Raw genomic sequence first — 72089 nt, forward strand, 5'->3', positions numbered from 1 at the left:
AGGAATAGAAAGAACGAGGGAACGAGAAAGAGGGAAAAAGGAGGTGTAGAAGGAACGAGGGAACGAGAAAGAGGGAAAAAGGAGGTATAGAAGTCCCAAAATTGTGAGAGCTCAACTTAAGAGCACTTAACTTATGAGCACTTAAATCTAACAGCACTTAACTTAAGAGCACTTAACTTAAGAGCACTTAACTGAACAAGGGAACGAGAAAGAGCGAAAAAGGAGGTGTAGAAGGAACGAGGGAACAAGAAAGAGGGAAAAAGGAGGTGTAGAAGGAACGAGGGAACGAGAAAGAGCGATAAAGGAGGTATAGAAGGAACGAGGGAACGAGAAAGAGGGAAAAAGGAGGTGTAGAAGGAACAAGGGAACGAAAAAGAGGGAAAAAGGAGGTGTAGAAGGAACGAGGGAACGAGAAAGAGCGATAAAGGAGGTATAGAAGGAACGAGGGGAACGAGAAAGAGGGAAAAAGGAGGTGTAGAAGGAACAAGGAACGAGAAAGAGGGAAAAAGGAGGTGTAGAAGGAACGAGGGAATGAGAAAGAGGGAAAAAGGAGGTGTAGAAGGAACGAGGGAACGAGAAAGAGCGATAAAGGAGTATAGAAGGAACAAGGGAACGAGAAAGAGGGAAAAAGGAGGTATAGAAGGAACAAGGGAACGAGAAAGAGTGAAAAGGAGGTGTAGAAGGAACGAGGGAACAAGAAGAGGAAAAAGGAGGTGTAGAAGGAACGAGGGAACGAGAAAGAGCGATAAAGGAGGTATAGAAGGAAGAGGGAACGAGAAGGGGGAAAAAAGGAGGTATAGAAGGAACAAGGGAACGAGAAAGAGGGAAAAAGGAGGTGTAGAAGGAACGAGGGAACGAGAAAGAGGGAAAAAGGAGGTGTAGAAGAAACGAGGGAACGAGAAAGAGGGAAAAAGGAGGTATAGAAGTCCCAAAATTGTGAGAGCTCAACTTAAGAGCACTTAACTTAAGAGCACTTAAATCTAACAGCACTTAACTTAAGAGCACTTAACTGAACAAGGGAACGAGAAAGAGTGAAAAACGAGGTATAGAAGGAACGAGGGAACAAGAAAGAGGGGAAAAGGAGGTGTAGAAGGAAAGAGGGAACGAGAAAGAGGGAAAAAGGAGGTGTAGAAGGAACGAGGGAACGAGAAAGAGCGATAAAGGAGGTGTAGAAGGAACGAGGGAACGAGAAAGAGTGAAAAAGGAGGTATAGAAGGAACGAGGGAACGAGAAAGAGGGAAAAAGGAGGTGTAGAAGGAACAAGGGAACGAGAAAGAGCGATAAAGGAGGTATAGAAGGAACGAGGGAACGAGAAAGAGGGAAAAAGGAGGTGTAGAAGGAACAAGGGAACGAAAAAGAGGGAAAAAGGAGGTGTAGAAGGAACGAGGGAACGAGAAAGAGCGATAAAGGAGGTATAGAAGGAACGAGGGAACGAGAAAGAGGGAAAAAGGAGGTGTAGAAGGAACAAGGGAACGAGAAAGAGGGAAAAAGGAGGTGTAGAAGGAACGAGGGAATGAGAAAGAGGGAAAAAGGAGGTGTAGAAGGAACGAGGGAACGAGAAAGAGCGATAAAGGAGGTATAGAAGGAACAAGGGAACGAGAAAGAGGGAAAAAGGAGGTATAGAAGGAACAAGGGAACGAGAAAGAGTGAAAAAGGAGGTGTAGAAGGAACGAGGGAACAAGAAAGAGGGAAAAGGAGGTGTAGAAGGAACGAGGGAACGAGAAAGAGCGATAAAGGAGGTATAGAAGGAACGAGGGAACGAGAAAGGGGGAAAAAGGAGGTATAGAAGGAACAAGGGAACGAGAAAGAGGGAAAAAGGAGGTGTAGAAGGAACGAGGGAACTAGAAAGAGGGAAAAAGGAGGTGTAGAAGAAACGAGGGAACGAGAAAGAGGGAAAAAGGAGGTATAGAAGTCCCAAAATTGTGAGAGCTCAACTTAAGAGCACTTAACTTAAGAGCACTTAAATCTAACAGCACTTAACTTAAGAGCACTTAACTGAACAAGGGAACGAGAAAGAGTGAAAAACGAGGTATAGAAGGAACGAGGGAACAAGAAAGAGGGGAAAAGGAGGTGTAGAAGGAAAGAGGGAACGAGAAAGAGGGAAAAAGGAGGTGTAGAAGGAACGAGGGAACGAGAAAGAGCGATAAAGGAGGTGTAGAAGGAACGAGGGAACGAGAAAGAGTGAAAAAGGAGGTATAGAAGGAACAAGGGAACGAGAAAGAGGGAAAAAGGAGGTGTAGAAGGAACAAGGGAACGAGAAAGAGTGAAAAAGGAGGTATAGAAGGAACGAGGGAATGAGAAAGAGTGAAAAAGGAGGTGTAGAAGGACCGAGGGAACGAGAAAGAGTGAAAAAGGAGGTGTAGAAGGAACTAGGGAACGAGAAAGAGGGAAAAAGGAGGTATAGAAGTCCCAAAATTGTGAGAGCTCAACTTAAGAGCACTTAACTTAAGAGCACTTAACTGAACAAGGGAATGGGAAAGAGCGAAAAAGGAGGTGTAAAACGAACGAGGGAACGAGCACTTAAACTTAAGAGCACTTAGCTTGAGAGAGCTCAACATAAGAGCACTTAACTTAAGAGCACTTAAATCTAAGAGCACTTAACTTAAGATCACAACTTAAGAGCACTTAACTTAAGAGCACTTAAATCTAACAGCACTTAACTTAAGAGCACTTAGCTTAAGAGCACTTAACTGAACAAGGGAACGAGAAAGAGCGAAAAAGGAGGTGTAGAAGGAACGAGGGAACGAGCACTTAAACTTAAGAGCACTTAACTTAAGGAGGAATAGAAAGAACGAGGGAACGAGAAAGAGGGAAAAAGGAGGTGTAGAAGGAACAAGGGAACGAGAAAGAGTGAAAAACGAGGTATAGAAGGAACGAGGGAACTAGAAAGAGGGAAAAAGGAGGTATAGAAGGAACAAGGGAAAGAGAAAGAGGGAAAAAGGAGGTGTAGAAGGAAAGAGGGAACGAGAAAGAGGGAAAAAGGAGGTGTAGAAGGAACAAGGGAACGAGAAAGAGGGAAAAAGGAGGTATAGATGTCCCAAAATTGTGAGAGCTCAACTTAAGAGCACTTAACTTAAGAGCACTTAATTGAACAAGGGAATGGGAAAGAGCAAAAAAGGAGGTGTAAAAGGAACGAGGGAACGAGCACTTAAACTTAAGAGCACTTAGCTTGAGAGAGCTCAACATAAGAGCACTTAACTTAAGAGCACTTAAATCTAAGAGCACTTAACTTAAGATCTCAACAAGAGCACTTAACTTAAGAGCACTTAAATCTAACAGCACTTAACTTAAGAGCACTTAACTGAACAAGGGAACGAGAAAGAGGGAAAAAGGAGGTGTAGAAGGAACGAGGGAACGAAAAAGAGGGAAAAAGGAGGTATAGAAGTCCCAAAATTGTGAGAGCTCAACTTAAGAGCACTTAACTTAAGAGCACTTAAATCTAACAGCACTTAACTTAAGAGCACTTAACTGAACAAGGGAACGAGAAAGAGCGAAAAAGGAGGTGTAGAAGGAACGAGGGAACGAGCACTTAAACTTAAGAGCACTTAACTTAAGGAGGAATAGAAAGAACGAGGGAACGAGAAAGAGGGAAAAAGGAGGTGTAGAAGAAACGAGGGAACGAGAAAGAGGGAAAAAGGAGGTATAGAAGTCCCAAAATTGTGAGAGCTCAACTTAAGAGCACTTAACTTAAGAGCACTTAAATCTAACAGCACTTAACTTAAGAGCACTTAACTTAAGAGCACTTAACTGAACAAGGGAACGGGAAAGAGCCAAAAAGGAGGTGTAAAAGGAACGAGGGAACTTGCACTTAAACTTAAGAGCACTTAAATCTAAGAGCACTTAACTTAAGATCACAACTTAAGAGCACTTAACTTAAGAGCACTTAAATCTAAGAGCACTTAACTTAAGATCACAACTTAAGAGCACTTAACTTAAGAGCACTTAACTTAAGAGCACTTAACTGAACAAGGGAACAAGAAAGAGCGAAAAAGGAGGTGTAAAAGGAACGAGGGAACGAGCACTTAAACTTCAGAGCACTTAGCTTGAGAGAGCTCAACATAAGAGCACTTAACTTAAGATTACAACTTAAGAGCACTTAACCTAAGAGCACTTAACTTAAGAGCACTTAACTGAACAAGGGAACGAGAAAGAGCGAAAAAGGAGGTGTAGAAGGAACGAGGGAACGAGCACTTAAACTTAAGAGCACTTAACTTAAGGAGGAATAGAAAGAACGAGGGAACGAGAAAGAGGGAAAAAGGAGGTATAGAAGTCCCAAAATTGTGAGAGCTCAACTTAAGAGCACTTAACTTATGAGCACTTAAATCTAACAGCACTTAACTTAAGAGCACTTAGCTTAAGAGCACTTAACTGAACAAGGGAACGAGAAAGAGCGAAAAAGGAGGTGTAAAAGAAACGAGGGAACGAGCACTTAAACTTAAGAGCACTTAGCTTGAGAGAGCTCAACATAAGAGCACTTAACATAAGAGCACTTAAATCTAACAGCACTTAACTTAAGAGCACTTAACTGAACAAGGGAACGAGAAAGAGTGAAAAACGAGGTATAGAAGGAACGAGGGAACTAGAAAGAGGGAAAAAGGAGGTATAGAAGGAACAAGGGAAAGAGAAAGAGGGAAAAAGGAGGTGTAGAAGGAAAGAGGGAACGAGAAAGAGGGAAAAAGGAGGTGTAGAAGGAACAATGGAACGAGAAAGAGTGAAAAAGGAGGTATAGAAGGAACGAGGGAACGAGAAAGAGGGAAAAAGGAGGTGTAGAAGGAACAAGGGAACGAGAAAGAGTGAAAAAGGAGGTATAGAAGGAACGAGGGAATGAGAAAGAGTGAAAAAGGAGGTATAGAAGGAACGAGGGAATGAGAAAGAGGGAAAAAGGAGGTGTAGAAGGAACGAGGGAACGAGAAAGACTGAAAAAGGAGGTGTAGAAGGAACTAGGGAACGAGAAAGAGGGAAAAAGGAGGTATAGATGTCCCAAAATTGTGAGAGCTCAACTTAAGAGCACTTAACTTAAGAGCACTTAATTGAACAAGGGAATGGGAAAGAGCGAGAAAGGAGGTGTAAAAGGAACGAGGGAACGAGCACTTAAACTTAAGAGCACTTAGCTTGAGAGAGCTCAACATAAGAGCACTTAACTTAAGAGCACTTAAATCTAAGAGCACTTAACTTAAGATCTCAAGAGCACTTAACTTAAGAGCACTTAAATCTAACAGCACTTAACTTAAGAGCACTTAACTGAACAAGGGAACGAGAAAGAGGGAAAAAGGAGGTGTAGAAGGAACGAGGGAATGAGAAAGAGGGAAAAAGGAGGTATAGAAGTCCCAAATTGTGAGAGCTCAACTTAAGAGCACTTAACTTAAGAGCACTTAAATCTAACAGCACTTAACTTAAGAGCACTTAACTGAACAAGGGAACGAGAAAGAGCGAAAAAGGAGGTGTAGAAGGAACGAGGGAACGAGCACTTAAACTTAAGAGCACTTAACTTAAGGTGGAATAGAAAGAACGAGGGAACAAGAAAGCGGGAAAAGGAGGTGTAGAAGGAACGAGGGAACGAGCACTTAAACTTAAGAGCACTTAACTTAAGGTGGAATAGAAAGAACGAGGGAACAAGAAAGAGGGAAAAAGGAGGTGTAGAAGAAACGAGGGAACGAGAAAGAGGGAAAAAGGAGGTATAGAAGTCCCAAAATTGTGAGAGCTCAACTTAAGAGCACTTAACTTAAGAGCACTTAAATCTAACAGCACTTAACTTAAGAGCACTTAACTTAAGAGCACTTAACTGAACAAGGGAACGAGAAAGAGCGAAAAGGAGGTGTAAAAGGAACGAGGGAACGAGAAAGGGGGAAAAAGGAGGTATAGAAGGAACAAGGGAAATAGAAAGAGGGAAAAAGGACGTGTAGAAGGAACGAGGGAACAAGAAAGAGCGAAAAAGAAGGTGTAAAAGGAACGAGGGAATGAGAAAGAGGGAAAAGGAGGTGTAGAAGGAACGAGGGAACGAGAAAGAGCGATAAAGGAGGTATAGAAGGAACAAGGGAACGAGAAAGAAGGAAAAAGGAGGTGTAGAAGGAACGAGGGAACGAGAAAGAGCAATAAAGGAGGTATAGAAGGAACGAGGGAACGAGAAAGAGGGAAAAAGGAGGTATAGAAGGAACAAGGGAACGAGAAAGAAGGAAAAAGGAGGTGTAGAAGGAACGAGGGAACGAGAAAGAGCAATAAAGGAGGTATAGAAGGAACGAGGGAACGAGAAAGAGGAAAAAGGAGGTATAGAAGGAACAAGGGAACGAGAAAGAAGGAAAAAGGAGGTGTAGAAGGAACGAGGGAAAGAGAAAGAGGGGAAAGGATGTGTAGAAGGAACGAGGGAACGAGAAAGAGGGAAAAAGGAGGTATAGAAGTCCCAAAATTGTGAGAGCTCAACTTAAGAGCACTTAACTTAAGAGCACTTAAATCTAACAGCACTTAACTTAAGAGCACTTAAATCTAACAGCACTTAACTTAAGAGCACTTAACTTAAGAGCACTTAACTGAACAAGGGAACGAGAAAGAGCGAAAAAGGAGGTGTAAATGGAACGAGGGAACGAGCACTTAAACTTAAGAGCACTTAGCTTGAGAGAGCTCAACATAAGAGCACTTAAGTTAAGAGCACTTAAATCTAAGAGCACTTAACTTAAGATCACAACTTAAGAGCACTTAACTTAAGGAGGAATAGAAAGAACGAGGGAACGAGAAAGAGGGAAAAAGGAGGTATAGAAGTCCCAAAATTGTGAGAGCTCAACTTAAGAGCACTTAAGAGCACTTAAATCTAACAGCACTTAACTTAAGAGCACTTAACTTAAGATCACAACTTAAGAGCACTTAACCTAAGAGCACTTAACTTAAGAGCACTTAACTGAACAAGGGAACGAGAAAGAGCGAAAAAGGAGGTGTAGAAGGAACGAGGGAACGAGAAAGGGGGAAAAAGGAGGTATAGAAGGAACAAGGGAAATAGAAAGAGGGAAAAAGGACGTGTAGAAGGAACGAGGGAACAAGAAAGAGCGAAAAAGAAGGTGTAAAAGGAACGAGGGAACGAGAAAGAGGGAAAAAAGGAGGTGTAGAAGGAACGAGGGAACGAGAAAGAGGGAAAAAGGAGGTATAGAAGGAACAAGGGAAATAGAAAGAGGGAAAAAGGACGTGTAGAAGGAACGAGGGAACAAGAAAGAGCGAAAAAGAAGGTGTAAAAGGAACGAGGGAACGAGAAAGAGGGAAAAAGGAGGTGTAGAAGTCCCAAAATTGTGAGAGCACTTAACTTGAGATAGCTCAACCTAAGAGCACTTAACTTAAGAGCACTTAACTGAACAAGGGAACGAGAAAGAGTGAAAAAACCGAGGTATAGAAGGAACGAGGGAACGAGAAAGAGGGAAAAAAGAGGTATAGAAGGAACAAGGGAACGAGAAAGAGGGGAAAAGGAGGTGTAGAAGGAACAAGGGAACGAGAAAGAGTGAAAAAAGAGGTATAGAAGGAACAAGGGAACGAGAAAGAGGGGAAAAGGAGGTGTAGAAGGAACAAGGGAACGAGAAAGAGTGAAAAAGGAGGTATAGAAGGAACGAGGGAATGAGAAAGAGTGAAAAAGGAGGTGTAGAAGGAACGAGGGAACGAGAAAGGGGAAAAGGAGGTATAGAAGGAACGAGGGAACGAGAAAGAGGGAAAAAGGAGGTGTAGAAGGAAAGAGGGAACGAGAAAGAGGGAAAAAAGGAGGTGTAGAAGGAAAGAGGGAACGAGAAAGAGGGAAAAGGAGGTGTAGAAGGAACGAGGGAATGAGAAAGAGCGATAAAGGAGGTATAGAAGGAACGAGGGAACGAGAAAGAGGGAAAAAAGGAGGTATAGAAGTCCCAAAATTGTGAGAGCTCAACTTAAGAGCACTTAACTTAAGAGCACTTAAATCTAACAGCACTTAACTTAAGAGCACTTAACTTAAGAGCACTTAACTGAACAAGGGAATGAGAAAGAGCGAAAAAGGAGGTGTAAAAGGAACAAGGGAACGAGCACTTAAACTTAAGAGCACTTAGCTTGAGAGAGCTCAACATAAGAGCACTTAACTTAAGAGCACTTAAATCTAAGAGCACTTAACTTAAGATCACAACTTAAGAGCACTTAACCTAAGAGCACTTAACTTAAGAGCACTTAACTGAACAAGGGAACGAGAAAGAGCGAAAAAGGAGGTGTAGAAGGAACGAGGGAACGAGCACTTAAACTTAAGAGAACTTACCTTAAGGAGGAATAGAAAGAACGAGGGAACGAGAAAGAGGGAAAAAGGAGGTGTAGAAGGAACGAGGGAACGAGAAAGAGGGAAAAAGGAGGTGTAGAAGGAACGAGGAAACGAGAAAGAGGGAAAAAAGGAGGTATAGAAGTCCCAAAATTGTGAGAGCACTTAACTTGAGAGAGCTCAACCTAAGAGCACTTAAGAGCACTTAACTTAAGAGCACTTATCTTAAGGAGGAATAGAAAGAACGAGGGAACGAGAAAGAGAAAAAAGGAGGTAGAGAAGTCCCAAAATTGTGAGAGTACTAAACGTAAGAGCACTTAACCTGAGAACACTTAACTTGAGAGCGCTCAACCTAAGAGCACTTAACTTAAGAGCACTTAACTTGAGAGAGCTCAACCTAAGAGCACTTAACTTAAGAGCACTTAACTTTTCGGAGGAATAGAAAGAACGAAGGAACGAGAAAGAGCGAAAAAGAGGTATAGAAGGAACGAGGAAATGAGAAAGAGCAAAAAGGAAGCATAGAAGGAACGAGGGAACGAGAAAGAGAGAAAAGGATGTATAGGTCCCAAAATTGTGAGAGCACTTAAACCTGAGAACTTGAGAGCACTTAACCTAAGAGCACTTAAATCTAACAGCACTTAACTTAAGAGCACTTAACTTAAGAGCACTTAACTGAACAAGGGAACGAGAAAGAGCGAAAAAGGAGGTGTAAATGGAACGAGGGAACGAGCACTTAAACTTAAGAGCACTTAGCTTGAGAGAGCTCAACATAAGAGCACTTAAGTTAAGAGCACTTAAATCTAAGAGCACTTAACTTAAGATCACAACTTAAGAGCACTTAACTTAAGGAGGAATAGAAAGAACGAGGGAACGAGAAAGAGGGAAAAAGGAGGTGTAGAAGAAACGAGGGAACGAGAAAGAGGGAAAAAGGAGGTATAGAAGTCCCAAAATTGTGAGAGCTCAACTTAAGAGCACTTAAGAGCACTTAAATCTAACAGCACTTAACTTAAGAGCACTTAACTTAAGATCACAACTTAAGAGCACTTAAATCTAACAGCACTTAACTTAAGAGCACTTAACTTAAGAGCACTTAACTGAACAAGGGAACGAGAAAGAGCGAAAAAGGAGGTGTAAAAGGAACGTGGGAACGAGCACTTAAACTTAAGAGCACTTAGCTTGAGAGAGCTCAACATAAGAGCACTTAACTTAAGAGCACTTAAATCTAAGAGCACTTAACTTAAGATCACAACTTAAGAGCACTTAACCTAAGAGCACTTAACTTAAGAGCACTTAACTGAACAAGGGACGAGAAAGAGCGAAAAAGGAGGTGTAGAAGGAACGAGGGAACGAGCACTTAAACTTAAGAGCACTTAACTTAAGGAGGAATAGAAAGAACGAGGGAACAAGAAAGAGGGAAAAAGGAGGTGTAGAAGTCCCAAAATTGTGAGAGCACTTAACTTGAGATAGCTCAACCTAAGAGCACTTAACTTAAGAGCACTTAACTGAACAAGGGAACGAGAAAGAGTGAAAAACGAGGTATAGAAGGAACGAGGGAACGAGAAAGAGGGAAAAAAGAGGTATAGAAGGAACAAGGGAACGAGAAAGAGGGGAAAAGGTGTAGAAGGAACAAGGGAACGAGAAAGAGTGAAAAAGGAGGTATAGAAGGAACGAGGGAATGAGAAAGAGTGAAAAAGGAGGTGTAGAAGGAACGAGGGAACGAGAAAGGGGAAAAGGAGGTATAGAAGGAAAGAGGGAACGAGAAAGAGGGAAAAAGGAGGTGTAGAAGGAAAGAGGGAACGAGAAAGAGGGAAAAAGGAGGTGTAGAAGGAACGAGGGAATGAGAAAGAGCGATAAAGGAGGTATAGAAGGAACGAGGGAACGAGAAAGAGGGAAAAAGGAGGTATAGAAGTCCCAAAATTGTGAGAGCTCAACTTAAGAGCACTTAACTTAAGAGCACTTAAATCTAACAGCACTTAACTTAAGAGCACTTAACTTAAGAGCACTTAACTGAACAAGGGAATGAGAAAGAGCGAAAAAGGAGGTGTAAAAGGAACAAGGGAACGAGCACTTAAACTTAAGAGCACTTAGCTTGAGAGAGCTCAACATAAGAGCACTTAACTTAAGAGCACTTAAATCTAAGAGCACTTAACTTAAGATCACAACTTAAGAGCACTTAACCTAAGAGCACTTAACTTAAGAGCACTTAACTGAACAAGGGAACGAGAAAGAGCGAAAAAGGAGGTGTAGAAGGAACGAGGGAACGAGCACTTAAACTTAAGAGAACTTACCTTAAGGAGGAATAGAAAGAACGAGGGAATGAGAAAGAGGGAAAAAGGAGGTGTAGAAGGAACGAGGGAACGAGAAAGAGGGAAAAAGGAGGTGTAGAAGGAACGAGGAAACGAGAAAGAGGGAAAAAGGAGGTATAGAAGTCCCAAAATTGTGAGAGCACTTAACTTGAGAGAGCTCAACCTAAGAGCACTTAAGAGCACTTAACTTAAGAGCACTTATCTTAAGGAGGAATAGAAAGAACGAGGGAACGAGAAAGAGAAAAAAGGAGGTATAGAAGTCCCAAAATTGTGAGAGTACTAAACGTAAGAGCACTTAACCTGAGAGCACTTAACTTGAGAGCGCTCAACCTAAGAGCACTTAACTTAAGAGCACTTAACTTGAGAGAGCTCAACCTAAGAGCACTTAACTTAAGAGCACTTAACTTTTCGGAGGAATAGAAAGAACGAAGGAACGAGAAAGAGCGAAAAAGAGGTATAGAAGGAACGAGGAAATGAGAAAGAGCAAAAAGGAAGCATAGAAGGAACGAGGGAACGAGAAAGAGAGAAAAGGATGTATAGGTCCCAAAATTGTGAGAGCACTTAAACCTGAGAACTTGAGAGCACTTAACCTAAGAGCACTTAAATGTAAGAGCACTTAACTTAAGAGCACTTAACAGCACTTTTTTCTATTCCTCCTTAAGTTAAGTGCTCTTAGGTTAAGTGCTCTTAAGTTTCTTAGGTTTTTGTGCTCACAATTTTGGGACTTCTATACCTTCTTTTCTCTCTTTTTCGTTCCCTCGTTCTTTCTATACCTCCTTTTTTGTTCTTTCTCGTTCCCTCGTTCCTTCTATACCTCTTTTTCGCTCTTTCTCGTTCTCTTATTCTTTCTATACCTCCTTTTCTCTCTTTCTCGTTCCCTCGTTCCTTCTATACTTCCTTTTCGCTCTTTCTCGTTCCCTCGTTCCTTCTATATCTCCTTTTCTCTCTTTTTCGTTCCCTCGCTCCTTCTATACCTCTTTTTCACTTTTTCTCATTCCCTCGTTCTTTCTATACCTCCATTTTTGTCCTCTCATTCTTTCATTTTCTGTACCTCCTTTTTTCTCTTTCTTGTTCCCTCATTCATTCTATACCTCCTTTTTCACTCTCTCGTTCCCTCATTCTTTCTATACCTCCTTTTTTCTTTCTCGTTCCCTCGTTCATTCTATACCTCCTTTTTTTGCTTTCTCTTTCCCTCGTTCTTTCTATACCTCCTTTTTTGTTCTTTCTCATTCCCTAGTTCTTTCTATACCTTCTTTTTTGCTTTCTCATTCCCTCGTTCTTTCTATACCTCCTTTTTCTCTTTCTTGTTCCCTCGTTCATTCTATACCTCTTTTTCACTCTTTCCCTCGTTCTTTCTATACCTCCTTGTCACTCTTTCTCGTTCCCTCATTCTTTCTATACTTCCTTTTCGCTCTTTCTTGTTCCCTCGTTCCTTCTATACCTCCTTTTCACTCTCTCATTCCCTCGTTCCTTCTATACCTTCTTTTCTCTCTTTCTCGAGGAACGAGAAAAAAGGAGGAATAGAAAATACGAGGGAACGAGAAAGAGAGAAAAGGAGGTATAGAAAGAACAAGGGAACGAGAAAGAGAAAAAAGGAGGTATAGCTCAGGCTGTCTGGGTCTTGACAAATAGTAATAATTATTGCAAGGGATACTAAGGAAATACACAGCACAACTTACAATAGAAAAATTACAAGGTGAGCAGGAGGCAGAGCCATTCCAAACTAGGTTATAAATCAAGGCTTCCTCCAGTAACAATTATCTATGTAGAGCTGAATTCCTCCTCCCCATTTCTTCACAGTATGTACCCTGTGGACTCTTACTGATCAAGCAAGCAGAAGCCAAGGAATGCCTTGTTCACAGCACCCAGTGAGTCCCAATTGTGGCTTAATAGTGACACCTACTGGTCAAGATCCAAGCTGCTGGAAATGGACTACAGCTATCCAAGGACAAATGGAAGGAAGTAGCTTCAAAATTTCAAAGCATTTATTGATATCAATAAACGATTACTTTGAAATTTTGAAGCTACTTCCATTTGTCCTTGGATAGCCATAGTCCATTTCCTACTGTTCCTTGCTTTTGTATACCTGTTGGATTTCTGTGTTCTTCCACCATGGTGGACTATCTGCAAGATCCAAGATGCACCAGGCTCTGAAGAGTACCAAGATCTCTGGCAGTCTGCTCAGGATTATTGCTGTGTTGGCTGGATAACATAAAAAATTTTAAAAAAGAAGAAAAAGAGAAAGGGCCTAATCAGGGAACTCAAAGCTTAGTGTGTAGGAATGTAACTCGCCTTCAGCTCAGATTTGGAAAAATGAACGATGGTATCCTTCCACCATTACTAACAGTAAGGAGCAGACCTGCAGCCAATTCCAACATGGCTGGAAGCTCAGGGGTGAGGGAAGTTAAGCCAGGCCAATAAAGGGAAAGAGAAAGAGATAGGGATGTGATACACTACCTTTCTGTGGTTACAAAGTGGGTTTGCATATATATACACACACAGGTACTTATTTTGTACCTGAGGCAAAGGAGGGTTAAGTGACTTGCCCAGAGTCACAAAGGGGGTGGGACTTCATATACCACCTTTCTGTGGTTACAATCAAAGTGATTTACTTATTATATACAGCTACATATTTGCAGTGGAATCGAACTTGGTTACCCCCTGGTTCTCAGGCCACTGCCCTAACCATTAGGCTACTCCTCCACTACAATAAAGTTTATTAGTGGTACAATGCTGGTTTTCAAGAGCCATAAACAGTTTTCAGATCAGCAAAGACACTGTAATATTTTCAATTTTATTCTCCATTCCTTTCCAAATAATTCCTAATATTTTGTTTGTTTTAAGATGACCACCACCAACCCACTCCGAACTGAAGGTGTCCACATATAGTCCACAATCCCCTTTCCCAGTATGGAACCCAACATTGTGTCCACTATGGCTTGGATGATTTTTCCTATATGCTCCGCTTCACCCTTGTCCACATTAAAGGGTCCTTTTACTAAGCTGAGTTACAAGGGGCCACTTTTAGCCTGGCTGTAAAATGGCCACATTTCCATTTATGGACAGATGCTAATTTCCAATTAGCACATGAACTCTTAACGACACCTGTTTAGTAGGTGGAAAGGGCTTACACACTAACCATGTGCTAATTAGTTGGTGTGTGGCGATGTAGCTGTGCTAACCAATTAGCACTGGGCATGCCTAATCTCCGCTCCCAGATACACCTGCTGGGCACTTGAGCGCACCCCACGGTACTTCATTTTGACACAGGGAAGCAAGTGTTAATGCTTATCGCCTCTTCGTAAAAGGAGTCCTGAAATTCATTTGCCATTTAAAGGCTCAGTCCCAAAAGGTCCCCCTGCACCTCCTCACAAGGTGTTTTTGATGCAACAATTTTGTAAAATTTTGGGTCACATGAAGATTTATCACCTCACTTACCATCGTTTTTCTAGATCATTTATAAATGTTTTCTCTCTACTGGGCAAAAACTAACCATTTAGGTCCCCTTTTATCAAGCCGCACTAGCAGCAGCCGGTGCGGTAATGCCAACAAAGCCCACTGAAAGTGAATAGGTTTTTGTCGGCATTACCGTGCGACGGCTGCTATAACGGCTTCATAAAAGGGGGCCTTAGTTATGTTAGTCAGTTCCCAATGTACAATAGGACTGTTTCCTATTCTAAGACTTTAAAAAAAAATGTCTTCAGGAGTCTATTCTGAAAAACTTTGTCAAATGCCTTTCCATTAGGATGAACAGGCTCATCATAATCACCTTTTAAACTAAGGGCCTCTTTTACTAGCGATTCCCGCGTGGCAAACGCAACATAGTCCGTTAAAAATGAATGAGCATTTGCCGCACCAGGAATCACTAGCGTGGTTTAGTAAAAGAGGCCCTAAATGGTATAAAAAATGAAGATGATGTTTTACTAAACATGTTACTTTCTAGACTGGAAGAAACTGAGAGCACAGGGTCACCACTAAGTGGGGGTGTCAGGTTCTCAGGTTCAGAGCCCGCGGGGCTGGGCTCTGGAGCAAACGTGAGCCCTTGGGCTGCTGATGAGGAGCGACAGCAGCAGGCAAAACCCACCAACCAACGCTGGGCAAGCACACCGACACCGGCAGGGACTGCAGGCACTGCCCAGCGAACCGGAACACATGGACTGGAATCCCCCGGACTGGAGGACACAGGACTTGAACCCCCCGGACTAGAATCCCCCGGACTGGAGGACACAGGACTGGAACACCGGACTGGTCCACACAGCTTCACCTGCACTTAGCTACTAAGCCCCCCAGGAGTTGAGCTCCTGGGTTCGAGTAGCCGGCAGGACTTACTGGATACCGGATGACACAGGGAGCAGGACTGGAAACAGAAGTACTCCTAAACCTAAACTGATCTACGTGCTCCCAAGCCCTAAACCAGCAGGAGTGTTCCTAACAGTAAACTGACAAAAGGACTTCCTAAGCCCTATACTAAACAGGAGCTCCTAAGCCCTGCTCAAGAAAGGGACGTCCTAAGCCCTAAACTATCCCTCTGCCTGTCGGCGTACCTCAGGGTTCTGTTCTTGGTCCCCTCCTCTTTTATATCTACACTTCTTCCCTTGGTTCATTAATCTCATCCCATGGCTTTTCCTACCATCTCTATGCTGATGATTCCCAAATCTACCTTTCTACCCCTGATATATCACCTTGCATCCAAACCAAAGTTTCAGCGTGCTTGTCTGACATTGCTGCCTGGATGTCTCAACGCCACCTGAAATTAAATATGACCAAAACCGAGCTTCTCATTTTCCCCCACCAAACCCACCTCCCCGCTCCCCCCGTTTTCTATTTCTGTTGATGGCTCTCGTTTACCTACGTCAGAGGAGGGCGGGCCCAGGAAGAAAGAAGGGATGTCTGAGGCCTTCTGACTCGCCGATCAGCTGTTCTTGTCAGGTTCTCAGGTTCAGAGCCCGCGGGGCCGGGCTCTGGAGCAAACGTGAGCCCTTGGGCTGCTGACGAGGAGCGACAGCAGCAGGCAAAACCCACCAACCAACACTGGTCTGTCAGGTTCTCAGGTTCAGAGCCCGCGGGGCCGGGCTCTGGAGCAAACGTGAGCCCTTGGGCTGCTGACGAGGAGCGACAGCAGCAGGCAAAACCCACCAACCAACACTGGGTAAACACACCGGCAGGGACTGCAGGCACTGCCCAGCGAACCGGAACCCATGGACTGGAATCCCCCGGACTGGAGTACACAGGACTGGAACACACACCGGACCGGAACACACTGGACTGGAGCACACCCGACTGGAACACACACCGGACTGGAGCACACTGGACTGATCCCCCGGACTGGAGGACACAGGACTGGAACACGGGGCTGGAGCACACTGGACTGGTCCACACAGCTTCACCTGCACTTAGCTACTAAGCCCCCCAAGAGTTGAGCTCATGGGTTCGAGTAGCCGGCAGGACTTACTGGATACCGGATGACATAGGGACCAGGACTGGAAACAGAAGTGCTCCTAAACCTAAACTGATCTACGTGCTCCCAATCCCTAACCCAGCAGGAGTGTTCCTAACAGTAAACTGACAAAAGGACTTCCTAAGCCCTAAACTAACAGAGCAGGGTACTAAATACAAAGCTAACACAGGTGCTACTAAGCACCAAGCTACAAGCAGAGCTTTACACTAATAAGCTAAACACAAAACTAAACCAGCTACCTAAGCACTGCTCTAGCAAGCTAGATACAACTAACAAGGTGCTTCCTAAGCACTACTCTGGCAAGCAACCAGAAGAGCTCCTAGCACTAAAAGGGAAGACAGGGGAGCCACAAGGAGGGAAGCTAACACATAAGCCAAAAGTGCTTCTAAAGCACCAAACACCAACAGCAAAGACTGCAATGCTCCTAATAGCACAAACACCAGAAGTACTTCTAACAGCAAACTCTGCAGTGTTCCTAACAACACCAAACCCTGAAGTACTTCTATCAGCAACAGAGCTTCCAAAGCCCTACACACAGCAATGCTTCCAAAACCAAGAGGGAAAAGCAGGGGAACCATAAGGGAAAAACAGGAAAGCTACATACACAGTCACCAGTGCACACTGCACTAACACTAACCTGGACCTTAGCAAAAGCAAGCAGGGAAACTAGACACAACGTCAGAAGTGCACACTGCACCACCCTACCTAGAGCAAACACCACTGTTGCCAAGACCCTGAAGGAAACAACACCACTTCCTTATCAAGGCCCTCCCTGATGATGTCACACTCCCTAGACCTAGGCAAAAGCACCCTGACCCAGAGAGGCCCAACCCACACCAATGCAAAACCGTGAAACACTTGAAGCCAGTACACCCAAAGAGAGTTAGAGCAACTCAGGCAACACACACACAGCTGTAGTGAAGTGAGACAATTAACCCCATGCTGCTGGAAGCTGCCAGCACAGAGAGACAGAGCCAGCTCAGAAAGGAAAGAGAAAAGAAACAGAAGCCAGCTAAGAAGCTGACCCCCAGGAAAGAGGTAAGTTTGAGAGGGGTTCAGACCCCAATCATAACAGCACCTCCCCCTCAAGGCTCCCGTGTCCCCACGGGAGCCCCAGGTCTCAAAAGACAATTTAGGTCTCCATGGGTAGCTGTGATGAAATCTCCCAATGGGTTTCACCACATAAATCTGGGCGGCTGGGCAGGACGTGACAAGTACATCTGGAACTAGGAAACCAGAATGGCTTTGGCCGCCACGAGGCTCTTTAGAACGGCTGCTAGGCAGGATCAGAGTCTTGGATGCAACAAGTGGAGTTCTATTCAACAGGAACCATCTCCTGAAGGAGTCCACAACTTCCTTGACTTCCTGGCACTCCACTGTAGCAGCCAGAACTGGGCTAGAGCCCACACCCATCCTGGAATCTGAAGCCAGACAGGAACTCGAACTGGACTTCAGACTAGACCTTGCCCCTTGGCTGGAGCTCAGAAGGAGTTCAACATCTTGGCTGAAATGGGAACTCGGAGTAGACTCAGCATCTTGCCTGAGACTGCAACCTGGTCCGGCCTCAGCATCTTGGCCGGAACTGCCACTCAACTCGGACTCAGCATCTTGGCTGGACTTGGTACTCAGCATAGACTCAGCATCTCGGCTGGCAATGGAACTCGCTCCGGACTCAGCATCTTGGCCGGAACTGCAACTTGACCCGGACTCAGCATCTTGCCTGGGACTGGAACTCCAACTTGACCCGGACTCAGCATCTTGGCCGGGACGGCAACTCTCACCGGACTCAGCATCTTGGCCGGGACTGTAACTTGACCCGGACTCAGCCTCTTGCCTGGGACTGGAACTCCAACTTGACCTGGACTCAGCATCTTGACCGGGACGGCAACTCTCACTGGACTCAGCATCTTGGCCAGGACTGTAACTTGACCCGGACTCAGCATCTTGCCCGGGACTGTAACTCAATTCTGATTCGGCATCTCGGCTGAACTCTGCACTCGGTGTAGACTCAGCACTCATCGTGGACTCATTATCTTGGCTGGACTCTGTACTCAGTGCAGACTCAGCACTCATCGTGGACTCATTGTCTCGGCTGGACTCTGTACTCAGTGCAGACCCAGCATCTTGACTGGAACTGCAACTCGATCCAGACTCAGCATCTTGACTGGAACTACAACTCAATCCAGACTCAGCATCTTGACTGGAACTGCAACTCGATCCAGACTCAGCATCTTGACTGGAACTGCAACTCGATCCAGACTCAGCATCTTGACTGGAACTACAACTCGATCCAGACTCAGCATCTTGACTGGAACTACCACTCGATCCAGACTCCGCATCTTGACTGGAACTGCAACTCGATCCAGACTCAGCATCTTGACTGGAACTACAACTCGATCCAGACTCAGCAACTTGACTGGAACTGCAACTCGATCCAGACTCAGCATCTTGACTGGAACTGCAACTCGATCCAGACTCCGCATCTTGACTGGAACTGCAACTCGATCCAGACTCAGCATCTTGACTGGAACTCCAACTCGATCCAGACTCAGCATCTTGACTGCCAATGCTGCAACTCGATCCAGACTCAGCATCTTGACTGGAACTACAACTCGATCCAGACTCAGTATTCATCATGGACTCATCACTCGGTGTAGACTCAGCATCCTGGCTGGAACCAGAACTCCAACTTGACCCGGACTCAGCATCTTGGCCGGGACTGCAACTCCAACTTGACCCGGACTCAGCATCTTGGCCGGGACGGCAACTCTCACCGGACTCAGCATCTTGGCCGGGACTGTAACTTGACCCGGACTCTGCATCTTGCCCGGGACTGTAACTCAATTCTGATTCGGCATCTCGGCTGACAAAGCCCTTCAGGCTGGACTCAGAAGTTTGGCGGGAAAAATCAGGAAGCCACCTTCTTTCAGCTTGGGCTTCAGGAGTATCCCGCAGGGCTGGATCCGAGAGAAGCTGGAAGCGATAAAAGAACAGCTTGGTAGAGGGATCAATAGCAGAAACTGGGTTTTCTTCAAACCCAAGCCAGGAGACACGCTTTCTCTCTGCGGCAGCTTCAGGGGTATCCTTCAAGGCTGGATCAGACAAAAGGGCAACCCGGTACTCCTGGAGTGTCAGAAACGGATCCAGATCAAAAATGGGGTTGGAACTGGGATCCAAACTTGTACTAGAAGGCTTGGTTTGAAGCGCCACTTGAACTGGACTCCAAGGCTTGCGTGGAGGCGCCATCTGGACTGGCACCGGAGGCTCGGTGAGAAGCCCCTCTCGGACTGGAATCGGAGGCTCGGCCAGCAGCGTCCCACGGACTGCCCTCTGAAGCTTGAGTGCAAGCGCCACTTGAACTGGCATCGGAGGCTCGGTCAGCAGCGTCCCTCGGACTGGACTCTGAAGCTTGGCTGGACGTGCTGCTCGGACTGGATTCAGAGGCTTGTCTGGGCGCTCTGCTTGAATGGGACTGGACCCCTGCTGGGCCCAGAGCGTGGAATTCCCAAGACGTCTTCTCTCAGCGACAGCTTCCGGAGTATCCCACAAAGCTGGATTCAGGACAAGGCTGCGGCGATACTCTGAGAGCGTGATGAAAGGGTCCATATCTGAAACTGGGTTTTCAGCGATTCCAAGCCACCGGACACGTTTTCTCTCAGCTGCCGCTTCAGGGGTCTTCTTCAAAACAGGATGAGACAAAAGTTTCCCACGATACTGACGAAGAGTCATAGAAGGATCAAGAACAATGATGGAGCTGGACCCCAGCTGGGTCAGCTGGGCGGGGGTTCTTGCCGGGCTCATGGCCTTTGCAATCTGTCAGGTTCTCAGGTTCAGAGCCCGCGGGGCCGGGCTCTGGAGCAAACGTGAGCCCTTGGGCTGCTGACGAGGAGCGACAGCAGCAGGCAAAACCCACCAACCAACACTGGTCTGTCAGGTTCTCAGGTTCAGAGCCCGCGGGGCCGGGCTCTGGAGCAAACGTGAGCCCTTGGGCTGCTGACGAGGAGCGACAGCAGCAGGCAAAACCCACCAACCAACACTGGGTAAACACACCGGCAGGGACTGCAGGCACTGCCCAGCGAACCGGAACCCATGGACTGGAATCCCCCGGACTGGAGTACACAGGACTGGAACACACACCGGACCGGAACACACTGGACTGGAGCACACCCGACTGGAACACACACCGGACTGGAGCACACTGGACTGATCCCCCGGACTGGAGGACACAGGACTGGAACACGGGGCTGGAGCACACTGGACTGGTCCACACAGCTTCACCTGCACTTAGCTACTAAGCCCCCCAAGAGTTGAGCTCATGGGTTCGAGTAGCCGGCAGGACTTACTGGATACCGGATGACATAGGGACCAGGACTGGAAACAGAAGTGCTCCTAAACCTAAACTGATCTACGTGCTCCCAATCCCTAACCCAGCAGGAGTGTTCCTAACAGTAAACTGACAAAAGGACTTCCTAAGCCCTAAACTAACAGAGCAGGGTACTAAATACAAAGCTAACACAGGTGCTACTAAGCACCAAGCTACAAGCAGAGCTTTACACTAATAAGCTAAACACAAAACTAAACCAGCTACCTAAGCACTGCTCTAGCAAGCTAGATACAACTAACAAGGTGCTTCCTAAGCACTACTCTGGCAAGCAACCAGAAGAGCTCCTAGCACTAAAGGGAAGACAGGGGAGCCACAAGGAGGGAAGCTAACACATAAGCCAAAAGTGCTTCTAAAGCACCAAACACCAACAGCAAAGACTGCAATGCTCCTAATAGCACAAACACCAGAAGTACTTCTAACAGCAAACTCTGCAGTGTTCCTAACAACACCAAACCCTGAAGTACTTCTATCAGCAACAGAGCTTCCAAAGCCCTACACACAGCAATGCTTCCAAAACCAAGAGGGAAAAGCAGGGGAACCATAATGGAAAAACAGGAAAGCTACATACACAGTCACCAGTGCACACTGCACTAACACTAACCTGGACCTTAGCAAAAGCAAGCAGGGAAACTAGACACAACGTCAGAAGTGCACACTGCACCACCCTACCTAGAGCAAACACCACTGTTGCCAAGGCCCTGAAGGAAACAACACCACTTCCTTATCAAGGCCCTCCCTGATGATGTCACACTCCCTAGACCTAGGCAAAAGCACCCTGACCCAGAGAGGCCCAACCCACACCAATGCAAAACCGTGAAACACTTGAAGCCAGTACACCCAAAGAGAGTTAGAGCAACTCAGGCAACACACACACAGCTGTAGTGAAGTGAGACAATTAACCCCATGCTGCTGGAAGCTGCCAGCACAGAGAGACAGAGCCAGCTCAGAAAGGAAAGAGAAAAGAAACAGAAGCCAGCTAAGAAGCTGACCCCCAGGAAAGAGGTAAGTTTGAGAGGGGTTCAGACCCCAATCATAACAGTTCTTGCCCGTGCAGCAGAGGTGAGAGGCGCTGCACGGGCCGGTAAGGCAAAGGGGGGGGGTCGTTGGAGGAGGGGAGCGGCAGCCACGACCAAAGGGGGGCGGCGGGGGTGGGGCACGGGACCGGAGCATGGCGGGAGGCAGAGCTAGTGTGGGAGAAGACACAGGAAGGGAGGAGGGCCGGCCCGGGGCTGCTAAAATTTGAGGTTTTTTGTGCGGGGGGGGGGGGGGGGGAACAGCGACCTCGGGCGGGGGTGGGGGGGGCAAGGACGGCCATACAGGACGCTCCTCACGAGCACCTTTGCCCCCTCCCGACTTTTTTTTTTTTTCTTTTGGTGCTGAGGGAGAGGGGAGCAGCAGCGACCTGGGGCGTCAATAAAGGACGCCCCTGACGCGCGTTTTCGCCCCCCTAGTTATTTTTTTTAATACATTTCACTTTTAAACTTGTAGCTGACAGCCCTAACGAGAGGTACAGACCTCTCGTTAGATTTCCTGCCTTTTTCCTGCGTAAAGGCAATCGGAAAAGGTTAGTGCATCTCGTTTCTATGGGGTTTTTACACTAATTGCTCATCTCCATTCCGTTTTCGTTAGCTGCAAGCTTCCACAGTAAAAGCCCTTTGATGCATGCAACGGATCAAAATTTCCTCGTTGGAGGGTCATTAAAGGCTCATTAAGCTTTAGTGCATCTGCCTCAAAGTCAGCAGTGCACACTGCACCACCCTACCCAAAGCAAACACCACCGTTGCAAAGGCCGTGAAGGAAACAACACCACTCCCTTATCAAGGCCCTCCCTGATGATGTCACACTCCCTAGACCCAGGCAACAGCAAACTGACCCAGAGAGCACACTGAAACCCAGAGGCCCAACCCACACCAATGCAACACCGTGAAGCACTTGAAGCCAGTACACCCAAAGAGAGTTAGAGCTAACTCTGTCCACACGCACAGCTGTAGTAAAGTGAAACAATTAGCCCCATGCTGCTGGAAGCTGCCAGCACAGAGAGACAGAGCCAGCTCAGAAAGGGCAGACAAAAGAAACAGAAGCCAGCTAAGAAGCTGACCCACAGGAAAGAGGTAAGTTTGAGAGGGGTTCTGACCCCAATCATAACAGGGGGAAGTTATCAAGCTGCATTAGGACTTTGGGTTGCATTATTTGCCCCTTAATGCACTTAGGGCCCCTTTTACCAAGCTGTGGCAAAAGGGGGTCAACGCTGGCGTCTGCCTGTGTTTTACACACACACTGAGGCCCCCTTTTAACCACAGCTGGTAAAAGGGAAGTCTTGCGTTCCTACAGGAAATGGCCAGGCGGCAAGTGAAGAACTTGCCGCGCAGCCATTTGGGGGGGGGGGGGGGGCTTTTACCGCCACCCAGGAGCTAAAAACATTAGCGAGCCTTTGTAAACAGGGCCCTAAGAGATCACATCACCCCACTGCAGCAACGATACCCAATAACAGCAAGGATTAAATTTAAAATCTTTATCCTAGAATGTCATGCCTTTTGCACAGCTATTTACACTCAAAGCTTATCCCTTATAATCCCATCCATTCTCTCATCTCAGGCAAACCTCGCTGTTGTCCTGTCACACATTAGATATCTCATGACATATGCCTTTTAATTATGTAGCTCCTCTCTTTTGGAATTCATTTTCAACAGACATTAGGCAGGAAAGCTCGCATAAGAAATTTAAACTAGGAGTTAGGTTTTGATAAATGTCAGATTGGGAAGATCATGGGCAGTGTTCCCCCGATATTCGGCACTATTTAACCGGTCAGAATGGCTGCTGACTGGTTAAATAGTGTTTAACCGACTATCTGCCGATATTCAGCAGAGGATAACCAGTTATCCCACGCTTAATAGCCCCAGTTAGCGGCTAGCTGGTTATATCAGTTGATATAACCAGCTATCCACCGATTTTTTTTTTTTTTTATTATTTTATTTATTCATTTATATAATTAACACAAGCATAAAACTTGTTACATGTAATTCAGAGCACAAAGAAATAAAGAAATATATATACATATATACCAACATCATAGTATATCTCCATAACAAAAAAGGAAAAGTTGTTATCTATTTCTTTGTCTCTTCCTTAGACCACAAATCTGTTTAAGAGGGGGTGTAAAAGTAAAGATCAGGAAAAATCTAAATTTAAAAAAGAAGAAAAAGGTACTAAAGTAAGACATGGCTGCCTCTCCACCAACATAACTTTGAAATTTGCCCTTCAGATGTTATGTCTTTACTACTCTTTTCAGGTCTATGAAAGATTTCAATTGTTCTGGCATAAAGAAAACATATTTAAGTCCTAAATATTTAACAATACATTTACATGGGTAAGCTAATAAAAATGTAGCACCCAGTAACCGTGTCTCCTCTCTTAAATCCAAAAATTTTTTCCTTCTATCCTGTGTGACTTTGGTAACATCCGGAAATATCCATATCTTCTGGCCACAAAATGTTTGATGCATATTTTTAAAGTAAAGTTTCATTACCGCATTTAAATCTTGTTCAAACACATATGAGACCAAAAGTGTAGCCCTATTTGTTACTTCGGATAGAGAGTCCTCCAAAATTAAAGAAATATCTTTCAATTCATCAGGATTTCCATAATCCAGAGCCGCATGGTTCTCTTCCTGGAATTTTTTAGGAAGATAATATATTTTGTTCACAGGGGGAAGGTTTTGAGGTAACATTTTCAAATTTTCAGTCAAATATTTTTTAAAGAGTTCCAGAGGAAGAATTCCAATTGGTCTAGGAAAATTTAATATTCTCATATTCAGTCTCCTGTTATAATTTTCTATTTGTTCGATCTTTTGTCTAATGTTCAAATTATCTTTAATTATCACAGACATATTTTCTTGCATTTTAGATATATCTTTTTGAGACATCCGTACCTGATCGTTGAATTCTTCCTTTAAATTATCTATTGATTTAGAGAGTTGATCCACAGTTACAATTAAGTTTGCTGTTTGTTGAGTAGATTTAGTTACGATATCTTTCAGACCTTCCATAGCCTGCCAAAGAGCTTCGAGAGTAACCACCGTAGGAGGCATCGGGATTTCCACCCTACCTCCTGTCCCTCCTGCCTTTGATTCCGGGAGGAAACCTCCTCCGCTGAGACCAAGTTCTCCGCCTTCCGGGTCTTGATTAACAGCTTTACCTTCCCGTAGTAAGGCAGGGCACGGTGGGTTGTCGGGCGCTGGAGGAGAGAGTGTTATATTGTTTTCCTGAGGTGTCGGGTTTCCTGCCCCGACATCTAGCAGAAATTCAACTCCAGGCTGATTTGGTGGCTGCCTCAGAGCGAAGCTGTCGATTGTAAGTTGCTTCGGGGAAGATGTCGAGGTGGTGGAGGGTTTACCCCTAACATTCCCCTTTCTTTTTGTATGCGGCATAGCAGGTAAGAGGAAAAACTTTTCAACAAACGCTCGATCAGTCTCTGCGTCTTCAGCTCAACGGCGCCATCTTGTCACGCCCCCACCATTGGAGTCCCATATCCACCGATTTTTAAACCGGGTTTCGTGGCCAAAAATCTGGTATATGTTTTTCCGGTTTAAAGATAACCGGCTAAGTCTGAATATTGACTGAGCCGGTTATCTTTAAACCGGCCAAACATATACCGGATATTCAATGCCGGTCACCTAAACAGCCATTGAATATCCAGGCTCAGCAGTCTAACTCCCACGGTCTGAATATCGGCCCCTGTGTTTATGGGCAGGTTTTGTAGAGCTGAGTCCCTCAATGAAGTTTTGTTTTTATGTGGTATTATTTGGTACATTTTACTGCAAGCTGCTTGGTTTCAGGCGGGGTAAAAGTTTTAAAAATAAATAAAACCTTGGGCTTTTTCAAAAAATTTGTGAAGAACTTTTAATCTGACAGAAATCCGTAGAAGCGGAGAACTCTACAATCCCAAGAGGATGCATGAACAGGAAATTTCTGTTGGACCCTCTTCTCGGAACTTTTAATCTGAGCCATCATTGCTATCCTTTCTGGAGCTGCATCCCAATTCTTTACTTATTCTTAACACTTACCCCCCTGTTTACTAAGCCATACTAACAGCTGCCATGTGCTAATGCTGACACAGCCCATTCACTTTCAATGGGCTGTGGCAGAATTTCTGCACAGCTTAGTAAACGGGGGGGGGGGGGGGGGGGGGGTTAAGCTTTACCTTATGTTTTCTCAGTTATATGTAAAGTTTTTGGATTGAAAATTGTTGCGTTATTACTCCCTCTTCCCTTTCTGGTTGTATTTCTACATGTTTTTATTGTGACACTGACTGTTTGATATCCATTTGTTATACATTGTAAGCTGCTCTGCTCTATGAACTGTGATGAGCAGTATACCAAATCTTCTGAAAGAAATACATCTGAAATCAATCTGCAGCACAAAGCCAAGCCATGGCACGCCATGGAGCCTCTACAAAGGAAACCCACCAAATTGCTGAACCTATTAATGATTTGGGGTGGGGGCATTGCTAGGAATTTTAAACAGGGGATGAGTCTCATGCTGCACCTCCCTCCTGCCACTCCACTTCTCCGCCCCCCATACCTTAAAATCACCTCCAGTCTTGCTCTACTCTTCAGACAACAGAAAGTTGCATCAGAAAGGACAGGAAGTTGCATCAGAAGGGACAGGACAGTTCAGAGAGAAAGACCTGGTGCAGTCCACAGGCAGCCTATGAGTGCCACTGATGCTGCCCGGGCAAAGTCTGGAGGCGATTTTAAGGCATGGGAGGGGGGGAGGTGGAATTGTGAGAGTTTTGCAAGGCTGGGAAGAGAAGGGAGAGATGTGGCTGGAAGGAGAAGAGAGGGACTGACGGGGTGCATATGCAACACACGCACCTTAAATGGATAGGCAACGGGGGGGGGGGGGGGGGGGGGGGGGGGAGAGCTATTGGATCATTAACATTTTTAAAAGGCAGTTCTATAAGCTAGGGCCTAAGTTTGGATGCCAATAGTTTGCCTAGTTTATAGAACAGTAGCACGTCCGCATCTGAGTTCCATGCGTAAGTGCTAGGTGCTGTTCTATTAACAGTGAGGCTAGATCACTGGGCATGCAATGGGCAAAGCACAGGTGTGTCACCAAGGAATGCACAACTTATACAATCCTATACTATTGCATGGCACACTTAGGCGTGCTCACTCCAGCCACTGACCTGCTATAAGTAGGTGCACCAGTATTCTATAATCACCGAGGCACGCCCTTAGGCTGTTGGTGCTTCTGGCGCCTAAAATGAGGAGCCAATTTCACACCTCTCCCGCTGCGGCTGCAGGCACTCTTCCCTTTCTTCCCATTTCTCCCCCTTCCCTGTTGCCCTTTTGTATGTTCTCTTTTCCTTAATGGCTCTCTGCTCATTACGTCCTCTTCCCACCTCTCCCGGTCGGAGATGTTGTTGTGTGGACGATATTACCCTCTTTTCTGCAATCATTGTAGCTCCTTTCTCTCTTTGCCCTAGTCTGTACACCGCCTTGTCCTGCAAATCAGTTAAGGCACTATAGTAGAAATAAACATAAACCTTACCCTCCTGGACCTGCTAAATTCTGGACAACCAATTTTGTGACTCCTAAGATTGAGTTGTTCACAGATGACCCAGTCTATGGTTTGACTACACCAGATGGGTGTCTGAGCTATTTCCCATCACACTCAAGAACTAGCTATACATTATTACATATTTTTGAGCACAGGTCAGTTTAGACTCCTCCCATTTTCTGGAACACACTTCTGTTTTCCTTTGGTCACTTTTATTCTAACCAGACAGCCATGGCTCAGCTCCACACATTTGAGCCTCTGAAATACTGTCTGTTTTGCTGGACCTGCTGGCCTATGTACTTTCAGAGCCCAGCTATAACTCCAACATGTGTTCTGAGGCCAGACACAAAGCACTGTGGTAATAACTCATACCAGGTCAGGGGCGCTTATCAACAATGTATTTAAGAAGCGGCATGGCAAAACATTTTCCTTTTAAAGGTGAAAGTCTGATGCACTCTCAGTTTAGATTCAGAGTTTAAAGAAATCCATGTGATTCTCCTTCTCGTCCTGCCCCACTCAGAGGTAAGGCTCATCCTTTGACAATTCCCACTTGGGTGGAGGCATCCCTGGAGTAACGTGCTTTTTTGTTGAAGTGGCTGCAGCAGTTTCCGAGCTGGTAAGAAAGTAAAAGACGAGAGAAACAGTGTTAGCACAGCTGACAGCAAGAAACTTGGAATATGACAGCAGATAACAGTTCAGCTGTCCATTTTCTCTTTCTAGTGCAACATTACAGGTTCTGCATAATTTCTGGCTCTTCCCACTGCTAAGGATCCTGTGTTTTATTGCAGGATTTCTGGAATCCCCATTACTATTTTGGCCTCCACTACCTCCCATGGTAGGTCTTGTTATCGGAATGTATGTTTAAGATTTCCGCTTGTATAATAAACTCTCTCTCCCCATAATATTTATTTGGATTTTGCTCACACTTTTTTAGTAGCAGCTCCAGGTGAGTTACATTCAAGGGTGCTTGATATTTTCCTGTCCCTGAAGGACTTTACAATATAATTTTCTACTTCAGGAGGCAATGGGGAGTTAAGTGACTTGCCCAGGATCACAAGAGGCAGTACAGGGATTTGAACCAGGAACCCCTGGATATCAAGCACAGTGCTCTAACCACTAGGCCAGTGGTTCTCAAACCTGGTCCTGGAGGCACCCCAGCCAATCAAGTTTTCAGGATATCTGCAGTGAATATTCATGAGAGAGATTTGCATGAACTGCCTCCACTGCATGCAAATCTCTTTCATGAATACTCGTTGTGGATATCCTGTAAACCCAACTGTACATTCTTCCTACCCTTGCAGATTTGAATAGAGGTCTTCCTTTCATGTCACTTATCGAAGTCACCTAATCCAATGGCTCAAGCCCCAAATGTAAACAGCCCCCTCCCCAGATTTAATGAATTTATTCCAAGGTGCATCCTGTGATTTGGTTCTGCTTTGGCAGAACAGAAAAAAAAAAAAAAAAAAGACTACAATAGCTAGCTGTCCCTATCTGCATCAACTCACACCACGGAACCATGATCTCCCCTGAAGATCCAGTATGATCACACCCCTGGGTGTACAGCTGGGGTACTGTCTGACGCTGGAATAAAAAATGGTTATAAGTGCATGGATAAGTGGTGTTTTTAGAAGGGAAAGTATGTATGTATTTTCCCTTTCTAAAATTACTTTTTAGATCTTCACAGGCTGCATCCACTCATACCCAGTTCTAAAATTAACTTCTATGACACTTAACCCAAAATGCTGGAAGAATAAAATGTTATTCCTAGCCAAGAGCTACCTTGGATGAGCTCCCCAAGGTTCACCAGACAATCCATACTGTACTTGCTTTGGAATAGACATGAGAGTATCTCACACGGAGAAATCCCTAACGTGCTTACAAGTTCTTCAAAACAGGACAGCCAAATTAGTTTTTAATGCTAATTGTTCTGATAGGGCACGCCCAGATCTTATTAAGCTTCATTGGCTACCTATACGTGTGCATTGCTTCTTTAAAAATTGTACGATGGTATTTAGAGCTCTTGATGTTACATGTGTAAGCCTCTCCTTCCTCTTCTCTCTGTAAGAAATTCTTGTACTAAGAAGATTTTGTTATTACATTTTCTATCATTGATCGATGTTCATTTAAAAAAATAATTTTACCAATTCTTTTTCATTTCAGGCTGTACAATACTGGAAATCGTTACCCCCTGTAATACACACAGAACTTTCTTATATTCGTTTTAGAAGATTGTTAAAGACTTTCCTGTTTAACAAATTTTTATCTTAATTTTTAATTTTATGTTCTTATTTTTTATTACTTTGTAATTTGAGAACTATATTGTTCTCCTATTCTTAATTCATTTGTAATCTGCACTAGACTTTTTGATAATGTAGCGGACCAAAGATATTGTATGGTACACATATGCCTGAATTCTATACATGGCGCCAAAAAAAGCGCCATTCTATAAAACACGCTTAAAGTTTGTGTGGTTTGGTTTATAGAATAGCGCTTACGCCTGGGAATTGTGCCTAACTTTAGGTGCGGCCATTTGCACCAACTGAAACATGATGCAAATGTTCACGCCTAATTTAGGCGCATATTCTCCTTATCCTATAATTACATGCGTAATTTTTTAGAACACTCCCATTCTGCCCATGACCCTCCCATTTCTGTGCCCCCTTTTTGAACCAGCGCCTAAATTTATGCATGCATATTTCAATTAAATCTAATTAGTGCCAATAATTGCTTAAGTCAATTATCAACACTAATTAGCTTGTTATTCAATTAAATTGGGCATGCAAATTGGACGCATGACCAAATTTGCATATGCATTTTTTAGCGACTTTTAAAGAATTTGGAGGATAACACCAGCCTCTGCAATAATATCCTCTTTATTTAAAATATTAGTTTGCTAAGTATGAGTAAAATCTTCCGTTTCTCCAGGCTTCTGCCATTTATACACCACTAGTTCTACAGCTAACGCTTTCTGTCTGATCTTCATAAGCTCCCTGCTTCTCCGGTGGCACCCTGCTCTTTCTGAAGCAGGCCCATCCTTCATCCTATCTTTAATTTGAAATTATGTATTACTCAAGTGAAATAACACTGCGGTTTGACCCTTACCTGGCAGATGGGGCTCCAGAAGCGAGAGCTTTCTGTGGTGACATTACAATGATGGGAGGGGATGACTCCCGCCGGCCATCACGCGTACAATAATAATTAAATGCAAACTTGTGACTGGGACCCACAGGAAGCTTAGGTGGAGGCTGAGTCCTAAACAAGCAATGATACAATGGTACGAATTGAAATGAGTAAAGCAGATAAAACTCTTGAGTGCAAGACTAACTCTTCAACAAATATTCAGCTGCAGTTTAAGTTGGATTGCTCAACTTTCCGAATCTCAGCTCAAGATTAATAACATTCAGATATAGTAGGTATTTCCCTTCCTGAGAGGCCTTAAAATCTAAGTTGTCCCCAAAGCAATGGAAGGGAAAGTGACTTGCCCACAGACCAGCGAATCATCTTTAAAACTTCTCACACTTATTTTCGGGGCTTTTAGACATTGAATTCCTATCTGGTTCCTTGAAGGTAAAATTATGTATAATCATACCTGATAATTTTCTTTCCATTAATCATAGCTGATCAATCCATAGACTGGTGGGTTGTGTCCATCTACCAGCAGGTGGAGATAGAGAGCAAACTTTTGCCTCCCTATATGTGGTCATGTGCTGCCGGAAACTCCTCAGTATGTCGATATCAAAGCTCCATCCGCAGGACTCAGCACTTAGAGAATTACACCCACGAAGGGACACTCTGCCCAGCTCACCACCGCCGAAACGGGGGAGGGGAATTAACCCAGCTCATCCCCACACAAGTGGGGGAGGGGAATCCGTCCAGCTCATCCCCGCGGAGCGGGGGAGGGACACCACACCCGCCGATGCGGGGGGATCTGGCTTATCCTGCAACCGCAACCGCGGGAGGAGCTGACTGACCCTAACACCGCCGAAGCGGGAGGGGTACAAAACTGCCCTACAGCTGCACGAAGCGGGAGGGAGTGCCGGCAGAATTTTAAGTCTCAATCCAGCCCCGTAAAACGGAGGGGAGAGGAATGCAGCAGCTCACTGTAACACAAACTCGTCTTAACTCTTGAAGAATCCAAGTGAAAAAACTTGAACACGAAGTCTTTCTGAAGTAACTGAAGACTGAACTTGAACCTGAAATGCAACCAGAATAAAAACAGTACAGATATCTGGGAGGGGCTATGGATTGATCAGCTATGATTAATGGAAAGAAAATTATCAGGTATGATTATACATAATTTTACCTTCCATATCATCAAGCTGATCAATCCATAGACTGGTGGGATGTACCGAAGCAGTACTCACCCAGGGCGGGACATAGAAATCCCTGACCTCAACACTGAAGCTCCAAACCGGGCCTCCGCCCGAGCAGCCACAGTCAAGCGGTAATGCTTGGAGAATGTATGGGCCGAAGCCCAAGTTGCCGCCTTGCATATCTCTTCCAAGGAGACGGAACCGGCCTCTGCCATCGAGGCCGCCTGAGCTCTTGTGGAGTGAGCCTTCAGCTGGATAGGCGGCACCTTCCCCGCGGCCACATAAGCCGCTGCAATGGCTTCCTTGACCCATCTTGCCACTGTAGGCTTAGCAGCCTGCAGACCCCTACGAGGACCTGCATACAGGACAAACAGATGATCCGATTTCCGGAAATCATTGGTCACTTCCAAGTATCTGATGATGACTCGTCTCACATCCAGATATTTAAGAGCAGAGTACTCCTCTGGGTAGTCCTCCCTACGAAAGGAAGGGAGACAGAGCTGCTGATTCACATGGAAGCGAGAAACAATCTTGGGCAGAAAGGAAGGCACTGTGCGAATAGTCACTCCTGCCTCAGTGAACTGCAGAAAAGGCTCTCGACATGAGAGCGCCTGGAGCTCGGAAACTCTTCTGGCTGAAGTGATAGCCACCAAAAAGACTGCTTTCAACGTCAGGTCTTTCAGAGATGCCCTTGACAAGGGTTCAAACGGCGGCTTCTGCAATGCTCTTAGCACCAGGTTGAGATTCCACGCAGGCACCACTGAGTGCAGAGGAGGGCGCAGGTGATTAACTCCCTTGAGAAAGCGCACCACATCTGGCTGCGAAGCCAGGGAAGCACCCTTCAGGCGGCCCCTGAAGCAAGCCAGAGCCGCTACCTGCACTTTAAGGGAACTGAGCGACAGGCCTTTGTCCAGACCTTCTTGCAGGAACGCCAACACTGAAGAAATTGGAGCAGTGAAAGGAGAAAGTGAGCCTGCTTCACACCACGCTGCAAAGATACGCCAAACCCTGGCGTAAGCAGTAGAAGTAGAGCGCTTCCTCGCTCTCAGCATAGTGGCGATGACCTTGTCTGAGAAGCCCTTCTTCCTCAGACGCTGCCGCTCAATAGCCAGGCCGTAAGACCAAAGGGGGAGGGATCCTCCATCACCACGGGACCCTGATGTAACAGGCCCTGCTCCACTGGCAGCCGCAGAGGATCGTCGACTGAGAGCCTGATCAAGTCCGCATACCAGGGACGTCTGGGCCAATCCGGACCCACCAGGATTACCCTGCCGGGATGCTTTGCCACCCGGTCTAGCACCCTGCCCAACATGGGCCAGGGCGGGAACACATAGAGAAGCTCTTGTGTCGGCCACTGTTGGAGAAGAGCATCTACTCCCAGGGATCGAGGGTCCCGTCCTCTGCTGAAAAAGCGCGGCACTTGGCAATTGGCCGATGACGCCATCAGATCTAGGCTCGGCTGGCCCCAGCGCTTCGTGATGTCCAAGAACGCCTGAGCAGATAGCTGCCACTCTCCGGGCTCCAAGGTATGGCGACTGAGAAAGTCCGCCTTGACATTCATGACTCCGGCAATGTGGGCCGCTGACAGCTGTTCCAGGTTCGCTTCTGCCCACTGGCATAGACTCATAGCCTCCTTGGCTAGAGGGGCGCTCTTGGTACCTCCCTGGCGGTTGACATAGGCCACAGCTGTGGCATTGTCCGACAGGACCCGTACAGGCTTCAACACCAGTACCGGGATGAACTCCAAAAGCGCCAACCGAATGGCTCTGAGTTCCAGGAGGTTGATAGACCACTTTGCCTCTGCAGGAGACCAGAGCCCCTGCGCTGTCCTTCCCAAACAGTGGGCTCCCCAGCCCGACAAAGAGGCGTCCGTCGTGACGACAATCCACTCTGGGGTCACCAGAGGCATTCCCGCAGACAACTTGTCTGTCTGCATCCACCAGCTCAGCGCCTTGCGCACTGCTGGATCCAAGGGAAGGCGCACAGCATAATCCTCCGACATCGGAGTCCAGCGCTGCAGCAGAGAGTGTTGAAGTGGTCTCATATGAGCCCTGGCCCAGGGCACTACTTCCATCGTGGCCGTCATAGAGCCCAACAGCTGCACATAGTCCCAAGCCCGAAGAGGAGAGGCTACTAGGAACTGGTCCACCTGAGCCTGAAGTTTGACAATCCGATTGTCTGGCAGGAACACTCTGCCCACTTGGGTGTCGAATCGAACTCCCAGATACTCCAGGGACTGAGTCGGGCGCAGCTGGCTCTTCTCCCAGTTGATGATCCATCCCAGGGAGCTCAAAAGAGCAACTACCCGGTCCACAGCTTTGCCGCACTCTGCATAAGAGGGGGCTCGGATCAACCAGTCGTCCAGATAAGGATGGACTTGTACTCCTTCCTTTCGCAGGAAGGCCGCTATGACCACCATTACTTTGGAAAAGGTCCGCGGAGCAGTAGCCAACCCGAAAGGGAGGGCTCTGAACTGGAAGTGTCGGCCCAGGACTGCAAAACGCAGAAAGCGTTGATGAGGAGGCCAGATGGGAATATGCAAGTATGCTTCCTTGATGTCCAAGGATGCCAGGTACTCCCCTGCCTTCACTGCCGCTATAACAGAGCGGAGAGTCTCCATGCGAAAGTGCCGCACTTTCAAGGCCCGATTGACCCCTTTGAGGTCGAGGATAGGCCGGACAGAACCTCCTTTCTTTGGTACCACAAAGTAAATGGAGTAACGCCCCTTGCCAAGCTGACTTTCTGGCACCGGAACGACCGCACCCAGGCGGATCAGATTGTCCAAAGTCTGCTGCACGACCACAGCTTTGACCGGAGACTTGCAGGGAGAGAGTACAAACCCGTCTCTTAAGGGTCGGCAGAACTCTAGCTTGTAGCCGTCTCTGATGACTTCCAGCACCCAAGCGTCTGAAGTTATTGTGGTCCACTCGCCCAGAAACGAGGACAGCCGTCCTCCAATCTGCACTGGGGCGTGGACCAAGACCCCGTCATTGGGTACGAGACCCTGGGGGAGGACCGGAGGGAGCACCTCCGGGACGGCGGTCTCTGCGAAAGGAATGCTGCTTGGGGGAGAAATTCCTCTTAAAGGAAGAGGGGGCAGAAGAACCCGACCTGCCCGGGCGGTACCGACGGGCTTCCTGAAACCGTCCTCTGGAGGTACCGGGACGAGCACTAGCCCGAGCCCTGACCTCTGGTAACTTCTTGCCCTTAGACGTGCCGAGATCGGTCACGATTTTGTCCAGCTCGACCCCAAAGAGCAGCTTGCCTTTAAAAGGCAATCTAGCCAGGCGGGATTTAGAGGCGTGGTCAGCAGACCAATGTTTCAGCCAAAGCCACCGCCGCGCAGAGACTGTCTGAGCCATGCCTTTAGCTGAGGCTCTCAAGACATCATACAGCAAGTCTGCCAAATAGGCTAAGCCCGATTCCAGGGCCGGCCAATCAGCCCTCAAGGAATGATCCGAGGGGAAGCCCGCTGCACCATAGTCAGGCACGCCCTGGCCACATAGGAGCCGCAAACTGAGGCCTGCAAACTTAAAGCAGCCGCCTCAAAGGACGACCTTAAGGCCGCCTCCAATCTTCTGTCTTGGGCGTCCTTTAGGGCCGTGCCACCTTCCACCGGCAACGCCGTTTTCTTAGTCACCGCAGTGATTAAAGAATCCACGGTAGGCCACAGATAGGCCTCACGCTCACTCACAGCCAAAGGATAGAGGCGGGACATAGCCCTAGCCACTTTAAGGCTCGCTTCTGGGGCATCCCATTGAGCCGAAATTAAGGTGTGCATGGCATCATGCACGTGGAAGGTTCTAGGCGGGCGCTTCGTCCCCAGCATAATGGCAGAAGCCAACAGGGGCTGAGGGAGAGACGTCCTCCGGAGAGGAAATCTTCAAAGTGTCCATGGCCTGTAACAACAGGTTGGGCAAATCCTCTGGGCTAAAAAGCCGCGCTGCAGAGGGGTCATCCGCTCCAACCGAGCGGGGATCCGTCTCCTCCAAGGAATCCGCAAAGGACCGTTGGGAGACCTCAGACACGCTGCCCTCATCTACATCGGAGGAGACAAATTCCTCCAAGGCCTGGGAATCAACCCGAGGGCGTTTGCCTCTGGGAACCTCAACCTCTTTACCAGACGAGGGAGCAGGGGCAGCGTTGTGCATGAGGAAGGCCTGATGCAGCAGCAAAACAAACTCGGGGGAGAAACCCCCCAGACTGTGCACTTCCGCAGCCTGGGCAACAGCCCTAGACGCACTCTCAACCGGCGCTCGAAATAGCGGGGGAGAGACCTGCTGCGCATCCAAAATGGCGTCCGGCGCGAAACTCCGCGAAGGAGCCGCGCGGGAAGAACGGCTCTTAACATTAGCCGGTTTTGTGCCGTCGCCCAAATTAAGGGCGTTCATGGCATTAATGTCTCCAACCTCAAGGGCGGCCCCCGAAGAAGCCGTCCGAGCCGCGTGGCCGGCCAAGATGGCGGAGGCGAGGAGCGGGGGATGGGCGTTTATGGCGGGAAAAACCGCCACGCCGGAGGAAGGACCGGGACATTCATCGGTCACTAAACTGTCACCCATCAAGGGCGAATCAGGCTGTAAAACCCCCGCATCCCCTCTAGAAGCGCTCCAGCGATCCGGGGAGCGACCCTTTGCGCCCTCGCCCTCCGACGCCATATGCCACGAGGAGAAGAATCGGGGAACCCCCTGCCCGCTATAAAAAGGTAAAATTACCTGCTTGCCGCTCCGAGCTGTAACGAACTGGTGTCCCAGTGAGTAGCTGCAATGAACGTTTAAATAAACGTCAAAATAAACGCCTTTAAAGACGTTTAAAATTTTTTTTTTTTTTTTTTTTAAACGGAGCCAGCGGGAGGGGGGAGAAAAGGAGGGACCTGGCACCACCAGGTTTGCACTTGCTCAAAAGAGCCCTCAACCCCAGGCCTCAACAAAACCTAAGGATTAGGCTTGGAGGCCTAGCCAGAGCTGCTGCTGTGTGTGACCACCACCTGCTGAGATAGAGAACATACTGAGGAGTTTCCGGCAGCACATGACCACATATAGGGAGGCAAAAGTTTGCTCTCTATCTCCACCTGCTGGTAGATGGACACAACCCACCAGTCTATGGATTGATCAGCTTGATGATATGGAATATTCCCTATTCCCTGGTTCGTTTACTTTGCTCCAACAATGATTTCCGCCTAGTTCTTCCGGGCCCAAAATCTGCCCAACTCAAATCCACCCATCGCCGTGCTTTCTTCTTCACTGCCTCATTCTTCTGGAACTCTCTCCCCCTCTCTATCAGGGCTGAACCAACTTTCAAAAATTTAAAGGCTGCAATAAAAACTTGGCTCCAACATCAAGCTTACAATATGACCACCTGAAGTTGGATGCACTCGCATGATTATCACTGACTTCCTACTTCCTGGCTACTCCCCCCCCCCCCCCCCCCCCCCCCACTTTACCCCTCTTTATGTGCTCCTTTTATCCTTTGTTTACATAGTATGAATGCCAGGTTTTCTTTACTCATATGGAACGAATGTTGAACATCTTTCCTATCTTATATTGGAGTTCCTTTTCCACTCCGTTTTTGATTTTATATTATTTTATGCACACCGTCAGGTCTGCCAGTAGTTTGAGCGGTATATTAAATTTTAATAAAATATGACAAGAAGCGGCAGTAGGAGAAGCAGGACTTGAACCCTTTGTTCTCTGGTACTCAGATCACTGCTCTGATCCCTAGACTTCTCCTGCACTCCAGTATGACAGATTGTAGTGGGATGCACTGTGACACAACAGACTTAAGGTTCAGGTCTGCTCTCCACTGAGGCTGGCTAGGATTTGGCTCACTAAGGAACCGGGCAGGTGACTGTCCTCTTCTGGTTATGAAGAGCAGTGGTGCTGTGTGTCTTTCTGTCTCAATCATTTTTAAATACAGATGGCATTTTAAGAAGATTCTTATACCACTATCTTTTGTTCTTTTTATCCTTAGGTGGATTGTCTGTCCAATTTACACTTTTAAATTTTGCACATGAAGCACACACTCACTGTGTGCCGAAACATGTTGGGCTGATGGACTATTATGTAAAATGTTTTGACTCAATATTTCCACTTTTTACAAGGTTGTCTTTGATTAATTTAAGGATTTTAAATGAACTGCTACTGGCTCAATATCTGCTGCTCTGTGTTTTTGGACCCTTGTTTATTCTTAGCTCTTAGCTCTAAGTCCCTGCCAGGTCCTGTTTGGATTACTCTGATCCTTGCTTGTGCTTTGATTCTCTTTTTGACAGCACAGGGTTGAATGAAGCATCTGAATCCAGGGTGCTTGGGAGCTACTCTCTGATCCCTGCTGGGCCCTATCAGAGTGTCTTAAGTTGCTCTTAAGAAAAATTCTTGTGCTGACGGACACAGAACTGTAAAGCTAAAGGTCTGGGAATGCAATGAACCATTATGACCTCCTTTAAGGCTCTGATGAAGTTATGGAAACTTTGCACAGAATAAACCTTTCTGTAGCTATTCTACAAAAATAACAGAAAAGTCAGTGTGTAATTTCACAGATAATCTTTTTTTTTTGTTACATTTGTACCCCGCACTTTCCCACTCATGACAGGCTCAATGCGGCTTACATGGGGCAATGGAGAGTTAAGTGACTTGCCCAGAGTCACAAGGAGCTGCCTGTGCCTGAAGTGGGAATCGAACTCAGTTCTTCAGTACCCCAGGACCAAAGTCCACCACCCTAACCACTAGGCCACTCCTCCACTCCACTTTTAACCTGCAATCTCTACTATAATATATTGCCTTTACAGTAGGCAAATCTCAGAGATATGAAATACTCAGTCTTCCGTCAAGGACTGAAATGAATTCTTCCAATGTAAAGCTTTTCTTCTAGCCAATATAAGCACAGTACTTGTTTGTTTAAAAGATTTATAGCCTGAGCTATCCACTGTCCTAGACGGGTAACAATAAAACATACATAGCCTAAATAAGATAAAATACAAAATTAAAAAGCTGAATTACATTATTTCAGGGCAGTATTTTCAGAAGAGCTTAGGACTCTTTTTACTAAGCTGTGTCAGGCACTAATGCATCTTAAAAAGATGAACCATGGGACACATTCATGGGTCCTGCAGCGACTGCTGAATTAGTGCATGCTAATCCAGATGCTAAACATTTTTTGTAATTATGGGGGGGAAGGGGGCGTGTCAGGGGACACTCCTGCGCTAATCAGCACAGATACATTACTGTGCGCTAATTAGCACAAGATTATCACGTGAGCCCTTACCACCTAGCACGAGACCATTAATTTAAAAAATGGAAAAGCGGCCATTTTACTGATGTGGTAAAAACGGCCTTTGAATGGGAAGAACCCACAAAAGGGCACACTAAGGCCAGTTTTTGCCACAGCTTAGTAAAAGGACTCCTTAGAGCCTCCTTATTTCAAGACTTCCGACTCACATGAATAAGAGAACCCTCTTTCTCACTTTTCCACAGAGAGAAAAGGAAAGGGAAAAATAAACCAGTCTAGAGAGTCTTAGGCTCCTATTACTAAGCTGCAGTAAAAAAAAAAAAAAGTGGTCTTTGAGTGTCCTTACGTGAATTTTTTCCCACACGTGGCCTTTTTCTATTTTCTGTATTAATGGAAAAGCACTAGCGTTGCCGTTAGCCCGCAGCCAATAAAAAAAAAAATTAAGTGTATGTGCTCTTGTTGCTACCTATTTTGTGGGCAGCAAGGGCTCACACGCTATTCCTGCGCTAACCAGTTAGCACACGGTAATATAGCTGCGCTGATTAGCACAGGAATGCCCACTGCCCCAAGTTTATTTAAAATTTCCTATCCCGCCCTATGGGGAACCATCACAGCGACTTACAATCCAACAATAGTATTAAAAAAGAGAGAGTACTAAAAATGAGAAAAAAAAATAACAAAGGAAATGACAAAACAGAAATAATAAATTCAAATAGGAAACAGGGAGTAAAACAAAAGGGAAGCGAAGGCTCTGTAGAAAAATATGATTCTTCGAATTGCAGCATCAATTTCCATAGGCATCTGCAAAAAGATATATTTTAAGAGTGGTTTTGAAGGTAGCAAGAGAGGGTTGGGAGCAAAGAGAATTGGGTAAAGCATTCCAAAGGTGAGGGCCTTGTACTGAGAAGATGGGAATGTCTTGTACGTTTCAAGGGTGATCAGACGGTAAAACGAGATGACAAGCAAATTCTGAGAAGAGGATCTAAGAGTAAGAGCTGGACTGTAAGGAAAGGAGGTTCGCTGGAGGACAGTGTCTTAAAGACAAGCTGTAAAAGCTTGTAGGTTATACGATGGGTTATGGTAACCAGTGTGCTTCTTTCAGATGGGTAATAATATGATCATATTTCCTAACATTGCAGATTAGACGATTTTATCGAGTGGTTATCGCGTGCACATTTGGCACTTACCACAGGACACCTGAGCGTGTCCCAAGGAACGCCATTTTAAGCTACGTTACGCATGCATCAGTGCTTAACGCAGCTTAGTAAAAGGACTCCTTAATGCATTATATTAAACCTTATGTAAAAATGTAGAGGGTAGCTCAGCGGAGTCCTGATTGTAGTTATTCTCAGGTATAAAAACATTCCTCATATGTAAGATATAGGACCAGGTGTCTCAAAAAGGATTTCCCAGTTTGTATCTAGAGAAAACATGTTCAGTACATCTGACCTCTATACATGGCCATGCAGTAAGATTGTTTTTACTGTGTGGCCGTGTGGGAGGGAGGAGGGAGAGCAGTTAATGCCACCCACTAAGGTGGTGATAAGGACCACCGCGCTAACCAGACAGCGCCGATTACTGCTGGGTAACCCCCGCGCTAGAAAACCAGTTCTGATTTTCTGTAGTGCGGGAAATGGCACACGCTGGGGCTGGAACTCCCGCTGGCACCTGCGTTGGGTTGGCGGTAGCTCCAGATTAGCCAAGCGGTAAGCCCATGTTGAGCTTACCGCCACTTTGTAAAAGGGCCCCTAATGCACTACAGGCAGAAATGTGTGTTGTGGCAATGTGTAAATGGTGTGTGCGGCACCCCTTTCCAAGGCTCCTTTACTAAAGCTTAGCATGTGCTAAAGGCTATGCTGCCCATTTTATACTTATGGGTCATGTAGCACTTAATGCACTCTAATGTCCATTACCACACACTAAGCTTTAGTAAAAGATCCCCTCTATCTCCAACACGTACCCTTCTTGTCTAAAGCTGAACTACAGCATATAACACAGAAGTGAACTTGGGGTTTTCAAGTTTATTTGAGAGAATGCATGTTTACAGTAGTGAAAATCAAAAATACAAGTTACCTCTTAGATATCTCTGTATATCGAAGCTGTAATTTGGCCTGAAGGTTTTGCTGCAAAAAATAAAGACAAGCTACATATTAAAGGAAATAACTGTGGCTTTTGTCCTAGTATATTTTATTCTATAATAGATAACTTGCTTTCAGTAATCCTCCTGTTATAGAAACAGCACAACAGGCACAAGTTGCAACCAAAAACAAGTATACTGCTGAGTCTGTATGCCATTGTGCTACATTAAGCCCTGTGGAGCCGGCACTAATCTGGCAAGTAACCCTGGTTTTCCTCAAAATGCTATTAGCTTGGTAACTCAGAGCAGAGATGCTAAGGGTGAACCACCTCAAAGAGTGAAACTGGAGGTCAACAAGAGATATTTTTCAGATAATGAGTCTATTTTTCATTAGCAAAGCAGTACTATATATAAATCTAAAAAGATTTAAATGTAGTACTGCTTTGCTAATGAAAAAACAAAAAGTTGGTACAAATTGATATTCGCTTTTCTCTGGAGCCTCTGAAAAGATGCAGACACAACAGTAGCAATATGGGTACATTCTCCCAGCTGAAAATAGCTCTCCACTCGGTGGCTAAAAGTAAGCACATCCCCCCCACCCCACCCCACCCACACACAAATATTCAGCCGGTGGTAGGCAGCGCTTTTGCTGTCCGCCGCCAGATTAAACCAGGACAATCAATGTCGGGGCCATTTTTGGCAACCAGAATTGAACATCCATTTCATTTTTGATTGCAGCAACTTAACTGGTTAAGTCGATATTCAGCGCTAACCAGTTACGTCTCACTGTGGTTTGGAGCCCAGCAGTTTATCAAGAAAAGATCAAGGGTAGAGTAGAAGTAACTGCAGTGGTTCCCAAACCTGATCCTGGAGGCATCCCAGCCAGTCAGGATATCCACAATGAATATTCATGAGAGAGATTTGCATGAAGTGGAGGAGGTGCATTCAAATATCTCTCATATTCATTGTGGATATCCCAAAAACCTGTTGGGGTGCCTCCAGGATCAGGTTTGGGACCACTGAGCTACTACATAATGCACACCACTACTACTACTACTTAACATTTCTAAAGCGCTACCAGGGTTACGCAGCGCTGTACAATTTTAAACGAGGAAGGACAGTCCCTGATCAAAAGAGCTTACAATCTAAAGGACAAGTATGCAGTCAATCAAATGGGGTAGTGTAGGTTTCCTGAATAGAGGTAAGTGGTTATGTGTCAAAAGCTACAGTGAAGAGATGGGCTTTGAGTAAGGATTTGAAGATGGGCAGGGAGGGCGCATGGCATATGGGCTCGGGAAGTTTATTCCAAGCATAGGGTGAGGCGAGGCAGAAGGGGCGGAGTCTGGAGTTGGCGGTGGTGGAGAAGGGTACTGATAGGAGGGATTTGTCCTGTGAGCGAAGGTTACGGGTAGGAACGTATGGGAAGATGAGGGTAGAGAGGTAATGAGGGGCTGCAGATTGAGTGCATTTGTAGGTTAGTAGGAGAAGCTTGAACTGTATACGGTATCTGATCGGGAGCCAGTAAAGTGACTTGAGGAGAGGGGTAATGTGAGTATATCGGTCCATGCGGGAGATAAGACGTGCGGCGGAATTCTGGACGGATTGAAGGGGGGATAGATGGTTAAGTGGGAGGCCAGTGAGTAGTAGGTTGCAACAGTCAAGGCGAGAGGTAAGGAGCGAGTGGATGAGGGTTCGGGTGGTCTGTTCAGAGAGAAACGGGCGAATTTTGCTAATATTGTAGAGAAAAAAGCGACAGGTCTTGGCTGTCAGCTGGATATGGGCAGAGAGGGAGGAGTCGAAGATGACTCCGAGGTTGTGGGCTGATGAGACGGGGTGAATGAGAGTGTTGTCAACAGAAATGGAGAGTGGGGGAAGAGGAGAAGAGGGTTTGGGTGGAAAGACAATGAGCTCAGTCTTTGCCATGTTCAGTTCACCAATCCAGGATTTCATACAACCCCACCCGTCCTACTACAATACCCCTGTGCTCATGCCAGAAAGAGGAAACCACACTACAAACCCCACAATACAATGGGCTAGAAACTCTAAAACCATAGCTTAGCGCACTAGTCAATAGCCTCTCTCTATAATCAGTATCCTAGGAAGCGCCTCTATTTCAGAAAAGCGATCACAACCTCAACACACACCTTATAAACCTTTCTCTCGCTCCAAATCACTTACCCCGGACGCCCAGTTTCGCAGCTTTTGGATAAATTTTGTAGCCGATGCCATTTTTGTTGTCAAGGGCAAGTAAAACCCTGGTGCGCCCTGGGATAGAGGCGGAGCTGAATAAGCAGCCAGTCGCTAGGAAAAGGGTCAAAACGGGTTATGGGCACGTTACGCGGTACCACGTGACTAAAGCTGAGGCTCACTACGACCATTTTTGATTCTGGCAAAGGAAAAAAAAGCTAGAATATCTGCCATAGAAAAGTGAAAAGTTCAGCGACACCTGTGACGCTATAGAAGACCTAGCCTGGCAATTTAATGTATAGTTTATTAATAAATTATAAGATATCGGGAGTCTTTTTTTTTAACCCTTCCCCCAAAAATGGTCGCACTGCAGAGGCTGTAACTTAGTCACGTGCTTGTAGTGGACCCGTAACAAACGAGGACGCTGGACGTCGGCCCGCCCTCTTTCTTACGTAGCGGTATATATATGCCTACGGACCCACGTGACTTTCTTTCGCTTTGAGGCTGACATCATGGAAGCGAGCCGCGTGCAGCCGATTAAACTGGCGCGAGTAAGCGTGGGCCTGGGGTACTATAAGGGAGTGAGGTCTGGGGAAGGAGGAGAACGGGCTAGGGGAGGGGGAGGTATGGTAACCGTGAGAAGAGGGTCCTGGGAAAGGAGGCAAGACTCGGTAATGGGTGGAGGGGAGGATCCTAGGCCTGTATAAGGATGCTAGGTTTGCTTTACCCTCCCCCACTTAAATTGTTTTTCAGACCTTCCTGGGATTTTGACAATTCAGCTTCATAATCACGTTTACCCCTGTGTTTGTATAGTAACATAATAGATGACTGCAGGTAAAAGACCTGTACGGTACATCTAGTACCATCCGTTGTGAAATTGTATAGAAACATATGTATTTGGATTCCATATGTTTAGTATTGAACTTTAGTTTATATCTATCTATATATATCTATAGATATATAGATATATATATATATAATTTATTTTTTTTTGCTATTTATCCAGGTGAACGGGTTATTGGAAACTTGCTCACCTCCATTGTAGTGATGGTGGCTACTCAGTACTGCCCTAGATGATTGTTTAGTCTTAAGTTGATTCCTGGAGAATCGCTCTGATGTGGTGGAGGGGAGGCTAGCGCAGAAAATTTGAGGGTGCAATTCTGGTTACTACTACTTAACATTTCTAGAGCGCTACTAGGGTTACGCAGCGCTGTACAAATTAATAACCAAGGACAGTCCCTAATCTAAAGGAACGAAATGTCAAATTGGGGTAGTCTAGATTTCCTGAGTAGAGGTGTGTGTGATTAGGTGCCGAAAAGCGACATTGAAGAGGTGGGCTTTGAGCAATGATTTGAAGATGGGTAGGGAGGGGGCCTGGCGTATAGGCTCAGGGAGTTTGTTGCAAGCATGGGGTGAGGCGAGGCAGAATGGGCGGAGCCTAGAGTTGGCGGTGGTGGAGAAGGGTACTGAAGGAGGGATTTGTCTTGAGAGCGGAGGTTACGGGTAGGGACGTAAGGGGAAATGAGGTAGAGAGGTAAGGAGGGGCTGCAGATCGAGTGCAATTGTAGGTTAGTAGGAGATGCTTGAACTGTATGCGGTATCTGAGCGGAAGCCAGTGAAGTGACTTGAGGAGAGGGGTGGTATGAGTATATCGGTCAAGGCGGAAGATAAGACGTGCAGCAGAGTTCTGGATGGACTGAACGGGGGATAGGTGGCTAAGTGGGAGGCCGGTGAGGAGTAGGTTGCAGTAGTCAAGGTGAGAGGTAATAAGAGAGTGGATGAGAGTTCGGGTGGGTGTGCTCAGAGAGGAAGGGGCGAATTTTGCTAATGTTGTAGAGGAAGAAGCGACAGGTCTTGGCTATCTGCTGGATATGCGCAGAGAAGGAGAGGGAGGAGTCGAAGCTAACACCGAGGTTGCAGGCAGATGAGACGGGGATGATGAGGGTGTTATCAACTGAGATAGAGAGTGAAGGGAGAGGAGAAGTGGGTTTGGGTGGGAAAACAATAAGTCAGTCTTGGCCATGTTCAGTTTCAGGTGGCGGTTGGACATCTAGGCAGCAATGTCGGATAAGCAGGCCGATACTTTGGCCTGGGGTTTCCGCAGTGATGTCTGGTGTGGAGAGATACCAGCTGGGTGTCGTCAGCATAAAGATGATAGTGGAAAACCATGACATGAGATCAGGGAGCCTAAGGAAGAGGTGTAGATTGAAAAAAGGAGGGGCCCAAGGACAGATCCCTGAGGAACTCCAACAGAAGCGGGATAAGGGGAGGAGGACGAGCCATGAGAGTGTACTCTGAAGGTACGATGGGAGAGGATAAGAGGAGAACCAGGAGAGGACAGAGCCCTGGAACCCAAAGGAGGACAGTGTGTCAAGAAGTAGGGTTGTGATTGACCGTGTCAAAAGTGGCGGATAGGTCGAGGAGGATGAGGATGGAGTAGTAACCTTTGGATTTGGCGAGGACAGGTCATTGCAGACTTTAGATAGTGCCGTTTCTGTCGAGTGTAGGGGACGAAAGCCGGATTGAATCGGATCGAGGATGGCCATTAGAGGAGAGAAAATCAATGCAACGGCTATGAACGGCGCCGGCGCGTTCAAGTATCTTGGAGAGGAAGGGTAGGAGGGAAATGGGGCGGGTAGTTGGAGGGACAGGTAGGTTACAAAAAAGATACAGCAGAATTAGAAAAGGTACAGAGAAGGGTGACAAATGATAAAGGGGATAGGATGACTTTTCTGAGGAAAGGGTAAAGTGGCTCGATAGAAGAGAAAATTACCAAGTGGCTGGGTAGCTGTGAATTACTTGTTTACCCTTTCCAAAAACAGCATATAATGAAACTGAGTAATAAATTTAAAACGCACCCAGAGAAAATCACTGTGTAATTACAGCAAACACAAGCATTCAATACAGCAGTAGTATAAAAATATAAGCTCGGAATGCATTGCCAGAGAATGTGGTAAAAGTTTTAGTAAGGCATTACAAAAAAAAAAGTTTGGATATATTTCCTAAAAGAAAAGTTCATAAGCCACTATTAAGATGGACTTGGGAAAATCCACTGCTTATTTCAAGGATAAGCAGCATAAATCTGTTTTACTGTTCTGGGATCTGCCAGGTACTTGTGACCTTGGATTGGCCACTGTTGGAGACAGGATATTGGTTTTGATGGACCTTGGGTCTGACCCAGTATAGCAACACTTATTTTCTTATAAATTTGAAGCTCGCGGAAGTGGAGAGTACTCTCTGCCTGGTCAAGTTAGTAGGGTGTGGGAGGCACCAGCCCTAGTGTAAACTGGATGCTATTCCTGCTGACTGATCGTTTTCTCCCTTTATAGGTCACCAAGGTGCTGGGCAGGACTGGTTCACAAGGACAGTGTACCCAGGTAAGACCTACCTTGGTTGGAGGAGAAGTATTCCCAGTCTCGCATATTTGATATGCTGGTCCTGTTAAAGAGGAATTACTTTGATGGCTTTTTCTTGATCCGACACGAGATATTTATTGTACTTGAGCTCTCCAAGCTTTGACACTGGAGAACTCCTGAGAGGTGCTAGAAGCTCACGTACAATAAGTTATACCTGGTGTTTTGTGTTACTCTGGTATATGGTTCTCAACCTTTCTTCTTGTGTAGATCTGACAGACAATGTTTATATATGACACACCAAACACTAGAATTCACAGATGAACAAAGCATGCCTAAATATTTCATTTTTTAACTGTGTTTTAGTATGGATTTGCATACAACATTTTGATATGGCATAGGCAACATATCAGTCCCAGATAAACGGTATTCAAATTGTAGTGTCACCTCAATAACAGCAGCACAAAATTCCACCACAGCCAGATACTGTGAAAGCAACACAAAAACCTGCAAATATGCTACTCGGCATCTATGCAAGAAAAAAAGGGGTCCTCACATTTCCACAAAAAATCAAGCAGAACCAACAAGAGTGAAAGTGAGGAGATGTTCCAAATGAGCAAGGCAAACAAGGAGTAAGAGCATCCAAGAGTTGCTATGCCTTTCAGCGCATATCATTCCAGCACTTCCATGTTATGTTCCCATTTAAATACTCTGCGAAGCTGATTTTATTTGAATTGCTGCGGACCCCTGAGGAAGGCTTTGGGCCGAAACACGGCCATTTGTAGGGGTCTTTGTGTCAGCATATTTGGTAAAGTAAACTCTTGGATGCTCTTACTCGATTTTGCTTTGGTCATTTGAAACTTGCCTCCACTTTCCACCCTTTATGGTTCTACTCAGAATCTATGGACAGCGACCTGCAAAGTTTTAGTTGGGGCTGGAAGCAGCAGTTATTATTGGGGGTTGTAGGGAAGCAGAATGGGACCAGTTATGGGGATTTCAAACCTGACTCTCAAGATCGCTGGTCTTCCCAGCTTTCAGGCTCAATGGTTTTAAAGGAAACTCGGACTTGCTGTCTACACCAACTTTTGTGACACACCTCCCACCTCTTGGCGGGCACCAGTATGTCCTGAAACACTGGTTGAGAACCAGTATTCTAGTAGTATATAGGAGGGTTAGTGGGGCCCATGGTGCTTTCATGTATCTCTGGACATGTGAATTCTTATTGTAACAGTTTTCTAGAACTGTACAAGACTAAATGTATTCTAAGCATATATGTTGGCATGTTAGGATTATAAGGCTTGTCTATTCTGAATTCCTGTAACATTTTATATTTCATCTGCAAATTTTCTCCTGCACATTGAAACTGTCAGGTCAGTTTACAGTAGCCTTTACTAATGCTGTGGAGGTAGGTGCTAGAGAGTGGACCCCAGCTGCGTGTGTGCTTTCCATTTGGCCATTGCATTGTTACCATTGTATAATAGCTTGTATTGGGGAAGAGTCACTGTCTAGCACCTTTGTAAGCATTTTCCTTATTGGATGCAAAGGTTTTGACTTGGTGTACTTGCTGCTTAAATTGTGCCTATTCATGTGACTGTCAAAGAATTAATCTCTGGTTTATGTTCTTTGCTGTCTCTTACATCGGTTAGGAACTGTGCTCAGAAGCTGTACAGAATAGTCTTGGTGTATTTTTTATTGTACACAACTGTAAACTGGAAAAGGCAGTATATCACATTTTTAATAAACTAAACCTATGAACTGAGTCTGGCGTCATGAAAAGTTGATTCTGTGGTGTTTTGAGGAAATTTAGAACCTATTTAGAAAATACCTCTAGAAAAACAAAGGCATGCAATTTTGACTTTGATCTAGGTACGATGCTGTTTCCTTGTCTTATAAGACTGTATAGTAGGTTCTTTATGTGCACCAAGCTATCTATAGCTCTGCTCCATTATATTTGAAAGACACCTTGTGTGTATCGTCCTGCCAGGAGTTTGAGATGAGAGACTACAATGAGTTATCATCTGTTCTAGTGTCTCAAGTTAGATATTGAAACTAGATCTGCTGCCTTTTCTGTGACTGGGGAGCAGTTATGGAGTGTATTGAAAGTCAATTGAGATTGTGCTGAAACTTCACAATTTAAGCGGCTATTGAAGACTGCATTGTTCGTGGAGGTATTTATGTAAAGTTAGCATATTGGCACAGTTTTTGCTGCAAGTTCTTGAAATAATACAATGATGTATGTATTGATGTTTTGGGATTTTGTACTGTTTTATGTAACCACTTGATTTAAGCGGTGTATAAATTGTGTAAAATAAATGTGTATTAAAAGTACTCACCTCACCTATGAAATGCTCAATGCAAAGAGACTTGTTGACACTGTAGATAATGCAGTTGTTCTCTTTTTTCCTACAGGTCCGGTGGAATTCATGGAGGGACAGCAATCGATCAATCATCCGGAATGTGAAGGGCCCCGTGCGTGAGGGGGATGTCCTGACACTGCTGGAATCTGAGCGTGAGGCCAGGAGGTTACGAGGAGCTAAAAACCAGCTCATGCAGGTAATATCTGCCTTTCTAATGGTAGCACAGTTTTATTTGTCTTATTTACAACCCCCTTACACCTAGTTTGTGAACATAATGACTAAACTATTCAGATAGCACTACTGTGTGCAAGAGAAAATGGTCTGTATGTGTCTGGGGAGCAGGAGCAGCCACTCTGAGAACCTGTAGTGGTTCATGAAATTATTGCCTGGTAGCAGCTTCTGGAGAACGTAGAGCACTGTGCTGCCATGCGCGTCTAAAAGTAGTGCTGTTATGACATATTTTTTAAGCGTGGCTATACTTGCTGATTGAGAAGAAACCCTGACGAAGACTGTGTTTGTTGAAACATGGCCCGTGTTGGGTCAGTCTGTCAGCAATGTATGACTGGAGAATAAACTTTGGTCACCCGGACATTGTGGTTGACTTTTTCCACTCTTCTTGGTTTGTCGGTTTTAGCAGTCTACAGTGCCCATGACACCTGGTATTTTGTCAGATTGTGCATGGTTTTCCATTCTTTCTAGTCCTGACCCCAGGGCATTTTAAAACTTTTTTTTTTTTTTTTTTTTTTCATATCAGGAATACCTACCATTCTCCTTTTGAAAAGCTGAAATGTATACTTTCTCAGGTTCTGGTCCTCTGAAATTTAATAATAAACTTGATATACCACCTAACCTAGTTGCAGGTCTAAGTATCAAGTCAACTGAGGCAGTGCATGCAATCTCTCTCACGCTATATTCATTGTGGATATTCTGAAAACCCCCGCGGGACTAGGTGTGCCTCGAGGACTGGGATGGGAATGGCTGCTATAGGGTATAGCCACTTTTCAAATAGAGATAATACCTTTTTTCTCCTACAATAATCCCATGTGTCATTCGTTAAGTGTCCATGATAAGGCAGTGCATACAAATCTTTCTCATAAATATTAATTGTGGGTATCCTGAAGAGGGCAAGGATGCTAGTCGGAGCTAATTCTGACACAAGTTTTAAATACCTGTAAGGTGAATGAAATAAAGTAGAAAATTTTTCCTCATTCCCAGGTACAAAATTAGATTGTGAGTCCACCAGGACAGAGAGAGTACCTGCATGTATAATTGTTGGCTGTACCAAGAAAGGTGGTATATCAACATGTATTACATTACTGTACCCATCCGTCTATTTACCTATTAAAACCTGAGAGGTCATACCAAAAATATCTGTTTGTTTCTAAAATTGTGGTACCGAGCTTTCATGAAGCATTAAAAGTAGAAATAATTGCAAACAGTCCAGCAGGTGCCACCTGCATTCCTGGGGGGCATCCTGACATCCAGTTTCCTGCAGGATAGGATGTGCTGAAATGTGATGAGGGTGTTGCCTACCTCTGCTGGTGTCCATCTTCTAATCTCCACTTAGCCAGCTTGACATTTTCCGTGGGTGGTCATGTTTTAACTTAATTGGTTATTGTGTATCTCTAGCTGCAATAAGTAAATCCTGTGCTTATAACTGTTTTGTTTTTTTGCTTTCAGATTTTTTGTTTGGATCTTGAAGACAAGACCTGGAGTTTTCACATCCTATTTCCCCCATGTAAATTACATTACAGAAACAGTGCTGTTGTGAAATAACATATTTGACAAATCCTTTTAAGTATTGTGTTGCTGTTGACCTATTTCCAGTCTGCATTCCTCTTTAAGAATTTTACTACTGGAAATAAAAGGATTGTTTCTGCTCTTCCAGGCTTACAAATGGTACTGTTTGAAAACTGTGCCATACTTTCTGGGTAATAAGTCATGTTCTGACAATGGGCAAAAGGGTTTGACCATTGGGGAGAAGGAGGGTGGCTTGAGCAGGCCTGTCATAAGGGGTGGGAGTTGGTCTCTGAGCGGCACAAGCCAGAAAGGAGAAAAGTCACTTGAAATCTTTCCCTGGGTCCAAGCTCTGCTTTTATATAGTAAATGATGGCAGGAAAAGCCCCAAAATGGCACATCTAGTCTGCCTAGTGAGGTGATGTATTTATTTATTGTGCGTTATTTACAGCCTTTGAAGGACATTCAAGATCAGTGTGGTCATAGGCAATAGACAACCAAAAAAAAAAAAACCATTCATAATTGCATAGTATACTACTTACAATGTTGACAGAGGATGGGCAGACTGGATGGGTCATATGGCCTTTATCTGCCGTCATGTTTCTATGACAGTACACAGTAATCGCATAAATAACTGCCACTCCAGGTTCCTTAAGTGATGAGATTTTAATGCTGTTTGAATAGAGCTGGCCTACTGCCTTTTCTTAACTAATTTATTTACAATTTTATTAATAAACAGGCAAATTACAGTACAGTAGGCAGAACTGTTGAGTGGTTTGTACGGCTTTCAGGGGGCCCTTGGATTTGACTGGATACAGGGCACTATTTAACAATAGTGGGGGAAAGATCAGGCTTCTTGAGGATAATTCTCCCCCCCCCCCCCCAAAAAAAAAAATGTGGCCTCAACAATCTCCTCCTTCACTTTTTATTTGCCTTAACTTTCTATATTGCTCTAGCTGATGGGCAGAACAGAGCGGAGTACAGGCTAAAAAAATGGAAACAAGAAAAGAACTCAATATATAGGAGAGCAGAGTGTTAAGTTTAGAAACATAAACATTGCAACAAAAAAAAAAAGGGTAAAGCAAACACGTGAAGGACAGGGTCGAAGAGTAACACTGGTAATTTCAGCAAACATTTACCAAAAGCTAAGTGGAAAAGCCAGGTTTTCAGCTCAGTTTTTAAATCCTTACAAGGAGTTACTACGAAGGAACAGGTATGAGGAGCCAGGAAGAAGAATGCGCTGTGAGGGGTATGTTTTAGAGAAGGTAGAACTAAGCGGTGATCGTTTAATGAATGGGAGGGTTGTGGAGGGGCAATAAGGATTAAACGAGAGAGATAGTCGGGCATACCAAGTCTAAAGGCCTTGAAAGTGAGGGTGGCAATTTTATAAGTTATCCTTTGTTCAATGGGAGCCAATGATATTGTTTCAGCAGAGGTGATGTATGATCATAGCGATGGGCACGACAGAGTAATCGGATGGCTTGTTTTCTGGAGCGATTGAAGTTACTTTATGTTTGACAAGGTAGACCAGCATAAGCAATATTACAATAATCAAGACAGGTGTTAAAAAAAAGGATTAGTGCATGGAATTGTGATGTATCCAAGAGGTGACAACTTGCACGTAGCTTGCGGAAAACAAACTAGTTTTGGTAAAGTGAGATAGCTGTGGCAAAAAGAAAGTGAGAAATAGAGAGTAATACCCTAAATAACGAAAGGGTAGATACTGATATAATAGATGTGCCAACTAAAGTGCTGGAGGAAGGAGAGTTGAACCAGAGAACTAACAGGTAACTCCGGATTGAGCACTATTGATCACTTAGCCAGCTTAGTAGTTGAGTCAAGACATCTGTAAAGGAGTAAGGGAAGGAGAGGAAGAGGATAAAGAGCAGCAGAATGTCATCGCCATAAAGATAAGCAGAGATTTGAAGGATTGTATGAGAGCAGTAAGGGGTATGAGAGAGAGTCTAGACCCTTGGGGTACACTGATGTGTCAGAGAGAATGGCCTGCAATGTGTGATGAGATAAGAAAGGAAGCAAACCCAGAAAAAACTGTAACAGTGATGCTTAAGTTAGATGAATGTGCGAGTAAGAGGGAATGGTCAACCGGATCAAAAGCAGCAGAAAGTCTAGTGAGACTGCCAGTACCTTTTGATACTGGTCCAAGTAGAAATGAAGTTCACTGATAAGTGCTGCCATGATGGGTTCTTTACTGTGGTGAGACCTGAAGTCAGATTGATGGGATGTATAGGAAAAATGTTCTCAGAAAAGCATGCGAGTTTGGTAAACACAATTTTTTCTTAGCACTTGTGTCTTCTCTTCAGTGCAGCTTTCCCTTGTTGATTGAACTGGGGTACATCCATCTAATATAAGAGTTCTCAACCCCAGTCTTCAGGAACATCTACCCAGTCAGGATTTCAGGATACCCATAATAAAAATGCATGTGGGATCTTTATTTATTGTGGGTATCCTGAAACCTGACTGGCTAGGTGTGTCCTAAGGACTAGGTTGAGAAACCCCTGATCCAAAGCAATATCATGATCAGCTCTATATGACCAGCATCTGTATATGCTTACCTCATTCATCACTTTGCAATAGCAGTTTCATTGCAAAAAAAACAGTTTGGCACATGTGCAGGCCATTTGTATGAGTGTATGGTTCTACAAGTTCCACAGTGTGCATAACTGCAGATCTTACAATAATCTTAGCCAAATATTAGAAATTAGTTGATAACTATCAAAGCAAGAAGAGGATCTGGGTCTATCACACCACACACATGTATTCAAATTAGAGATTGACTAAGTTTTAGCTTCTGCAAAACCGAGCTGAAATTCAGGTGGGTTTCAGCTGAAACCCAAGCATTTCCAGTTGGAACTGAAATGAGGCCCCTGGTATTGCCATTGCAAGACCACTTCCCCACCGCCAGCCTGCCCCACCAGCTTCGCATGGCCCTCCTCGGGCCTACCTTCTAAAGGCCCTGGTGGCATTGAGGCAGGAGCATCCCTGTTAACTCCTGCCGTCAGTGACTCCGTGTTCAAAGTTATGGATATGACTTCCTGGTGCAACCGGTGTGGCTGCCATTTTGAAATTGGGAATAGCTATAAGTAGGAAAAGCTTATGGTATTCCCAATTCCAAAATGGCAGTTAGCGGACCTCCCACAGCAGTCTTTGCTGCTGTTTTGAACAGATAGCCACTGGGGGCAGGAGCAAAGTGAGATGCTCCTGGAGCAGGGGAGGGTGCTGGAGCTGGTGGACTGGGTTTTTCTCTAGGGGGTGCAGGGCCATGTTTTTATTTTCTGGTTCTGGCTGCAACCAGACATGAATAAGGTTTGGTCATAACCAAAAGCACCAGCTTCAGTTGGCATCTAAATCAAATCACTACTGTAACAGTTTAATACTATACTAGCACGGCTGGGTGACAAATCCTAGCAAATAAAAAAAAAACCTGCAGTCTTGTTCCCAGATTTTTCTTTACGTTTATGCTGAATCCTAAATTACAGCTGTGTTTCAAGATAAGTACAAAGAAAGATAGTGAGGTATAAGACCCTTTATCTGTGAGTGTAGTTGTAGTGTTATGCCATTAGCCATTATATCCTGAAATTGAATGCATAGAAATAATATGGCAACCATCGTTTTATCAAAGGGCTTGTTCCATTAGAGTTTTAAGTTTGTAACAAGAATTGCTAACTGGCTTCCAGCAGGTCATCTGTCAACCAGAAGGAAACTTGATTAAGATAATAGCTTTTATCTCGAACAGGAAACATCTGAGCAAATGTTTATGGAGCTAGACATCCACTTTCTCTACCATTTCCACATACTTGTTTGTGCTGCTTAACCAACCCGTCTGGCTGGGACTCTGATAATTTCAGCAACAATTCACTATTGGCTCCAAACGTTTCAGGAAGGTGGTGTGTGGCTGCTGAGCATCTACCATACTGAAAACGATTAAGTCATTTTTAATGGGGTCAGGCATGGGCTTGGTTTTCACGGCCTCATTAACATTAACGCTTAGATTTAATGAAAGGTGCTATTGTGTTGCCACATGCTGATGTACATGGTGGGATTAGTCTGATGATTATACAGGGGCGTAGCCACGGGTGGGCCTGAGCCCACCCAGCTTGGACTCAGGCCCACCCAGCAGCAGGTGCAACAGTGCCAGCGATAGTTTGGAACAGGCTGGGCTTCCCTGTCCTAAATCGTTTTGTTTCCAATGGGGCCTGTGCAGCATCTGTTCTTTGTTCCTTCCCTCACCTCATCCATCCCACAACTCTCCTTGCTTCAGTGGGTCCCCGACAGCGGCAGTGCGATTCCTATACACTGCCTGTCACTAAACCGGAAGCCTCTCCTCTGCTGCAGCTTCCTGTTTCTCTGCCTGGGTGGGAAACGACAGGGGGGAGGCTTCTGGGTTAGCGGCAGGCAGCATATATATAGGAATCGTTGCCGCTGCTGGGGGACCCACTGAGGAGCTGAAGCAAGGACAGTCATGGGATGGGTGAGGTGAGAGAAGGAACAAAGAACAGATACTGCACGGGGGGGGGGGGCAAGAGAGGGAAGGAGAGTTGCTTCACGGGGAGGGCGAGAGGGGAAAGGTGAATTGCTACACGGTTGGGGTGAGAGGAAGGTGAGTTGCTGCCCGGGGGGGGGGGGGGCGAGAGGAGGGGACAGAGAGTTGCTGCATGGAGGGGCAGAGAGGAAAGGAAAATGCTGCATGGAGGGGGCAGAGAGGGAAGGAGAAATGCTGAATGGGGAGCGAGAAAGGGAAGGAGAGATGCACAGGGGAGTGAGAAAGGGAAGGAGAGATGCTGCACGGAAGTGAGAGAAAAAAGAGATGCTGCACAGGGGGGTGAGAGAGGGAAGGAGAGATGCAAGGAGGGGGGGGAGGGAGGGAGAAATGCTGCATGGGGGGGAAAGATGCACAGGGGGGAAGGAGGGAGGGAGGGAGAGATACTGCATGGAGAGGGGTGCAAGAGAGGGAGAAATATTGGACATGATGGTGAAGGGGAGGAAGAGTGAGATGTTGGACCCTGGCCACAAGGGAGAGATGGTGGGGAGGGGGAGAGAGGGAGAATTGTTGGATATGGGGTGAAGGGGAAGAAGGGAGAAATGAGAGAAGGGAGGGAGGTGGAGGGGTGAGAAAAGGGAGGGAGAGATACTGCATGGAAAGAGGGAGAGATGATGCATGGGAGAGAGGAGAAATATTAGGCATGATGGTGGAGGGGAGGAAGGGAGAGATGTTGGACCCAGGGCACAAAGGAGGGAAAACAGAGATACTGGACAATGGGAGAGAGGGAGGGATGTTGGTCAAGTGGGTGGGGGGGGGGGGATTGAGCGGGAGGGATACACAGGAGGTGGAGAGGGGAGAAAGGGGGAGATGTTGGATCCAGGAGCAGAAGGGAGTGATGCAGAGAAGATGCCTGGACAATGGGAGTGAGGAAAGAGAGGGAGAAATACTGGGCCATGGGGCAGAAGGCAGAAGGGTGGAGGGAAGAAGATGCTGGGAATGGTGGAACCATGTGGGAGAAGCCTGGAAGGGGGTGGCAAGGAAATAAATGAGAGGATAGTGTTTACAGAGGGTAGAAATATGGTAATGGGAATGGAGGGCTGAGGAAGGAGTGAGATGGGGGAATGGGACAGCTAGTAGGTGAGAGAACATGGACATTGATAGGTAGCTGAAAAGTAAAGAGGAGAAGACTGGAAAAGAGTGAAATTTGAGTTGACAGAAACATAAAATAAAAGATAGGAAAGAGATAAAAAGGATTGAAAATATGTCAGAGGCAGGTGTAGTGAGGGAATAGACAGGAGAGAGGAGAAAAGAAATGGACAGCAGCCACTTGAAAGAGAATTAGCAGATGACAGACAGGAAAGCATAAAAGAAAAACTGGGACCAACATGATGGAAAAATAAAATGACCAGACAACAAAGGTAGAAAAAAGCATTTATTTTGAACTAGTAAAAAAGGCCCGTTTCTGACACAAATGAAATGGGCGCTAGCAAGGTTTTCCTCGGAGTGTGTATGTTTGGGAGAGTGTATGTGAGAGTGATTGTGTGAGAGACAGAGTGAAAGTGTGAGTGTGTGTGTGTGAGAGAGAGAGTGAGTCTGGGTGTGAGTGTGTTTGTGAGAGTGTGTGTGTGTGAGAATGAGAGTGTGTGCAAGTGTGTATGTGAGACACAGTGTGAGAGAGAGTGTGTGTGTGTGCGAGAGAGAGAGTGTGTGTGAGACACAGATTCTCTGTGAGAGTGAGTGTATGAGACCAAGCGAGTGTGTGAGTGACTGTGTGGCACATAGAGAGTGAATGTGATACAGTGTGAGACAGAGTGTGTGAGAGTGTGAGTCAGAAAGACATTGTATATGAGAGAGAGTGTGAGCCCTGCCCTCCCAATCCATGCCCATCTGTCCCCTGCCCCCTCCATTCATCCTTTTCCAGCAATTCCCCTCTCTCCCTGAGCCCTGCCCTCCCAATCCATGCTACTCTGTCACCTGCTCCCTCCATTCATCCCTATCCAGCAATTCCCCTCTCTCCCTGCGCCCTGCCCTGCAATCCATATCCATCCATGCCCATCTGTCCCCTCCATTCATCCCTATCCAGCAATTCCCCTCTCTCCCTGAGCCCTGCCCTCCCAATCCATGCCCATCCATGCTCCTCTGTCACCTGCCCCCTCCATTCATCCCTATCCAGCAATTCCCCTCTCTCCCTGAGCCCTGTCCTGCACTCCATATCCATCCATGCTCCTATGTCACCTGCCCCCTCCATTCATCCCTATCCAGCAATTCCCCTCTCTCCCTGAGCCCTGCCCTCCCAATCCATGCCCATCCATGCTCCTCTGTCACCTGCCCCCTCCATTCATCCCTATCCAGCAATTCCCCTCTCTCCCTGAGCCCTGCCCTGAAATCCATATCCATCCATGCCCATCTGTCCCCTCCATTCATCCCTATCCAGCAATTCCCCTCTCTCCCTGAGCTCTGCCCTCCCAATCCATGCCCATCCATGCTCCTCTGTCCCCTGCCCCCTCCATTCATCCCTTTCCAGCAATTCCCCTCTCTCCCTGAGCCCTGCCCTCCCAATCCATGCCCACCCATGCTCCTATGTCACCTGCCCCCTCCATTCATCCCTTTACAGCAATTCCCCTCTCTCCGAGCCCTGCCCTCCCAATCCATGCTCCTCTGTCCCCTGCCCCCTCCATTCATCCTTTTCCAGCAATTCTCCTCTCTCCCTTCCATGTCCCCCCCCTCGCATCCATGCTCCTCTCTCTCCCATGTCCCAGCCCGGCCCGGCCTCTTCTCCTCCCCCCCTTCGCATCCATGCCCCCCCTTCGCATCCATGCTGTCGTTTCTCCCCTGCCCTCCTGCTCCCATTGTTCAACTTTACTGCCCACCCTCTTCTCTCCCCCCAACATCTTTTTGTTTTTTTTTCTTTTTAAATTTACCTCCGTGGCGGTTCCGGCAGCGCAGCGTCAGGGAAGGAGGCGGCGCTCCCGACGTCTAGCCTTCCCTTCGCTGTGTTCCGCCTTCTTCTGATGTCATCCTTGACGTCAGAAGAAGGCGGAACACAGCGAAGGGAAGGCTAGAGACGTCAGGAGCGCCGCCTCCTTCCCTGACGCTCCGCCCTCGACGTCAAGTTTGACGCGTGGGCGGGGCAGACACAAAGCAATCTCACCCCCTTCACTTTTGGAACGTTGGGTAAGTGAGGCTTCATTCGAACGTTGGAGGTGCGTTTTATATAGAGAGATATTTTAAATGGAATATGTTAGCTGTGGGAAATGTGCATAGCAAATGTCTTTGTACTGTGTTTTGTAGAAAAGGAAATGCATTTCTGTTGGGGTTTTTTTGTCTAAATATTTTAATTTATGATCCCTTCTATATTTGGTGAGGGTAATGGCAGGTGGGGAAATCAGAGAGAAGGCAGGAAGGAGAAGGGATAGGGAGTGGGGGCCCTCCTTTATTTTTTATATTCTGACCAGGGCTCTAGCATGTCTAACAGTGGTCCTGACCCTTGCTGTAGAGCTTATGGGGATCCCCAGCTGAGGACCTCCTCCAAAGGTGGCCAGAATTCTCATCTACCAAGCTCTGCAGCTGGTGACAGCATCCTTGAGCCACCAACAACTAAGCATGATTGGGGTGCTGGCATTAGTAACTTAGAGACCTTGCTGCTGCCTGCCAAGCTTGTTAAAAGGGAGTTCTGGCCACCTTTAGAGAGAGAGCCTTTAATTGACAGGTGTGGGGATCCTCATTAGCTAAAGTATTTATATTTTGATGCGGGGCGGGACAGAGAAAATTTTTGTGCCCACCCACTTTGGGCTCAGGCCTACCCAAAATTGGCTGCCTGGCTACGCCACTGATTTACTAACAGTGTGGCACACTTTAAATGGTCTAGGATCAAATGTGGTTACAGCATTATTAATACAATTGGAAATATACAACCATCAGAATAAGAATTCAGTCCATGTCTCACAGGAAAGACATATCAATGCACCTGATATTATGTATTTCTTGAAATAAAATCTACACGTGTTGCAAAATAACTCTCCTCTCGTGTGTCTGGGCAAAAAACTCTTTATTTGGGAGTCAATCCCCTTCTTATATACTCTATGAATATTCATGGATATTACATGTATTATCATTACTATTGGTTACATTTTGCTTACACAACCATGATCATGCATTGCTTACAAGAACAACTCTACATGAACAGCTCGTGAACCTGCTCAGGAATGTACAAACATCACCTGCTATTCTGCTACTTTCTCAGGAAAGAACAAAAACATCACATGCTAGATTCTCAGGAATATACAAAACATCATCTGCTGCCTGTATCCAAATACATTCTATCTACATCTCCACCTTTTTTTTTTTTTTTTTTTTTTTTTTTTTAATGAAATCTCCGTGGTGTGCCAGCTGGAGATGGAGGTGGAGATGTTTGTAATAGCTTATAAACATATTGAGCAGAGTGACGTGTTGGAGCGAATGGACGAGGAAAACATAAAGAAAAAAGGTTAGGAATGCATTGTATACAACAGCAAAAAATAGTGAAAACAAAAATACCAATGACTAAATACTGGATAATAGGGCGGAGCCAGGTCCAAGGGATCCATTGCCACAATTGATCCCATACATCAGAGAGTAGGTTATTATGAATAGTAATATGAGTAGTTAAATTCCGTAGGAAAGCTAATTGTTTGTCAATGGCCTTTGAATTGTCAGATAAATTAAAACAGCACATGTCCTGAAACTCTTCGCAACCATGATGGTTAAGTAATAAAAGATAATCAATGGCTGCTCGATTTTGTAAAACTCCATGACGTAATTGCTGTTGCTCAGCATTAAGTAAACTAATAGCAGTGGAGGTTGCATTGATTGATTTAATTGCCCAACAGGCTAATTCACGAATATTTTTTGCATTTGCCGCTGCCAATGCAGGGACACCTATTAATGAAAATGCAAGTGCCAGATATTCAGTTTGACTCAGAAATTTAACATTATCATTGCAATTGGCAGCAAGGGTCATACGCTTGGATCGCATATGTGAGGAGTTAGAAAATAAAATATGTTTACTGGGAAGTACCATAGTGAGTCGACTTAGACAGCATGTAGTACCATCAGATATATTAGCTGGAATATAATTAAAGGTATACATTCCACATGACCAAAACCAGCCAGGGGGTAAATGAGTAAATTTATAAATATATGAAACATTTTCGTAGGAGCTACAATTTAACAAAGTTGGTCCAAAATTAACACAATTTGATCGGGTACAATTAACCATACGAGCACATGTCATATTGATACTAGCTATTTGATTGGTTCTCACATGCATTGCCAAAGTAGGCGGCAACAGGGTTTGTGTTCCCCAATTATGGTATTCATAAGAAGCATTTCGATAGGATGAATTAACAGGAAGCTGTGAATAAAACCAAGTATCATTTTGCATATCTTTAGGATCATGACATACTGGAATCAGGCAAGTTGCCAAAACTTCTCCAACTGCCTTTTGATGAGAAAGACAGAAATCAGTTTGGTTCAGTGAAATTGCAAACGCTTCCCAAATATTTTTTGTGGGAAGTAATTGTGACTGTCCACAAGGTATGTACAAACAACAACACAGTAGAAGCAATGTAATGGAATTAGCATTAAGCGCTGCAATAATAGCCACTACGAAGTTATCATCAGTCTTTTCAATATGAGCTTTTTCTAAAGTCTCTGTAGCTTGTTGACTCAAGGCTTTAATTTGTCCCCAAGTAACAGGAGCATTAGGTTGACGAGTCACTGACCGTTTGCGTGTTTGCATCTGCGGTCCTTGAAGGGTGAGTGTGAAATTGGGAATTGGGTTGTGAAGACCTTGATGCCACGACATGAGGTTTCACCCACTTTGCTGGAATCCACACCGGGCCAGAATCTGTTTGAACAGCAGCGTAACCACGACCCAGGTAAGGAGAGGCACAGGGGAACTCCACTGATCAGAAGGTAGTTGTCGGTATATGACCAAAGGACGAGATAAAGGTGGGGCAGGAGTACGAAAATGTTGTTCAAATCTGGAAGAAAAAGTTTTTGTAGCAGGATTATGATGAGATTGAGATGATTCAGTGTGTAAAGGATTTGTGCTAAGCATTCATCAATGCTTACTCTATGACGGAGAATACCGTCTTTTTTGTAGTCAGATTACTTAAGCAGTTTTCAGTGTGCGATTAGCACGTTCAACAATAGCTTGACCAGTGGAGTTATAGGGGATACCAAAAAGGTGCTCAATATGCCAGAGGGTCAGGAACTCCTGTAAGGAGGTGGAAGTATAAGCAGGGGCATTGTCTGTCTTGAGAGTTTTAGGAACACCCATGACCGCAAAAGCTTGGAGAAGATGAGAGCGGACATGAGATGTAGTTTCCCCTTTTTGTGCAGTGACCCACAAAAATCCAGAATGAGTATCAACAACCACATGAAGCTTAGACCATTGACCAAAAGGGGGAAAGTGAGTAACGTCCATTTGCCAGAGGCTATTAACTTCCAGACCACGAGGATTAACTCCAGGAAAAAAGGTAGTAGGAGCTGAAAAGGAACATTGTGGACAATTTTTGATAATAGCTCTAGCTTCTTCTAAAGAAATTTGAAACTGGCGAGCTAGGCTAGGTGCATTTTGATGATGAAGTTCATGACTGCAGTGTGCTGTGGAGAAAAAATGAAGATGGCGATCCGCTCGAGCATTCCCTTCAGACAGACCACCAGGAAAAGGTTGATGACTGCGGATATGACCTATAAAGAGAGAAGAAAGGCGATTCTCCAAGTAACCTTGGAGGGTTAACAGTAAGCATAAAAAGAGGCATCCATTTTGAATGATACATAACTGTCGGGCATGCGACGGACAAGATTAGCACAATATTGACTGTCAACAATAAGATTCAGTGGTTGATCTGAAATGAAGAAAGAGCCAGGATGATGGCAGCAAGCTCTGAACGTTGAGCAGAGGTTTGTGGAGAGGTAAATTTGACGTGCCATTTGTTCAGATTGTACAAGTAACCACCCCACGAGTGGGACTACCATCTGTAAAGACGGTGAGAGCAGTAGGGAGTGGACGTAAAGAAATGGGATCATGAAGAGTGATTGGCAAAATGGATGTGCCCTGTATGCGAGGGTCTTTAGGATAGTGGCAATCTATAATACCAACATAAGTGGCTAAAATAAATTGCAAGTCGTCGGAGAACTGAATCATTTTTTCCCACTGCCACAAAGAATGAGGAATGATGAGTTTAAGAATGTCGAAACCAGTCATGAATGTTGCTCGCTCTCGAGCTTTAGTAATCAGCAAGGCTAGTTGCTGGGGCCATTGTGTAATAGTAGAATGGAGAGTATTCTGTAAATAGACCCATTCTATCAATTTCGGAGGAGTTGTATCTTGATATAAGACACCAAACGGTTGTCGGTGGGTGGGGGTCTTTGAGAACGCAAAAACAAAAAAGGGCAAATGCATCTCGTCTATCTGTCCATTTTGTTTGTAAGATTTGATCCAATTGTGACAGAATTGTTTGTTGCGATGCAGTGAGTGTAATTAATTCAGCAGGTGTTTTATGACCTTTTAATGCGAGAAACAGGGGTTGTAAAAATTCTGTAGGAAGTTTCAAGTAGGGACGTAACCAATTGAGATTTCCTAAAATCTCTTGTAATTGATGTAATGTCGTGGGAGACTGTAAATTGAGATGAGGAGCGACAGGTTGGGCTGCAGCTTTAGTCATACGGAAACCTAGATATAAATAGGGTTCCTTTTCTTGAACCTTCTCTGAGGCAATTGTTAATCCTGAGGAGGCCAAGATAGAAATTAAAGTAGATTTCCAAGAAGGGGGAAGAGTTATCCCTGCAATTAGTATATCATCCATATAATGATATACCAAAAGTTGAGGGAAATAGGCACGAAATGGTTTGCAAGGCTTGATGAACATAGTATTGACAAATAGTGGGTGAATTTAACATTCCCTGGGGCAAAACTTTCCAACAATACCTAGTAGTAGGGTGTGCATTATTGTAAACAGGTACAGTAAAAGCAAAGTATTTATAATCTTTTTCCTGGAGAGGAATTGAAAAAAAACAATCCTTCAGATCTATAATAGCTAATTGATAATCATAAGGAATCAAATTAGGATTTGGAATACCACATTGTAACGGGCCCATTGGTTCTAAAATCGCATTAATAGCTCGTAGGTCATGTAAAAATCTCCATTTTCCGGATTTTTTCTTGATCACAAATACCGGAGTATTATATGGAAATTGGTAGGCTCAATGTGATTTAATTGTAATTGTTCTTCCACCAATTGATGTAAAATCAACAGTTTTTCTCTGGTAATCGGCCACTGCTCTACCCAAACAGGTTTGTCAGTTTTCCATTCCAAAGGAGAGAAAAAGACATATTTATGAACTGTTAATCAGGTAGGATCAATGATGCATCTAATTGTTCCAAAAGGTCACGACCCCATAAATTAAAGGGTACTTGTAAAATACAGGGCTTAATATGTCCTAGAACCTTGGTATCGTTAGGATATGTAATAGATAACCATTGAGAACTTTGGGAGGCTGACTGAGTTCCCCCTATTCCTGTCACATGTGAAGTATCTTCAATGGGCCATTCCACAGGCCATTGTTTATAAGCTATGACAGAAACATCCGCCCCGGTATCTAATATACCAACAAAGGGCTTTTGTTGCAATAAAAATTGAGCAGTGGGTCGTGCATTAGAAACCGGTTTTAAAACTGCACTTACCTGTCGCGTAGATCCAAGCCCCCTGTACGAGAGACAGTAGAAGGAATAGGTGCTGTAAAATATGGTAAAATAATTAATTGTGCCCACGAGTCCCCGGGAGAAATTGTTAAAGGTGATGAGGACCATACTTGAATTTTAACAATGCCTGTGTAATCAGCATCAATAACTCCAGGGATAACATGAATACCTGCCTTCGATGCAGAGGAGCGAGGTAATACTAAACCTACAGTAGCCGCTGGAATGGGTCCTTTAAAGGTAGTATTATATACCAAAACTTCATGAGGTAAGATGGCAGTTTTACATTCCGCTGCAATAAGGTCAATTCCTGCACTACCTTGTGTAGCAGTAGTACTATGAGCAAAAGACCCTTGCACTCCCTTTGGACCGAGGTTAGGAGTTAACCCGGAGCAAAGTTTTTTGGGGGTGGCGGTGTGGAATTAATTGGATTAGAGCGACATTGATTGGCCCAATGATATCCTTTTTGACATCGAGGACATTTTCGAGAAGGTCGAGAAGGTCCTTTTGCAAAGTTGGCACCCCCTCCTGGGGCTCTACACTGAGCTCGAAAATGTCCTGGTTTCTTACAATTAAAACACGTCCCCTGTGGCTTATTACCTTTTTGTATAGCTCCTGCTAACAAATTCATAGAATAACCATGAGTCCCCACATCTGCACATGCGCTCAATAAATCTGCTAAAGTAATTCCTGGGCGATGAGCTACAGTCTGCAATGCCTTTTTGCAATCTGAATTTGCATTTTCTTGGGCTAATTTAATCAATAACTCTGTTTGCGCATCAAGATTATCAATTTGCCTAGTTACAGCTTCCTGCAATCGATTAACAAATTGAAGGTAAGATTCGGTTTGCACCCTGTTTAATTGATGCAAAAGATTTTGTTGGTTTATTCCCTTCTGGTGTTCTTTTAAATGCTCGCAAGATACAAGTGCCTATGGCTTGAAAACAGGTATCGTTTTGTTGAATTTGCATATCAAGGGTTGAAAATGGTCCCGATCCATAAATTTGATCAGGCACCAAATTAGTCCCAGTGATAAGTTGTGCTGCTTGCTTATATTCATTATCCCACACTACATATTGCGCAGGAGTTAACAGCATACGGAAAAGGTCTTTCCAATCTTTTGGAGTCATTAAGTAACCGTTACTAATCCCTTCTATCATGCCTTGAACAAATGAACTTTTTAAACCTGATTCTACGATAGCTCTACGTAATTCTCTCAAAACTTGATAAGGTAGAGCAGTCCATTCTGCATGATGTGTTTCGTTCCCTGCCTCTATTGTTGTAGTTCTAGTAACTGGGTATAAATTAGGATTAGGTTCCGAATTATCCCATAGATCATCGTTCCAAATGAATTCACCATTTTTTCGTGCTTGCTGTATACCTAATTGAATTAAACCTAGGTCGTTCTACGCTCTTTGGTGTTTTGGTAATAATAACGCTATCATTAGCGTTGTTGTTTTGGATATTTTCAATTGGTTATTAGGGGGTAGTAGTAGTAAAGTCAGAGTTTTGTTTTGCTCTTCCCTTCCCATATCGGTGGCCAGCCGACAAGAAGGAGGAGAAGGTGTAGGTCCAAGAGTCGCGGGAGGTAAAAGAGACCAGGTCTTGCCTGGCAATTTGTTGGATATATTTTCGTTAGTAATGCCTGTCAATCCAGAAGAGAGAATTACTATAGTAGAATAATCTCTCTCCAAGTCAATAATATAGGAGTCGAAACTCTAGGCTCTAAACGAAACTGCTGCCCTATCTTTTCCCATGTTTGAGGATCGAATGATCCCTTCTCTGGATACCAGGGACATTGACAAACTATTTCCTCAATTAAACGCTCTATATCTTTAAGAGTTATTGGATTTCGGGAGGAACCATATCTTTGCGTTATAGTATATAGCTCCTGTGCATGTTGTTTATGTGATGATGTTAAATTTCCCCCCATACTTACAGTGTCCGTAGAAGGAATGGCGCGCTGACTGTTCCAGTCGTAGTAAGTACGTCACGTTTTCACCGATCACGTCGGGGATCACCAGATGTTGCAAAATAACTCTCCTCTCGTGTGTCTGGGCAAAAAACTCTTTATTTGGGAGTCAATCCCCTTCTTATATACTCTATGAATATTCATGGATATTACATGTATTATCATTACTATTGGTTACATTTTGCTTACACAACCATGATCATGCATTGCTTACAAGAACAACTCTACATGAACAGCTCGTGAACCTGCTCAGGAATGTACAAACATCACCTGCTATTCTGCTACTTTCTCAGGAAAGAACAAAAACATCACATGCTAGATTCTCAGGAATATACAAAACATCATCTGCTGCCTGTATCCAAATACATTCTATCTACATACACGTTTCTTTATGTGTCCTGTTCTGAGATGGTTATCACTAAGTAGACCTCTGGAGATGATTCAGCAGCATAGAAATCATTTCCATCCAAAGCAGAAAATTTTCTTTGATTTTCCCACATATGACGTGTTCTACTTTGGTGCATCCTTTGCACAGCAGGCTTGTTTCCTGAATGCATATCTGGGGCTTCCAACAGCATCACTTAAATCTGACCGCAATCGTCCACAGAAAAGATTGTAAGCTCTTTGAGCAGGGACTGTCTTTCTTCTATGTTTGTGCAGCCGCATACGCTTTGTAGCGCTATATAAATGCTAAATAGTAGTAGTAGAAAAGGAATAGAAAAACAAAGTCTTGTTGTGACCCTTTTAAAACAGAGTAGGCTGTCTCAGCTCAGCCTCTGTCCTACCTGGTAAGATTTGTGCACAAATTACAATGCATGGTCTGCTGTTCATTCCCTGCTCCATAACAACCACCAGCATGGTAACGGTGAGCGCAGCTAATGCACAAAAAGTTATCACATGTTAGTAAAACGACTCTATGTGTTTCCTGCTGTAGAGCAGCCTTAACTGCACTCTGCCTCTGATGACCTGCATCAACAAGAACTTTAAAGCACACCTGGGTATGTTGCCTGTATGGATGAAACCGTAAGCTCAAATCTGTTGACCTAATGCAAATTATTTTAAGAAGCGTTTGTCAGAAGTGAGGTTCATTTTTGTGACGGTATGCACAAAACAAACCCCTCGGGGGACGTGTGTGGGTGTGTGCATGCAAGTTTACCAAATCTCCGGAATCAGACCGTGTGAGCCGGAAGGGCAACGTGGCGGCACTTGTAGCCTGAAAGGTGGGTGGCACTGGCAAGCTTAGAAACTGGTGGGGGTGTGCAGGACTGGAGGTGAGAGAGTGACTGGGCTGGGGCAGGAAAGGGGAGAGCACTGGGGGTCAGGTTTGGGGAGGCGCAAAAGGGAGAGCACTAAGGTAATCTCGGTCTGGGGTGGGGAGAAGAGATAAAATGGTTGTAAGGTACAATTGGGAATTAAAAAAGGGAGTAAGTGGATCACTCTCAGGTAGGGTTACCAATACCTCCAGAAAAAGGAGGTATTGGTAACATTGATCCAGTCCGAGTTTTGCTTCCATTTTGAATGCAATGGAAGTAAAACCCAGACTGGCTCAATCTGTCCTCCTTTTCAGAACGCTAAGGCTCCCAGGTATTGGGTGCATGTGTACTCTTGAAGTATAGGTGCCAACTCTGTAGTTGCAGTGTTGAGCAAGCCATTTAGGGACAAGCAATTTGTGCTGTGGTTAGCATACCCAATAAAAAAACAAAAAAGAGTGGCATCTATGCTCTCTGGTTTGCTGCTACTGTATCCCTGACTCATAATCAAATTTGAGTAATGTACCATACAGGAAAGAAAGCATAAAAGCCCTACAGACAGCAAGGAACTCGGAGGTCCCTTCGATAGCTCAGCTGGTAGAGCGGAGGACTGTAGTGGAAATACGCTGAAATCCTTAGGTCGCTGGTTCGATTCCGGCTCGAAGGAGATCAAAAATTTTTGTTTTTTCACTTCTAATATTTTTTTTTGCCTTGCACATTCTTACTATTTTTATAGCCCATATAGTCAGGACACCTGCTTTTTACATTATAGGTGTTTTCCAGCAGTTCATACCCCTTGGTCTAAATTTTGAGATTTGCAGCCAGGGTATCTGGGTTCGGCTGGGTGCAAGAGAGGGGTGCTAAGCAGAAGAAGCAAGAAAGCCTGAGGCTTCCCAAAAAACACAGGCCTTATCTGAAGCACAAGAGCCTTCCAGCACAGGCCAAGATCTGTGAACGTTTATACATAAGTAAGCTATAATATTGAGTGCTCAGGGCCACATTTAATGCTCCATATTACACCTAAGATCTGATAAATTATATGGAGAGTACCACAGAACTGCCAAGACTCCTATCTGCTGGGGAGCCAGGATCTCCTGCTAAACAAATAATTTATTATAGGTAAATTATTTTATGTTTGTTTTTGTTAAATTGTAAGCTGCTTAGTTTATTAGGTGTGGAGGAGTAGCCTAATGGTTAGTGCCCTGGGCTTTGAGCCTAGCAACCTAGGTTTGATTCCCACTGCAGCTCTTTGTGACCTTAACCTGCACTGCCCCAGGTACAAAAACATAGATTGTGAGCCCGGCCTCTAGGGACAGAGAAAGTACCTACACATAAAAGTAGCACTATAGAAGTGATTAGTAGTATTTATACATGCAATTCTGGGGTATAAATTTAAAAATAAAATATATAAATGAATCTGCTGCAGCAGGACCAGACCCACAGCTCTTATAGAGATGAATATCTTTGTCTTTTCTGCTTCTCTAGGTGGGAAACATCATGCTGGACACATTAAAAAAAGTGTGTATAAGTAACAGTAACATAGTAGATGACGGCAGAAAAAGACCTGCATGGTCCATCCAGTCTGCCCAACAGATAAACTCATATGTGCTACTTTTTGTGTATACCTTACCTTGATTTGTATCTGCCATTGTCAGGGCACAGACCGTATAAGTCTGCCAAGTACTAGCCCCGCCTCCCAACCACTAGCTCCGCCTCCCCCCTCCGGCCTCTGCCACCCAATCTCGGCTAAAAATCTTTAAAATATATTTTTTTAAAATAGTGATTTGGATATTTTGGCAAATAAAACATCCAAATGTAATTTGCCACTTTTTGGATGTTTTTCCGTTTCAATATCCTTAATTGCGTCACAAAAACACCAAACTCACAGAAGCGGCAAAAAAGAAAAAGCAAATTGTTGAGAGAACATAACGCGGTAAAAGGTGAAATTAAAAAAAGAGGGAATATTCCTATTCTTTGATATTCTATAAGAAAGTTGTACAAAAAAAAATCTGTTGTAGGAATCTCTGAGGATGAAAAAGCAGTATCATAATTTCAAAGGTCATTTGTTTGCTCAGGGTATCACAACACTGAATATACCATTAATTCTCCACATAAGCTATTACAATGACTACAGCAGTCTTCTTTATTTCTATCAAGTGCAAAATGCACTGACCCTTTTGCATCTTTTGACCTCTTAAACCCCTGAATGAGCAAATGTGCCACATCCTTTATGCCTGAGTGCACAAAACATATTTTAGTTTTGAAGTGTTGCTCTTCTATGCCAAAAAACAAACAAACCAACCTCAAATACATCCAAGGAATCTATGTTCTACACTGATCACATAGCATGGATATGAATTTTTATTCATTAAAGGCAGACACAACAGTTAATATGATCAACCCCTCCTCATTCCATTATTATTAAAACATAAAAGCATCTCATTTTGAGAACATACAGGACATCAGCAAAGAAGTGGATCTGTTTGTCCTGCGGGAATCCATTTTGAAGGTTTCTTAACCACTGAGATGTCCATATGCGCTGTTGAATTCTTACAAAAAATATATATGTTCTAATTCTATTTATATAGCATAATTTTTTTAATGTATACATGTTTTTATGCTTTATTATATATGTATAATATATTCATATGTTTTTTTTAGAATCTCATTTGTGACCCCTGAGGCAGACGCCTTGTTGTGTCCCTTGAATAAGGGAGGATGCTATATTGGAAGAAACAGGCCAGATGCTTAAGACAAGATTCAATCTGCACAGACATCACATGAAGATAGCCAGTGCCAGTCAGGTTCCCACCTCTGTGTGGGCCAGCATTTTACAAGACCAGGACACTGCACCAGTGATTTCATAGTTAGAATCCTGAAAGGTAACTTTAAAACAATACAGAATGATTGAATATTTTGACACCCAATAGACAGGACTTAGCAAGGATCTGGGTTTTCTAGCCCATTATTTTTTATTACATTTGTACCCCGTGCCTTTCCCCACTCGTGGCAGGCTCAGTGCGGCTTACATGGGGTAATGGAGGGTTAAGTGACTTGCCCAGAGTCACAAGGAGCTGTCTGTGCCTGAAGTGGGAATTGAACTCAGCTCTTCAGTTCCCAGGACCAAAGTCCACCACTAGGCCACTCCTCCACTCCTATATAAACCATAAAATTGTATTTCTCTGTTTACCACCCTCCTCTCACCTACCCACACTCATCCTGTTAGAATATCAATTAAATGCTTTGATGTCCCCATGCATACCTCCTACCCACCCCCACCCTGTCAGGACTGTCAAAGTAATGCTTGGATGTCTCACTCATATACTATCTGCTACCACATTTGCTTATTTCTGATCTGACGAAGAAGGGCAACCTTCGAAAGCTAATCAAGAAATGTATTAAGTTATGTCCAATAAAAAGGTATCATCTTATTTCTCTTTTCCATGGTTTATTGATAACCTTAAGAGTGGACTAACACAGCTACCACACCTCTCTACTTGAATAATCCATAAAGCGTTTTTCTCAGCATTATCTCCCAAGTTGATTCAGTCTGTGGTCAGCCTCTACTCCTCTTGTGCCTCAGGCTGTGTGACATCGTGTGGGGGAGGAGTGGGGCAGGGCTGGAGGCCATGCCCTAAATGTCCTCATGAGAGCTCTCTGTTACCAAAAGTTCAAATTATGGGCCCTCGGAGTGGGGCAGTCTGCCTCAAAAGATTTTAAAACATCTGCATATGGACCCCCTTCTTCCTTGGGGCCCCCTGCACTGCCATCCCCTTGGAAGAATTTATATCACTGCATAGAAGTACATAAGCATCACAGTACTGTAGTGATTTCCACTTTTTTTTTAATGGTGGAATTCCCACTTCCTCCTTCCTCCTCCTCCTCCACCCAACACAAGGAGCCCTTCTGCTTCGACTAGCTAGAACTCGCACTGACGAGAAACACCTGAAGAAAGTTGAATTCCATGAACCCCAGTTTGGGAATCACTGCAGTAGTGGGACAGAACAAAGGTTGATCAAACCAACTATCCTGTTCCAACAGTGACCATAAATACCTGGCATGATCCCAAAAGAGGAAAATAAGATTTCATGCTGCTTATCCCAGGAATTAGTGGACTTTCCCAGGTCCACCTTAATAATGGTTTATGGTCTTTTCTTTTAGGAAGTTGTCCAAATATTTTACAATTCCTGCTATACCAAGTGGCAACAAATTCCAGAGCTTAATCACACATTGCGTGAAGAAACATTTTCCTCCAATTTGTTCTAAATGTACTACTTAGTAATTTCATTGCGTGCCCCCTATTCCTTGCACATTGAAAAGAGTAAACAAGCAATATATTACATCTACCAGTTCCACTCTACTCAGGATTTTATAGACCTATAATATCTCCCTACAGCCATCTTTTCTCCAAGCTGAAGAGCCTATCTTCTTTAGCTTTTTCTTATAAGAGAGTAATCCCATCCCCTTTATCATTTTGGCTGCCCTTCTCCTACCTTTTTCTAATTCCATCATATCTATTTTGAGATGCAGTGACCAAAACTGAACAGAATATTTAAGGTAGGATTGCACCATGGAGCGATACAAAGTACGATAGTAACATAGTAGATGACGGCAGAAAAAGGACCTGCATGGTCCATCTAGTCTGCCCAACAATTTTAAACTCATATTTGCTACTTTATTGTGATACCTGACCTTGATTTGTTTCTGCCATTTTCAGGGCAAAGGACCATAGAAGTCTGCCCAGAACAAGGCCCACTCCCCAACCACCAGCCCCGCCTCCCCCCATCGGCTCTGCCACCCAATCTCGGCTAAGCTTCTGAGGAATCCCTTCCTTCCGAACAGGATTCCTTTATGTTTATCCCACACATTTTTGAATTCCGTTACCGTTTCATCTCCACCACCTCCCGCGGGAGGGCATTCCAAGCATCCACCACTCTCTCCATAAAAAAATACTTCCTGACATTTTTTCTTGAGTCTGCCCCCCTTCAATCTCATTTGTGTCCTCTCATTTTACGCCTTCCCATCTCCGAAAAAGGTTCGTGTTTGCGGATTTATACCTTTCAAATATTTGAACGTCTGTATTATATCACCCCTGTTTCTCCTCTCCTCCAGGGTATACATGCTTCAGGTGAGCAAGTCTCTCCTATACATCTGTAATGCAAATCCCATACCATTTTCGTAGCTTTTCTGTGCACCGCTTCAATTATTTTTACATCCTTAGCAAGATATGGCCTCCAAAACTGACACAATACTCCAGGTGTGGCCTCACCAACGACTTGTAAGGGGCATCAACACCTCTTTTCTTCTGCTGGTCACACCTCTCTCTATACATCCTAGCAACCTTCTAGCTACGGCACCGCCTTGTCACACTGTTTCGTCGCCTTCAGATCCTCAGCTAATATCACCCCGAGAGTCCCTCTCCCCG

The 72089-nt window shown here is 44.9% G+C and overlaps 1 protein-coding gene and 1 non-coding gene across 2 annotated transcripts; one reads left to right on the plus strand and one right to left on the minus strand.

Moving 5' to 3' along the window:
- Window positions 1–27331: 27331 nt before the first annotated feature.
- Window positions 27332–42891, minus strand: LOC115459707 (NADH dehydrogenase [ubiquinone] 1 alpha subcomplex subunit 7-like). The gene is made up of 4 exons (XM_030189509.1): window positions 42740–42891; window positions 40558–40607; window positions 30053–30202; window positions 27332–27563 (listed from the first exon to the last, which is right to left on the minus strand). The coding sequence occupies exons 1-4, from the start codon at window positions 42788–42790 to the stop codon at window positions 27467–27469; spliced, it is 348 nt and encodes a 115-aa protein (XP_030045369.1). The 5' UTR covers window positions 42791–42891; the 3' UTR covers window positions 27332–27466.
- A 24352-nt stretch (window positions 42892–67243) lies between these two features.
- TRNAY-GUA lies at window positions 67244–67331 on the plus strand. Its single transcript is given in 2 exon segments — window positions 67244–67280; window positions 67296–67331. It is a non-coding gene; the product is annotated as a tRNA-Tyr (tRNA).
- Window positions 67332–72089: the final 4758 nt, after the last annotated feature.

Source organism: Microcaecilia unicolor, unplaced genomic scaffold (genome assembly GCF_901765095.1).
Source record: "Microcaecilia unicolor unplaced genomic scaffold, aMicUni1.1, whole genome shotgun sequence".
Taxonomy (NCBI): Eukaryota; Metazoa; Chordata; class Amphibia; order Gymnophiona; family Siphonopidae; genus Microcaecilia; species Microcaecilia unicolor.

Coding starts and splice junctions, on each gene's coding strand:
- LOC115459707 (XM_030189509.1), bottom strand. CDS start 42,790: ATGGCATCGGCTACAAAATTTATCCAAAAGCTGCGAAACTGGGCGTCC. Junction 40,608..42,739: donor TGCGAAACTGGGCGTCCGGG/GTAAGTGATTTG, acceptor TATTTTTTGCAG/CAAAACCTTCAGGCCAAATT. Junction 27,564..30,052: donor TCTGGAGCCCCATCTGCCAG/GTAAGGGTCAAA, acceptor CTTTCTTACCAG/CTCGGAAACTGCTGCAGCCA.